Below are 72,089 nucleotides of genomic sequence, written 5' to 3'. Positions count from 1 at the left end.
CAGAATGACCTATTTCTGACTAGACTATGTGGAATGCCAACAGAACATATCTACCAATAACAGATCTTCCTAAAAAAAAACACCTTCACTCCACTGATAATAAACATGGCCACAAGTTACTGTATATATTTTACAAGAAGTAACATTTCTCACCTTTAAGACTTTCTTGCCTAAGGGGGGGGGGGGTTAGCTTATGCTCTTATACAGTAAACAACCTCCTACAAGTTACACCCCTTATTAATTTCTTTATCGTATAGTAAACAGATACACGCATCTTAACCCGAGAACGGCTAATGCTGTATCACTTGTGGTCTTGTGCAAGTAGGCATCTAATAACGTAAATATAAAATTATGCTGTTCCTGGACTACCCACCCATTTCATACACATGCAACTGGTCTAGTCCAACATGGTAGATGAGCACTTTAGCAGCTAATTTTTAGGCAACATTGTTCCAGAAAGATTTATTTAAAAAAAAAAAAAAATTATATATATATATTTTTAAGCAAAGAGAAAGAATCCAAAGACTAGAAAGCCCAAAAGATTGTTCCTAAAAAAGCCGACCCAAATTCATGATCCGACAGCGTTTAAAAGACTGGAGGGTCATAGGCAGTGAGGAGGATGGCAGATCCAAAGTTGAGCTGTTGCAAACATGATGGACTGGGAGTAACAGTTTACTCGTATTACAGAGTTGGCCAGGAAATGATCTAGAGTTTGCTGCTAGATGATGCTGTGCACCCGCCAGAGTGGTGGAGGGATGCAAGCAAACAATTCAGAGGTGCAGTGACCATTGGTGTAGTGATAGAAATGCAATAAAGATGAAACAGCTGTAGTCAGGGGGAATAAAAAATGCCACACTGCATCACTATGTGCCACTAGGCACAATGCTGTGGTTTCAAATAATTTTTTGTCTGCACTGGGAGCATGGATTTTTCTAGCTGCAGTTCTCAGGCTACGTGTTTAGTGTTTTGATTAAGTGTCGCAACAATACTTCACTCGTCGCCAAAACAACAGACAAGATTTTAAAAACCATGATTAATTTTACTACATCCAAAATATCAGAAATTCTACAACTGCCTTGTCAAAATAAAGCTGTTACTCTTATTAACAACAGTCTTAAAGGTGAAAAAAGTTTACTCCACCAGATAAAATATTAAAACATATATATATAAAACAATCATTTATTGGAATAAAGATTTTATGGTCGGCACATATAAATATACATGTAATGGATACGGGACCATGGGGCTGCAATATACTAAAATCTACATGAGCAAAGAACTGAAAAATCAGAGGATCTAACTGACTGGCCAAGAGATGCTCCCACATCCACAAATACAGACAGTGCATATACTGAAGTCCTCATTTAATGTCACAGGTATGGCCTAAACATATATGTACTGTATATAGTATTCTTTCCATTCAACTGGTATGGAAAATTTTTAACCATGCTTATTAGCTTTAAGATACTTAATTGACAGAACTGGGAAAAAAAAAAAAAAAACTAAAACAAATTAGTCTCCTTTGGGTTACTTTGTTTTGTATTGCTTATAAAGGCTCCAACATGCTTGCTTGCAACAGCCTTGTCACCTAGTGGCAACTCTCAAAAGTTATTCAATCTCTGGAAGTCTCCCTGTTCAGTTTCTTATCCCTGAGGTCTCACTATAACTTGTCCCCCCCCCCCCTCCCTTTGGGAGGGTCTGCCTCTTAACTCGACCCTACACAATCACACCTCTGCCCCTCCACACCCAGTTTCCATCCTCTCCCCCATGCCCAAATCAGCTCAGCCTACCCCCTTCTCATCACAGCACTAATACACTCCAGTCCCATCCTTCCTCTCCTCTTTAATCGCATTCCTAACCTCCACCCCCCAAGCCTGTCATTCAAAGACGCATTATACACAAACCATCAATTCTGTAAGTCTGAGCGAACAAAGATCCTCTTCCTTCAATACCCAGGTGTCACTCCCGTACACATTACACTCCTAACACATGCTCCATACAAAGACCCCTTAGCACTTACCATTGAGGGAAAACAATATCAGGAGAGGCAAAAGCTCCCTGAACTTTCTCCAACCACTCCTTGCCCTAGCCTAAGAAATAACTCCAGCCCCACTTTCAGCACGCAGTCCCACAAATAAAACTCCACACACTCAAGACTCTCCAGCAAAATCAATCCTCCAAGCCTGACAATCTCTGCATGCTCTCCTTGACATATAGTCGGCCTAAGAAGTGACGACAGAGTATCCAGAAGGTTTCAGCCAGTGATAATGGAAAATACTCTTCCTTTTATCTTTGCAAGATGACACCTATTATGTAAAATTGTAACAGAAAACTAAGTAAATGGCAAAGTACTTATACATCAAAACTAAGAAACTGTTAGTTACGATAATAAGAAATCTTAAACGGAACTAATCGAAATTTCAGAACTAACACTCAAGGACAGTCAGGAATAAGTTGTAGAGTTGAACTCTAGTGTGGTTGTAAGCAATTATTTTTGGTATAATAAGACTGAAAAGAAAAGGCCTTCAGTTTTGTGTGTGTGTGTGTGTGTGTGTGTGTGTCCGACTCTGGGCATAGGCTTCACAGCCTGCTAACAAGGCCCAGCAGTCCTCCTACATACCATACACCTCTACAGTAGACAATGAAACCTGTCATTTTTATTAATTAAGATATTTACCGTTAGACTAGTAGCAAATGGTTGTCATTTATTTCCGTTTTTTGTTGTCTATGGACAACACAGCGAGAATGCAGCGTAAGTTAGTAGGCTATTTTAAATGCCTGAATCAACAAGCACGAATGAAGACAAATTTTACTCAGACATGCAGCTATTACACCGCACTTGGCCATTTTTCCACTAAAAAAAATCTGTGGAAGATTTAGGATAAGCCTGAGAACTAACATTGAATGAAAAATAAAAGAACCTCACAAATTGGCCGAGAGTCGGAGCTCCATGGAGAATGCAAACTTGTGTCGTAGTCTAGTATCCTCAGTGCCTGAACGACTGGCAAGAGTAGTAATGCAATAAACATATCAATCAGTTCAAATCTTCCAAATCAGCATTTTCCATTGGACAGAACATAGCAGTTTATTTAAAGAGAGAGATATTCCAGATTTAAACGCTCGAACAAGTATGTGCTTTTGGATTGCACGAGTTTGTAAGCCCATGTTTTAGTCCTATTTATTAATCTGTCATACCTACTAATTTTGCATCAATAGGGAATAAAGTAGAAAATTACATTACAGTATATGCTAGGGGGAGGCAAGGACTAAGGGGCAGAAAAGGTCTTGTTGCAGCTTTCGGTAGGGTATCCTTACTAAGGATAATTTAATTTTTGCCGCAGCCTCATTGTTCCTATATCACCATTGCATTTGAAAAGCAAGTAGCGTACTGCATCCACTAAAAATTTCCTAGGTTGCCCTTTGAAACTAGATAATCAGTTTTTGAAATCCTGCGACGTAAACATGAGCACAGGGATATACTGTGCACCACGCGTGGAGTAATACATTACACATTGAAATCGAGAAAACTTGTTATTCGTTTTTCATAATTCTTAGCGTAATATGTATTGTTTTTTCTTTTCTATATGAAGTGATGAAGTACAAAATTTTTTACCTTGAATTCATTAAGTTTTCACAGAACACATGGAAGTGCAGTGTGTCTGAAGCAATCAAACTCTGCCATCACTTCTTGGTGGCGACTGTACCACGCACACCAAATCAGCCTTTTTTAGTCTACCTCTGATACCACTACCTCCCTTAAACACCCACTTATCACGAACACTGCGCAAGATGAAGTTACTTCCAATTCCTTGTGGCAAACCACACATGGCCACACTTCATCTGGTTTGACAGTACTGCCACCAGCCCTAGATACCATTACTTGTTTACTAGTCACATCAGCCCTCCAATCTGACTACAAGCTGCCATCAACTGAGACAAAGGAATAAGGATCTGTCAGGTTTGAAAACAAGCTATAGGTGAAACTTTGTAGGCACCGCAGAGGGTTACCTTCACGAGTCTCCTTGGTTACTAGTCATCAATAAGGTATAGCAATGAAACATGCACTGGTGAGAGTTGCCATATCAGGGTGGTATGGTACTAATTAACTGGGTGACTCCACAATCCTACTAAACAAAATGTCCCTCAATTCCCTCCCTATCCTTCCAGGGGATAATTACAGACTACAAAAGAGCACACTCAGCCAGCTGACCACCATGTTCATGTTCAGATGAGTCTAGGATCAATAACTTTTCAATAAAGTACTCATTACCGGTACATATAAAAAGTGCGTAAACGAGGACTTTGTATATACAACTAGAAATCTTTTACCTTAACTTGGCCACGATTTACAGTTTTGCAGCTCCACTTAGCTATATATATATATATATATATATATATATATATATATACATATATATATACTGTATATATATATACTGTATATATAAAACGCTCCAAGCCGTTGCCACATTACTTCCTGATGACTAGCATAACTAATGTTAATCTATATGGTTACACACTGAAGATTGAAAGACGGTTATTTTAGGCCAAGTTAAAGCAAAAAGGGAAATAAGGTTTTAACACATTACCAAACTTGAAACACAAGACATTCCCTCAACACAGCTGGATTGATGTTGCTGTCTTGATCGGATCTTCAACCATCTTTTAAGAAGTCAACTTACCTCCTGCAAATATAGAAGGAAACATTAGCTGGTTTGTTTTTATCAGAAGGAATTGAGCCACTCCCTAGACTAATACTAAGTTGTGATTAATACTAAGCTGTGGTTACTATGGCACCAGGCACCTAAACAACTACAGCACTAAACACCTGAAATTACTACATCACCAGGCATCCAAACCTTTTAGGCCACCAGGCACCTCATCCCAATATACCACCAAGCATCTGAACACAACCTAATCTAAATTCACATCAACACACCTTTCTCTTATAACAATGCAAAACTAAACACTTCTGTCTATTCTATCTACCTACTGTATACACCTTAAGCTAATAAGGAGTGGCCACAGAAACTGTCACCATGTCACCCTGTCCCCTGCCATTTCGTTGCCCCCCTCCCCCCCAACTTACATCCCCCTCTCATATACCTCTATTCCAGCCCTCCATCTCATCCTCGGTCTCTCCCTGCCTCCCCCCCCCCATCTCACATGCACTCTCCTGGTTAATCTCACTATCCTCAACACTAAAAAATAATGCACTTTACTCCCTTAAACTAATTAACTGATCTACCATTATGTATATATTAATAGATGTACAGATCTTAAAACAGTGAAAAAGAATTAAAACTACAGACAAGTTACCTAGAACACGAAAAAGCTAGAAACCAGAAAAAAAAAAAATTAATGAAATGAATGAAAGATGCCTGAAAGAATGCATTTAAAGGAGAGTCACTTGGATAGGGATACAATTACTTACAGTCACTGATAAAAGGAAACAGTTATTTACAATCACTCATAAAAGGAAAGTAATTTACAGTCAATATGAAAATTATTTAGTCACTGGTAAGAAAATTATTAAGTCACTAATAAAATTACTGACAGTCACCAGGCCCATAATTGTCAACAGAATTTTTTGGGGCTAGACCAAATGTATATACCTCCATACTACAAGATGAAAATTAAATCAAAGCGCTTAAGTTTGCAGACCATCCGATATTTTTCAGTTTGATTTTACCTAAAAGTTGATGTTTAATGGGGTATGTATGTTAAGTGACTGGGGTGAGTGTTTAAACAAAAGGCTTCCCTTTCTACCAGTCTAAACTTTCAACTCAAACTGTGAATTAGTTTAATAATTTGACCATTTTACGTTTTTGTTGCAATATGCTGCACTTCTACCAATTTGTTCTTTCAAGCCTGTGGTAGAATTCAGGTTGAAATATACCGCCCTGCCTTTATTTTTTTGGAAATGATAAAATATTCAATATCTAAGCATGTGCACTATTACAATTTAGTTTATGATCAACTTGGATCAATTTTAGACAGAGTTGGTCAAACACATGTAGATTTGTTTGAATTAAAACTACTCAAAGATTTTCTTCCATTTTATTTTCAAGTTCAGCCTTAGAAGCCCTCCATCTTAGAGGTTCTGACAAATTAATATACAGAAAACACTGCAGGGGCCATAGCCTCACTAGCCCCCTCAGATATTATGGCCCTGGTCACTGATATGAAAATTATTTAGTCACTGGTAAGAAAATTAAGTCACTGATAAAATTATTTAGTCACTGATATGAAAATTATTTATTCACTAAGAAAATTTAGGCCCAGACATGACTATTATTCTATTATTTTTCTTAACCCGTCGCGTCCCGGGGACGTACTTCCACGTCCTCACGTTTTGTCACAGCTAATCCCAGGGACGTACTTCCACATCCTCAAGTTTTGTCACAGCTAATCCCGGGGACGTACTTCCACATCCTCAAGTTTTGTCACAGCTAATCCCGGGGACGTACTTCAACGTCTTGCAATTGCAAGGTTCATAATTTCCACAATTTTCAATTTTCGCGAGTCATTTTTGGTACGTATACACATGACACCTTCCTCAACAAGATGCCAGGCAGAGACAATGCCTTACCCAGCATGACCTCCTCCCCCCTCTGCATGCCATTGTCTCAGCAATTCACCTGTTATCAGTGACCTGGCCAGTATAGCCATGTCATGCCACGGTACGAAATTCAGGGCCAGAGTGATTCCCCAATCAATGAATGTGGAGGACAAACTTTACATAGCATTAGAGGAAGAAACAGTTAGAAATGATGATCAGGTAATGTGGCAAAAAAAAGGTCAGGTATTAGTGAGTGAAACAATGCTTATAATGCCTATATTACTGCTTGAAAACCAATATACTCTTGTACTACATATAAATTCATAACAGTAAATAAATAAATACCGTTTATGAGTGGTGTGAAATAGTTATCCTCCCATAGAACTCGTTTCCTTTAGTGCCAGCCTGATAGAAAACCCAGTAAGGTAAGGAGGCTCTCCTACCTGTAATGAGTATTTTAAACCTCAGGTGAGCGATTTCTCTATGAATTTTCGATGTTTCTCACCAAAAGCGAAAGTTTTAGCAAAAAAAAAAAAGGGTCGAAAAATGGTCGGGATTGGGGGGTACCAGTGGTCAAAAAGTGGTCGGGACGGGGCGGGTTAATGAACCTACATAGGAGGAACTGAAGAAACTCCTTGTGACAGGCCTGATAGAACAGTTGCTCAACTATCTGATTTTAGGAACATTGCTTCCCTATCCCTTGAAAGGAGGATGAGAGAAGGGATATTTATGCCTGCAATCCATCAGGTTCAAATTTCAGATGGGCCTAGGGATAACTTCAGATATACTTCCAATTCCTTAAATTTGATGACATTCTCACTATCACCAGGCAATATTACAACTTAGGACCTCCAGCTGTGACAGGGTTAATGTAGGCTTTATCTTCCAGTTCAAAAGGTGCAAGGTATAGAGAACTGTTTGAAAATACCAACAACACATTTCACATCCGAGTGAAGATGGTACATGTCAACAAGTTGGTTGGCGGAGTGTTAGTGCCCCTCCCCATAAAAGTACTAAAAGAAAAACAGCCATCTCTTATGAGATTATGGCAGCTGGCCATAGAGAGATGCTAAAGGCACCACTGCGACTTAGAAAATCATTATCACATCGAGGAGACAGCTTTACTATTAATTAACTGCTGTCCCTTTCTAATGTATGGGTCACAAGCTGACTTTGGTTTAATTCACAGAATCCTGTCACTTGTTTGAATTCATTCTTGCCAACACCCAATGATTTTATCTAGCTTAGGGGAGATTTTTGTAGTGAAGGGTTACATAAAAGATGTATCTTACTTATACTGTAGCTCCAGTATTACAATAACTTAAAACATTAAGGAATTAAGAATGAAGTGGACATATGGTGGATGGGGTGAGTATGATGGTTGTTAGCCTTGCCTTTTAACTACTACATGTTTTCAATGGAAGGTGCTTCCATTTAGCAACAGCTTGCATCCTAAGCTGTTCATTTACAGGTTTTAGTGCATTCTGACTTTCCTACACCTGTTGGGAAGTTTTGCAACAGACTGGCAACATGCAAAAGCTATGAACATGGCTAGAGTTAAAGAATGCCATTCAAGCTGATGTATGGTACGCACCACTAAGCTCATCAGTGATTACGTATAAAATTGTTAAAGGTACCCACCATTTTTGTAGCCTGCCGAATTGCTCCCCACATCAAAGATGGTGGTGGATGTCCATCACCCGACACCATCCCAGCAAGGGTGGCCTGTCACCTCTGCCATCACGAGTCCCCTCCTCCAAACTCACCTGAGGTACAAATATGCTTTATAACTCATTAACCTTTAACTACAATGAAGTTGCTACCTAAAGACTAAATAAATCTTATACTGAACAATATTACTGAAAGTTGTATCTAACCCTACCAGCTTACGGAGTCTATCAGTTAATATTTATGACATGGAGGTCTGTACCTTTCCCACGTTAGAAGGATGATGGACTGCAGAAGAGTAATTTACCTTGAAGTCCCCCAAATTCACAAGCAGATGAGCATAAACCCACAAATGAATTAAGGGTCCTGGTAAAACAAGTCTCCCTGAAAAGCAAGCCAAAACTGCAAAGCAACCAGTAACCAATGCATCTACTCATAGTGTAATCCTACTTCTGTATTCAAGTTAAGCTAATATAAAAAATGTAAGTGAATTATCTAGTAATAATCTTAATTATCCTTCAAGATCTTTTCCACCTAATGATAGGGTGTGGCAGGGAGCGGAAAGGATAGATATATAAAACACAATAAAGGGAGCAGTTTAATTTAAATAATCTCAGCCTCTTTACCCACCTATGGATGGGATGAGGCACGGTTCAGATAGTGGGAGAACTAGCCAACTCTTCCTTCATTTGTTTATAAAGGCTCCAAGCCGCTTGCATACATCGGCCTTTGTCACCTAATGGCGGCTTTAGTACTCTGTTCAGTCCCTTATCTCTGAGGTCACGTGTACTTCACCCCAGGTCATTTTCAGTCTGCCTTTCACAACTCTACCCTCAACAGTCACACCTCTCACCCTCTGCACCCAGCTGTCATCCTCCACCCTCTTCACATGCCCAGGGAATGGACCATGTTTCATTTTTATTACCGAACCTACACAGATATACCGGTAGTGTACTTATTTTACCTCTGCCCTCACTCTGCATCACACTGGATATAACTTGGGGCCTCAATGTTCAATCAATCTTTCTCTAATATTTCTTGAACAGTCTACTGTATGCTCTAACATCAGTATTTAAAGGAAGATTAACAATTTTACAACTCATAGCAGCACTATGGCCAAGATTTAAATGCATAATGGTGTAATTCTGACATTAAGCTGTGTTAAATAAGCCACAGGACAAAAATACAAACCAAATCAAGGCCAACAAACTGTACCTCCATCTCGTTTCAATTTCTTAACCTTGAGTAAAATTACCTTGCAATGGAAAGTTCTTATTACTGTACTTAGTAGCTACACTGTAGTTTATTTCACCTGACGAAACTGAGCCACTCCCGCAACTTTATTACAAAATTTCACTAACTTTATAGCTGTGGAGGAAGGAATGAGTTTCCTTGGTTACTATATGCAGTTTGTTTTCACTGATAGGGTTGGGTCAATAAGCAATTTTTCCGATTACCATATAATCAGTAGTCAAGAAGCAGATATTGATTAATTGGCCAATTATTAAGAAATTTTAAATGTGATTAATCTTCATGAAATTATTGGCTGCACAATGTTAAAGACATCAAACTAATGTTATTTTCGACTGTTTACATCCCAACTGCCATCTCTTGTATGGACAGCAACTACTTTTAGTCATTTGCCATTCTTCAGTGGTCTAGTTTTGCTTTGTTGCAATATCTCGTTTTGTGCATCCTGGTTGTAATGTTAGAATTTGCCATTATTCTTGTTCTTGTGGTGATCCTACATGCTACCAGAAATAGTACTGTACAGAAAATCTATAGATCTCTCAAGCCCTCTACTAACTTTTTAAGTTTGGGATCTTAATACAGTGTGTGTGTGTACTTTAAATACCACTCGAAAATATTGCTTCCAGCAAAAAAATTTGACTTTTTTAATTTGTATAGGAACTTGCTTGAAATGAATGCTTTGGAGGAGGCATCAGTTTTGGTAACATCACCATCCTCACATACTGACACTAATACATTATGCAGGTTAGTATAAAAGACAGAAATAAGCATCAACTAATCGGCCCCGATTAATCGGTCATAAGGCCGATTGCTGATTAATCAGCAAAGTGGCTGATTACCTGTAGATCAATCAGCCCAACCCTATGACACTGACCATAAAGATGCACACAAATATTAATGAACTATGGCTGCATTAAATTCAATTAGCCATAGCTATTTATAATGTAGGAATGAGTACCTTTGGTCAATTAACAGACTACATTAACATCAGGGGTGAAGATGCTAAAGAAAGTCATTAGTTTAAAACAAAGGCTCTACAGTACTGTACTTATACAAACTTCTACCACTCCTCCAAGCAGTAAAGGCACCTCCACTAGAGTTGTCTCCCATCGCTCAACTTGAACCAGATCATCAGGGAGTTCTCTTTGGAACCAGACTACGGTTTCTTGTAACTCTACACCCACACGAACCCAAGGCCGCCACAGGAACACCACTGCAATGACAAGTACAAATTATTTACAATTACAGTAGACACACACACAGTATAAATATACAGTAAGTAACACTACTGTAGTTACACCTTATACCTTAATGTGCCCTAAATATTGTCTTATGCAGTCCATTTCATACAACTCAGTGGCAGAACACAATTATGTTACTGCTAGTTATTCTTTCCTCAGCACTTCGTTATGACCATTACAGTATTTATTGTTACAAATAAAAATTCAAGATGCTGTAACAAATTTTAGGCCTAAAGTGAAGAGCATACTGTATCACCATATTCTACTATCAAGCTTTTGTTCATCAACCGGACCTCCTCTCCCACCACAGGAGACGGCTGTTAAGTATTCAAAATGGAGAGTTGTCAGACCAATTTAAAATTAAAGTAGAGCCTAGTATTAATCAATCCTTAGAAGTCCATTTTCAAGACTGACAGGGCATTATAGGCCACGTTCAAGAAAAGTGTCTGGTTCCTTTGAAAATTTTTTTTAAAAAGTTCTTGTACCTTACCCTGGCCTAAATTTGTCCTTATGCAGCTTTGCCTATTTTGGGGGTGGGGTGGGGGGGGAGGGAGAGATGGAACAATTCAGGTAGAGCAACACAGGTATAATGGCATTTGGAACACCATCATAGTCAACAATTCTGCAACCATTTAAGCCCCTTGACTGCAGGATTCTGGGGGATTGAACTCTGAGTGACTGGGAGTGTGGCTCATTCACCCAGGCAAACTTTGGCTAGTACCTCTATCGTATTTTTCTGGCTCTGGACCCTACCTCACGCTAACTTGGGGTGAGAAAGGAGGTCTGGATGATTATAACCGATTCCTGTAACATTACCTACACATTCTTGCTACTACAGCTGGTTTTACTGATGGAAATGGACCGAATCCTTTGTTACTATACTGTTTTTACTTTAACTTGGCCTAAAACTGCCACCTCCCCATCAAGAATGCTAAGATGTAATACTAGATTAATACTAAAACGAGGCTAGTCAAGAAGTGCTATGGAACAAATGCACGTCCATACCATAGTTTTTCTGCCACTGAGGTATGTGAAATAAGCTACAAAAGAGTGAAAATGTGTGAAGCTGATGTGAAAGACATAGTAAAAATTAACCTCCCAATATGAATATACATGGCTATCAACTGAAAATAGGCTGGGGATCTATACTAATTTTCAAATTTAATCTGAAAGTAAATATACCAAACTCCTCCACAACAGCCTCTCACAAACTATAAAAACCATATGTCATCTGCAAGAAAGAAATATATTGGTAGCAAAAATAAATAAATAAAAATAAAAAATAAATAATAATAATACTGAACAGGCTTGGCATACTCACCAAATTAGTACGGTATCCATTAAAGGCTTCCTCCAACGACGTAACTGCAAAGTGATGGTTGTGGCTGCTCTAGTAGGGGTAGTGGTAGTGGCAGCTCTGGTAGATGATGTGGCAGTGGCAGTTCTGGTAGAGGTAGTGGCAGCTCTGGTAGATGTTGTGGCAGTGGCAGTTCTGGTAGAGGTAGTGGTAGTGACTACTGGTCGCTCTAGTAGTGGTAGCTCTCAACAGTTAAATGCCTTGAAACCACATAGCATCGCCACAAATTCAATCACCTCAATGTCATTCTCCTTCGCCATCTTGTTGCCCTCTCCCAACTCACCCCTGAAAATAAGAAAATCATCATAAGTCACCACACTACAAACTCCACAAAAAACATCAACCATAAAAAATCCATGTACAAATTAAAAACCAAAACTCCACACAAACCCAACGACACAGGCTCCCCCCCCCCCCTCCACACCAAACTCCACACACAGCTGTTACCCTTCTGTTTTCAGCAATTACATTCCCATCACAAGTCTTGGAAATACAGAGGCGAGTTTACAAGAAATTTATTAACATCGTAGAAGCAATTGAAAGAAGAAAATGAAAATACAGCTTACCAAAATTTTAGTCTTCACTCAGCAACGCCTCAAGGCAGACTGACCCGAGCCGGCAAGTTCTACCCCTCCCCTCCCCCCCGCCAGTTCCCTCTTCCTTCATCCCTCCCTCCCCCCCACTAGTTCCTCCACTCTCCACTAACTCGTCTGTTTCCACATCCCTCCCTTTCTCTCTCTCCTCCCTCATTCTCAGTCCTTCCTTTCCTCTCCTTGTCCCTCCACCTTTCCTTCTCCTGCCCTCAACTCCCTCCTCCTCCCCGAAAAACACAATTCCTTCACCTCCTTCCCTCCATTCCTCCTCCCTTCCCCCATACCCCCTCCTTCATCTCTTCCCCTCCCTCCCTCTGGATTTTTAGAACATTCCATTCCCCCCCCCCACTTCTCTCTCATTCCTTCCTTTTTCCTCCATCTCTTCTCCTCCACCCCCTCCTCCTCTGAAAAAGCACTTCCTTCACCTCTCCTCCCTCCCTCATCCCTTCATCTGCTCCTCTCTCTTTACCCATTCTTCCATTTCCTTTGGCCTTCTAGAACATATTACATTCTCTCTCTCTCTCTCTCAAACACACACACACACACACACACACATGATAATTGCACTATTAATGGTCTTAATTAAACCAGAAATATCCATACCACAATAACCACCCATCTGCATAAGCTTAGAGATATAGAGCTCATCTGCACTGGCTTAAGAGATACAGCCCACTGGCAATGAAATGGCTTGATTGGTCAGCTGGCTGAAAGGATGTGGTGATGTCGATGGTCCTATAATAATGCCATGGAATTGTCTAATCTGGATGGAGTACAGGGAAAATAATGGCAGGAAGAAACATGTAAATATCAAGACAGATAAGACAGGACAGTACGCAGAGACTGACTGGAGACAAATGATCCTTTAAGTTGCCTCATAAGACATGCAGGGTTACTGAGGATATTTAAAAAAATAATTTAAAAATACGTGGGTGAATCACATAGGTTGGCCATATTCTTGTCACTGATACCATGCACTGGCATGTGGTGTATTAACCCCTACCAGCCGGTTGACGTGTATAGCCGCAAGCATCTTCCCGCCATCCTTTGAACTTTAACTTATATCCTTACTCTTCGACAGGACCACCTGGAGATGTGGGGATACTTTCATTTGAAAGAGGAAGAGTTGTTGAGTCTCGTGTATCTTTAATTTTTTCTCTAGCTGTTATAGTTTGGCAGATATTGGGGTTTGAAGTAATGGTATTTTTTCCAAAATCCCCTGTAGGGAGGAGCATGTGGCATCAGAAAACCCCCAGCATGTTGGGGTAAGCTTTAGATGACCATACTCTTTAACTTGGCCTAAAACTACCATCTCTCCATTTGGATAACGACTTGTAACAAGGACAAAACTAGATTATGATGCTTATTGCGAAGAAATGCTATGAACAGATGTACAGCCATAGTATTGTCTTAATAGGCCATAGTATTATCTTCTGCCACTCAGGTAGCTACAGTAACTGGACTGCAAATGTCAAAATCTCCACCAAGCTAATGTGAAAGAACTATGTTAGAGTGGCTGTCGTATGACAAGCATTTTTGTTCTAGGTAAACAAACCTTGTGATGTTTCAGTCTCTTATGATTCGGATACCTAACCTAACCTTTTTTGACATTTCTACCTAATTACTACATTAATATGGGTTACAACTAATTCATTGGGTGGAACTCCTGTCATGAGCTGCTGTTCTACTGAACACTGCACTAGGGCACCGGGAAGCATTAGGTGCATAAACTATTTTTATATTTCTGGGTTATATGATAATCCCCAGCCCATTTCTCTGCCTTTCATTCAAAATATGTGCTAATATTTTTTCTTTCGGTCGTATCCAAATAATAAGGGGTCGAAACAGCACTAGATTTGTTTGCCCAGAATGAAAATACAGTAATTTCCAGGGCTCTTGTTTGGCGAGCCACAGCTCGCAAATGTGAGTATTTTTCCCTTCCGCAAACAAATTTTACACGCAAGTCGCCTTTTGGTGAGGAGAAAATACATCCACTTCAAAACCCAGTAAACTACAAAATAAGTAAATCTCACCTGAATGAACAAAAAAGCACGCTGTGATCGACTATTAAGTATTTACTTGTCGCCACTGTGAATGTTAAATTTAAAACCTTATTATATGATTCTAACCATCACAATGTGTAAATAAATAAATACAGTAAATACATCTATTGCTCGTAAAATATTTCAGCTCATAGTCAGTTTGGCTACTAAAAATTGATTTGGCTCATATATCTGAAACCTTAGGAGCCAAATGGCTCGCAACCATCAGCAGTTAGCAAGAGCCCTGATCTCTCAATTATCCGTCAATCACATTATCAGGCAATTTTTGCTCGGCTCTTACAACAATATCTGGCTTCGAAACAGGAAGTAATCAGCAGTGCTATGCATTTTTTGTCAGTGATGTGCATCACCCACCTCACACACGGACCCAATCGATGCACAGGCAGACCCCGCAACAAACCAGTCAATCACATTGTGTTGCAGAAGCAGTCCGCCAAGCCTACCATCGTTCTCTTTCTCTACTGTGGACACCGTACGGTGAAGACATATAAGTACCGTACAATGGGCATTTGTGACCAACGTGGTGTTATAACAATACAGTTACAAATAAGGGCAGGGGAATGAAATGTCTGGAAACATTTTACAATGTTAAGCCAGCCGCTACTGGAGAAGCCAAGTGTGGTCAAAGACTGTACATCTCTGTTCTGTACACCATAAAAATCTTTCTAACAGAGCTAGAAGTAGCACTTTTTTCTTTTTTTTTTAATCAATACATAAATGCTCTACAACTTTCAACAAACATTGACAAAGTGTTCATATATCTGTGAGAAATCAGTGCTGAATGAATGATACAATATGGTAATTTTCTCTTTTCTTCTTTTTTCATTCATTAGGAAGATCATCTTCATTTATAACATGTAGCAATTTCATAACAATACAGTACAGTCTTAAATAAGGGCAAGGAAGAAGGTTAATGGAAACATTTTCCGATGTCACGCACATCGTTGAGTGTGGGGTGTGTGGCGTGTAATGTCTGGGTCAGTCCGTGGGGGTCACGCAATACTTGGAAGCAGTTTGACGCAGGCTGCGTCAAAAGAGTTCGAGAGCATTAAGGTAGTGGCATATTATCCGGCTCAGTGCTGCTTGGGGGTACCAATGCAATATCCAGCCAGGGGGGACGGGGGGGCAGAATTATGACATAACTGAGAGATTGCTGTAACAGGCAGAACCCAAATGCTACTATACTGTGTTAGGGTTGGCTATGTTTGACACTTTTTTTTTTTTTTTTTTTTAATGCAACCAAAACGGTGTCAAAATTTGGACCACAGGATATACCTTTCACTGCTGTTATCTCTAATGTGGGTTGGGTGATTTTCTTTTTTTTTAATTTTTCTGCAGGTTATCCTGGTTTGGTCCATGTCATGTGACTTTCACTACCAAATTACAATAAACCCTTGATATAACTAACTAATTAAGGGGAGGGGTGGGTTGTTATATCCGAAAGTTTGCTATGTCCAATGGTCATTATTAACCGAGGGATTACCGACCCAAGGTCGCTATATCCATGCAATCGTTCAGCCCTACATGTGCAAACACAACTTACTCTATGAAGTTTCACATGGAGAATACCATCCTGTATGAAGTTGTACATATAAATACAATGCCTATAATGTAATGCAGTACTGTTACAGTTCACTTACCAAGCCAGGAAGCAAACTTCCACCAGATCCGGTGGAAGTTCACTCTGGAAATGGTGGGTCGTTATATCCGAAGTTCGCTATAAAAGGGTTCATTATATCAAAGGCTTACTATGTATGTTTTGGTTTGATTGGGGTGGTTTTTATACACAGAAGCATCGGTATTACTGCACTTTCAGACAACATCTCCGATTTCTTATTGTTAGGTTAGGTTAGTTAATTTTTGGATTACTTAGGTTAGGATTGCAAATTCTGGGTTTGGTCAATTTAATTTTGCTCAGATGTGATTATTATTTCGTCTTTCAAAGAGGTGTTGTCCAAAACGGCAAATTTACCGAAGCATATCTAGGAATCATCCCTACGTGTCATGTAGGGTTGGTGGAGGATTAGTGCCCCTCCCTGTAAAACAATTAACTCTAAGCCCTTGGCCACCTTGTCTGGGATACATGGCGTCTGGCAATGAATGAATGAATGAAAAATATCTAGGAATGAAAGCGTCCATCAGTAAACTCCTACAGTAAGTGGAAAAGCCCGATACTAGCGTACTAATGTTCCTAATCTTTGGCAATATATTTGTATTTCAAATTTTACTTTTGGAATTCTCAGGTCTAACCCTAACCAAAAAATCTAGGAAGTCATCTAAGTATACAACATCATAATATGCGTTTTAGTTTGTTAGAAACTCTTAACACTGCCATATAAAAATTATATACCACAGTACTGAACCAGCGTGTCAGCTGGTTTTCTAGTTTGGCATATATTACGGTACCCATCAAAGGCCATTCACATACTGCTTGTGCTAAACCGCTCCAATCCTTGCATCAGACGGTTGATCTGATACGGGTCTTTGTTGAAGTCGAGAAACAGTAACACAGGTTTTAAGAAATGTGTGGCCCAGGTTTAGAAGCCATCCCGACCCCCTTTCCAGCTTCCAGTACTCACCGCATTTTCGGCTTCCAGTGTCTGCTGTATGAACACTTCGATGCACAAAGCCCCCGACGTTTGTACACTGGGGCATTTTTCGTCTGCAAATATATCTTCAGGCGAAATGGCATCTGCCTCAGGCGGGCCTCTTCCCATCACCAACACCATTAAATGGCGCCACGAAGCAAACACCGTCACATGACGCGACAACCGAGAGAGGACGGGATCCAATATAATTTCTCTCCATAACTACTTTCGCGATATTCTGCAAAGTTAATACCTTTCAGTCCGATAAATTTTTTTCCCTATTTCTAAATTATTTTATTCAGCTAAAGGGGGATATTTTGTAGCAAAAGGTTGGTTAACTAAAGCTGAATAATTTCCATGGGTCTGTCACTTTGCAGAGTATATACAATTGTCTGAAAATAGCGAAATATAATTCAAAACTACGTCATCGGGTTTCGAGACAGAAAAGATCAGAATATTGCAGTTTTTACCCTTCTCTTGTTTGCTTATTTCTGAATCGAGAATATTATCTTTCCTCTTCCTTCTGTCTACGGACGACTCTACACTGAGTGACAAGTCAAATGGTTTCCTGTACACATGGAAACAATTTACTATGCTGGGTGGTAACCATATAACCAACTTACGGCAACTGGTGGTTTAGTGGGTAATTAGGGCGTTCCAGTCGGATTGAGCCTGTGTAGGTTTATATCCAAGATATGGTCAGGGTTTATTGTTCACGTAATGCCACTCAGGGATGAGTGAGGCTGGTCACTCATCTTAAATGTCAGGATCGACTTGCCTAGCCCCGGGCTTCTAAACTCCTCACGGGGCAACACAGAATTAGATGATATGTATGTATGGTAAAAAGTCAAGGTTATAGGGCAATGTCAAATGCTAACCTAAAAAACTCAATTTTTCTCATCCAATTTCGACCAAACTTTGAGGAATTATTGAGTGCAAGCCAAGAATGATGGAATTCTGTGCAGTATTGAGAACAATCAGCCTTGGACACAGTTACATGGCAAGATCAACTCAAACAGTTTTTCCGTGCAGACTAATTTTGTGGAATGTTCAGGTTAAAACAAAGATAGCATTATTTGATTTAAGAGAAAGATCAAAGAAGGTCACTGAGCGAAGTCAACTCAGTTTTTATCGAATTTGAACTGATGCTGGTGGAATGGTCGAGGTTTAGGTAAAAAGTAATATGATATTGAGAATAATCAAAGGTTACATGGTAAAATCAAATATTTGGCCCTTGGACTGGTTGTGGGCGATGGGTTTGCACTCTCTGTGTATTAATATAAACACAATTTGCATCAACATACAACAGGATATATACTTAAGGTTTATTTGGCACTCTATCTGCTGACACTACCTTCAAACAAATGAATTTAATTTGGGGGAAGAGCAATCTGATTGTGAAGGGGTTGATTGGGACTTTCTAGGCCCATCACTAAAAATGGTTTCTCTGGTTATAAAATTCCTCTGAAGGTGGCAAAAATATTGTTATCTCACGGAAGTGGTTAACAAAGAGCACTGACTGGAAAGCAACCTGTACTTAAATGTCAATAATTTCACCAGATGCTGAACATATTACTTCAATTTTTGAGCAGCTTATGTCTTCTGGGTGGTATGAAATGGGGCAGAATGGAAAGCGAAATTAGTTATATGGCCACTTACCAGGTTCACCGTTTCGTTTTTGTTTCGTTTAGTTTTTAAAGGCTCCAACATGCTTGCATGTGTTGGCCTTGGTCACCTAATGGCGGCTCTCCACGCTGCACGATCCATTGCAGCCTCCCAGTTCAGTCCCTTAACCCTAAGGTCACACTTAATGACCTCGTCCCATGTCTTTCTCAGTCTACCCCTCATAACCCCACCCCCAATATTAACACTTCTCACCTTCCTCACCCAATTATCATCCCCCATCCTCTCCACATGTCCAAACCACCTCAATCTACCTCTCCTCATCACAACACCAATACACTCCAGTCCCATCCTACCTCTCAACTCTTCCATTGTAAACCCAGCCCCTCCAGGCCTTGGACGCAGGGACGCACTACACATCCACCTAATCATTGTCATTTCTGTACGTCTGAGCCGGCGAATATCTTCCTCCTTCACTGCCCAGGTCTCACTGCCATACAGCATTACACTCCTAACACATGCTGCATACGAAGACCCCTTAGCACGTAGGGAGAGCCCTCTCAGTGTCAGGAGAGGCAAGAGCTCCCTGAACTTCTTCCAACCACTTCTCACCCTAGCCACAGAGCTAGCTCCAGCCCCACCTCCAGCACACAACATGTCTCCCAAATAACAAAACTCTTCCACACACTCAAGAGATTCACCGGCAAGTTCAATCCTTTCACGTCTGACAATCTCCACCAAGTAAGATATATGCCTGACCAACAGCAAATGGGCAGACAATAAATAAGTACATTTATTAATACATAAATAAAAGAACCGAAAATTGAGATAACTGGGTAGGTGTACCCACAGGAAAGCAGGGTGTAGGCTTATAGCTAGTGAAAGTGAGGAACATATTCTCACAACACATCATGGAGATGTTATGCCTTAATTACTGTACTTCCATATGATGTCTTTTTAATAATGTTCATTCTGTCTGCAGACACATCTCATTTCTTTAGCCTGAACATATTTTTTTCCTCTGGAACCCTCCAATCAAAATCTTATTTTTTCAACCTGCCTTATTGCTCCAGCATGGCCTGAGGACCCTCCTAAGAAGTGTGTGGCACTACAGCACTGCAGATTGGAAGCCTTTCATGCACTACTTCCTTGACTTTCCCCAGAATGATTATTGCTTTGATGGCCAAAAACCATCCGAGTGTGCACATTACATAGGTTATTGTCTCACACTTAGAAGCACACATTCCTTACTTATACCCTCTAGACTGTAAAAAGTGGGAGGGTAATCACACCTCTTCTACTGCTGTTCACAACAGAAAGGGCTTTCAAAAGGTGCTGATGTCAACTGACCTAAACACGATTTTTTTCTTTTTCTTTCTGCCTGTAGTAAATGCACTGTTTTGGTTTGCTAAACACAGCTTCGTCCATTCCACCTGTAAACACTTTAATGCCACTCATTTCTACATTTAAAAACCTCTGTGTTGGTAAGCACACAAATAGATGACAGGTAAGACCTATGACATGTCAGTCAAAAAACTTCAGGTCTCTAAATCACTGCTGACACCACTCTGCTGTCATACCTTGTTTTCTCTTGCAACCTTAATATGTTGTTATTTAACTCTGAAATGACCTCTAAAACTGAGTGACTCAATGAAGGCTCTATGTAAACCTTCCAGTTCCAAAAGCTTCAATGAAGCTTTAAAAAACATCTGTAGATCACAAAAACAGAATAATGATGCTGCAAAAACAAAATAAAGATGCCATCATAGTCAAGGGGTCAAACATACACTTATAAATTCCTATGGATGGAATGACAATCATCCCCTTTGCCCTCTCCTCCTATGTCTCTGCCTAAGAGAGACCTCTCACAGTTAATCAATCAAGTGTTATATTGTGTAAAAACACTGAAAGATCAAACGCAGTTTGGGCTGTATTCTACTATAAAACATTTATAATACTATCAGTCACTAACAATACGGTAAAAACTAGTTATATGTATAAAGGAAGGGTCAAACTATATTAAGCTCATTATCATCAAGGGAAGTTAGTAGGCTACATGTATATTTTATAGGTTTGGTGTGTACAACACACACATTCAATCTAATTCACCCACAGCCTGTCTTTCCATTCAAGCCACCATTAGCATACACTCCTGATATGCACACAGCAACACAATTATTATCTTGCTTAAAACACAACAGCACAAACATCATCATCCTGGGCAGACAATACCTTTTCTTCTTAGCTTTTCTTCTCAGTGACCACGGTGAGGTCCACAGTGACTTTGTGTTCCTTGGGTCTGTGCTTGAGTTCCTGTGGCATCTTCACATCTTAACACAAACTCAACCTGATTGTAATGCAATCCATTTTTTCATTCTAAGTCACCTTCCAGGATAAACTTCTGATTAGCAAACAGCGACATAAATATTACTTTACAACAGAACTAAGTAGTAAATGGTTTGGATACCACTGACCCTGGGAGGTACTACCATGAAAGTGAAGTGTGCCTACATGCTTGGTATGGTAACAAGTTACTCAGTCACCACTCTTAAACAGGACTCTCACCCACAGATAAATGGTCAAGGTCCATGCTGAGACTAATTGTTTTACAAATCTTCTTACACATCAGAGATTTCTTTTTTCCCAACAGCTTCCAGCACTGCTGGGGAGTAAATAGCCTGTTTAAGCAATGCTTCCATACCACAGAACACATCAGACGTACCATGGCCAAACCCAAGAGATGAGGGATTCCTCAAGAGGAAACACAGCATCATGTTTATGTCTGTATGCACAGTATGTATGAATGAGGAAAACAACAGCACAAACATCATCATCCTGAAAACACATTTACTTCAATTTTTTCTTCTTGACTTTCTTTTTTAGGGAATCAATATTAACATCTGTGTTCACTTTGTGTTCCTGTGGCCTGTATTTTGGTTCTTCTGGTGCAATGAAGGCCTTGGCCCTCTTCTCTTTCTGTCTCTCAGCTGTAAGGTTCTTCTTCTCCTCCTGTGCTGCCTTCTGCTTCTTGGCCGCTTTCCGAGCCTGCTGGTCTGAGAAGAACTTGCCCTCAGCCATTTCCTGGTCCACTGCCCTCTCAACCGGGGCTGGGGGGAAGGGAGTATATGATTTCTTGGCTTTCTTCACCTTTGGCTTCTTCCTTTGTACATTCTTTGGTGTGAAGTTTGGAATGAACCTTGACCAGTCTTCATTCTGATGATACAATAGGGATTATTTATTGCATTCTCTGGTATGCTATTAGCCTACCTATATTTACAGCAATTCCTTTCATATGTAAAGGAGAGCATACAGAAGCAGAAAGGCAGGAGAGGATTAATGGTGCTGGAGAGTCTCTTGAGTATGTTGAGAAGTTTTGTTATCTGGGGGATATGAACTGTGCTGGAGGTTGAGCTGGAGCTAGCTTGGTAGCAAGGGTAAGGAGTGGTTGAAGAAAACAGTTCTGGGAATTCTTGCCCCTTCTGATACTAAGAGGGCTCTCTCTCTGTCCTACTGGGTTCCCGTATGCACCATGTGTTAGAAGTGTCATGCTGCAAGGTAGTGAGACTTGGGCAGTGAAGGTTAAACACAAGCTTAAACAAACAGAGATGAGAAGCATTAGGTCGATGTGTAGTGCGACCCTGTAAGACAAGCCTGGAGGAGTTCGGATCGTGAATGAAGGACTGAGAAAAGAACGTATTAATGTTGTGATGAGAAGGGGTAGACCGAGATGGTGTGGAGAGGATGAAGAAAGGCAAATGGGAGTAAAGGGTGTGAGATATGAACACTAAAGGTAGTTATGAAAGACAGACAGAAAAAGCCTTGGGATGACAGCATAAGAGTGTAACCTCATGGAAAAGGGACTGAACAGATAGGCTGCTAGAGATCAAGCAGTAAGGAAAGCCACCATTAGGTGATCAATGCCGACACATGCAAGCATGTTAGTGCATTTATAAATTAATGAATGCTAAACAAACACTGTAGATATTTTCATAAAACTACTGTCTTCAGCAAAAATCACCTTAAAATGAAATAAAATAATATAACCACAGAGACTCATTCCTAACTTATAGGTATGCCTCATCAAATTTCAAACCACAGCACATCAGCACTCAAAACACTCACTCCCACCTCATAACTATGGCTCATCAAATATAACGCAACCTCGACATTGTATTCAAGTTGTGGTGGCGGCCCAGATCTCTCAGGTGAAAACAATAGGACTACAACTGGTGCTAATCATGAGGGCTTTAAGCAGACAAACAGGGTGGATGTTGTTTGGTATATGGGCAAGTGGAGAGAATGAAGACTGAGAGACTGAGTAGGAGAGTGATGTGGTAGGCAGGAGGAAGGGACTGAGGATGAGGTGAAGGGATGGAGTGGAGAGGCAATATGAACAATGATGGTACGTGTTGGATGAAGGGCAGCATAATGGCAGAGGACATGATGACAAGGAGGCAATTTGTATCTAGGTACACTGTCTGGGATTCTGGTGTCAGGATACTAAAAGATAAATAGAGAGAAATATGCAGAAAGATGGACAGATACATAGCCAGGCACACAGACAGAGGAAGATAAATACAGATTGAGACTGAGACAAAGATAGACAGATATAGACAGTCAGACAGGCATACAATTATAGACAGACACATGGATATAGATAGACTTCTCACCTTCAAGTTTGGGTCCTGAACTAGCTGGCGTTTAATCATGAGGGCTTTGAGCAGGTAAACGGGATGGATGTTGTTCAATGTGTCCTTCACCACTCGCACTACCTGTAAGAGTTAATTCTATAGCATCGTCATCATTATCATCATCATCATCGTCATCACCATCATCATCTCTACCATAACTATTATCTATACATAACTCTGGTGGAGAGGATACTGCAATTGGATGAAAAAGGCAAAAACTAGATAAAATATTAATGTCATCAGCAGCAGAAGCAGTACTATCATCATCCCTACCATAACTTATATTCCTACATAAAATTTGGTGTTCTTACACATACAGTAATTTAGATGGGATGGACACAGAAACTGGAAAAAAAAAACATAAAAAATATCACCATCCCCAACATATCCTTACTTTCCAACACATAACCTGAGCATGGAGGGTATAGAGACACGATCAGAAATGCAAAAAATTGGGAAAAAGTCACTATCATCATCATCATCATCATCATCATCACCATTATCATCATACCATCACCACTGTCCATACCATAACCTTAATTTCCATCATATAAATTAGTTGGGGAGAGTAAAAATTAAATAAATAAATAAATCATCATTATCACTACCCCCTACCATAACTCACAATTTTCATACACATAAATTAGATGGGGAGCATACAGAAATAGGGGAAAGAAAAAAAATAGGAAAAATACCTCAACTCCCCTACCATAATCCTATTTTCTGATGTATAAATATCGTAGGGTTATATGAATTGGATGAAAAAAAAAAAAATACTCAACAATATCAATTTTCCCCATACGTAAATTAAATGGGGTGGATATTGAAATAGGACTTCAAAATGGGGAAAATACCATCACCATCTACCTTATTTCCTACTAATAAATTGCAAACTCTCACCAGTCATTATTGTCATCATTCTAACCCTACTTTCTAATAATGAACTGGGTAGGTAAGGAATACAAAAGCATAAAAATAGGAAAGCCATCAACATCAGCATTACATTTATCATCATCTTAACCCTATTTCCTACTAAACAGATGGGATGAGGTAATATTCAGAAACAAAGGAACAGAAATCTTGAAAGTAAGAGCAATAAACAGTCATCATAATCATCTCAACTTGTGTCTACCTGTCTGTCCACTCAATCCCATATTTCCCTACTGGAGTGTAAAGGCCCGACGTTAAGCTACTTAGTCCACATATAGTATTTAAGGTTAAAGCGACCAGTTGTTCTCCCCTGACAGACATTATGTGAGCAATAAACCCCAGTCATTCATCAGATGTAATCCTTTATGGGTGGTCACTCCTTATTTCCAGAGAGATTAAATACAACCTTCACTCACCCACTGACGTCATTACCACAACACAGAGAATTCTTTAACACAACCTCAACAAAATATCTCTGGCAGTGCTCAGTCGAAGTGATTGGTTTCCTGCAGTCCACTTGGTTCATGTCTAGATGAGTTTGGGATTGTAAGAACTACTGTATGATACCACTACTTTTGGGTGCATTAACATAGGAGAATAACATAAAGGAAAAGAGCTATACTCCAGGTGGCTTTGGGGATTTTGTTATATCTCTTCCTCAGCAATTTATTCATCACATCGGAACTTAATATCCTCTTGCACTTTATTACAGTAAATCTATGTTGGTATAAAAGATGTAAATACCATAAAAAATAATACCATGATGTAACATATAATAAATCAATAAGAAAAAGGTGCTGCAATGCTTACAATGCCACTTAGGATATAGCACTTACTCCTTTACCTGTAGGACACCCATGTGTGGCCCAATGGCACAGACAGTACTATCCTGCACAAACACACAGCAGCTAGTGACAAGCTCCAATGTCCACAGAGTTGTACCATATAGAGGCACAAGGCTACGCAACCATTATCCAGTACATATTTGGGTAAATAACCAGCCTACTTCCCTTGAAGGCAAAACATAATAGAAAAACTTCCAGTATCTATGCAAGGCCGTCACTCACACTGTGGCATTCTAACCACTACACAACCAAACACCTATATTAAACATAAGACCAAATCCTGTACCTGCAGCACACCCTTGTGAGGTCCAATGGCACAGACGGTACCGCCCTGCACTAACACATAGCAACCAGTGAGCAGCTCCAGTGCCTTTAGGGTCGTACCGTTGGCACCAATCAGACGCTGACGCCGCTTCACAAACCTTTCCTTGTTCCGAACCAAGTTACGGATCTGCCAGGTACAGGACCACAATGAGAAAATTGGGCAAATGAATTATATCACATGAACTCATCATCATCATTATAATCAGTCAGTGCTGGTCTAATGCAGGCCTCTCCATCTGTTTTGCCTATTGGCTGTCAGCTCCTTTCAATATGATGATGCATTTTAATTTCATTCTTGTTACCACCAGATAATTTAAGTTAGCTGAGAAGGGACACCTGTTAGTTTAAGAATTACAACAGCTACAACTATCACCACCATTAAAAAAAAAAAAAAAAACTCCCTCCTAACCTGATTACAACCTGATGGCAGCAAGAACATAACAAAAAAGACATCATTGTACTTAATGGGTTCATCTGTTCCATCCTACTCAGGCAATTTATGCCCCGCAAGAGAAGTAACTCAGTTTTCAGTAACTGTAGATATAATGACAAAAAAAGGACATAAAAAAAGTGGCTTATAATGATTTACTGTACATATCCCCTGATAATCTCATGTATGATGTCATCCAAAATAAATTTCTTACAGGTATGTACCTTAACTTGTCTGAGATTCATATTTTTGTAGCTTATTTTTCATAGCTTTGCAGCTTTTTATCCACAGAACACAGCACTTCCTTATGATTACAATTATTCTTGTGTTCATCTCTAATTATAGTTCTGCATTCAACGATGAAAACAGCAATTCTAGTCAAGTTAAAGTGAAGGGCAGAGGTGAATAAGTCTTGTTACAACACAAAGGGTTACACAGGATACTTTTGGAAGACTCTACCTGCTTGGATTTCCATCAGGTGATCAAAATCTAATGTATATCTGAATAAAATACACAAGAGTACCAACTTTATCATCATCATCATCTAACCCAATGATGCCCCATGAGGAGAATAGGAGCCCGGGGCTAGGCAAGTTGGTCCAAACATTAAGACAAAAGTGATCAGCCTCACTCATCCCTGAGTGGCATTACGTGAGCAATAAACCCCAACCACCCCTTGGATATAAACCTGCAACGGCTCAATTAGACTGGAGCGCCTTAGTTACCCACTAAACCACCAGGCATCATAATTTGGTTATGTGGTTAGCACCCAGAAGAAGGCCTACAAAAGGTACCGGAGCCAACCCACCCCTGAATCACATAATCTTTACGTTTCTGCCCGGAATCGTGCTAAGTCTGTTCTTCGCTCTACTAAAAATAATTTCATCCATACTAAATGCTCTCAACTCTCCAACTCGAATTCTTCCCGCTCCTTCTGGCACCTTGCCAAAAATCTTTCTAACAACTTTACCTCATCATCCTTCCCTCCTCTTTTCTACTCTGATGGTTCTGTAGCTATTTCTTCTACTGATAAAGCAGATCTCTTCGCACAGACTTTCTCCTCCAATTCCACCTTAGACGATTCCAGTGCTGTTCCTCCATCACTTCCCCCCTCTGACTTCCTCATGGCTGACATTAAAATTTCTTCAGTTGATGTATTTTCTGCCATTACTGGCCTCAGTACTAACAAGGCATATGGGCCTGATGGGGTCCCTCCTGTTGTTCTCAAAAACTGTGCTTCTGTGCTTACACCCTGCCTAGGCAAACTATTTCGCCTTTGTCTGTCAACTTGTACCTTTCCTTCTTGCTGGAAGTTTGCTCTCATTCAGCCAGTCCCAAAGAAGGGTGACCACTCCCAACCCTCCAACTATCGTCCAATTGCTTTAACGTCCTGTATTTCAAAAGTTTTCGAGTCAATTCTTAATAAAAAAATTTTAAGGCATCTTTCCTATCACAACCTTCTTTCCGATCGTCAGTATGGGTTCCGTCAGGGACGCTCCACTGGCGATCTTCTCACCTACCTTTCAGACTCCTGGTCATCCTCCTTTCGGGACTTTGGCGAAAGCTTTGCCATTGCACTTGACATCTCAAAGGCTTTCGATCGAGTCTGGCATAAATCTTTAATTTCCAAACTGCCCTCCTACGGTTTCTATCCTTCTATCTGTACCTTCATTGCTAGCTTCCTTTCTGGTCGTTCTATAGCTGCTGTCGTATGAGGCAGGCCATCGTTCTTCTTCTCCTAGATCTATCAACAGTGGTGTTCCTCAGGGCTCTGTCCTATCACCAACTCTCTTCCTTTTATTCATCAATGATCTTCTAAGCTGTACATCTAACCCTATCCACTCATACGCTGATGACTCCACCCTTCACCTTTCCATTCGGTTCCCGCAACGCCCATCTCAACAGTTACTTCAAGAAACAAGGGATGAGGCTATGGCACACCTAATGTCTGACTTGGCTCATATCTCTGACTGGGGTAAAAATAATATGGTTGTCTTTAATGCTTCTAAGACTCAGTTCTTACACCTATCAACCCGACAAAATCTTCCACAGGTATACCCACTAATCTTTAATAATATTCAGATTAATCCTGCATCATCCTTGAACATGCTTGGGGTTTCATTTACTCGGGACTTATCTTGGAAAGATCATATTACATCTCTTGTAAAATCTGCTTCCAAGAGATTGGGTGTGCTAAGCCGACTCCGCTCTTTCTTTACCCCTGCACAATTGTTGACTCTATACAGGGGTTTTATCCGCCCCTGTGTGGAGTACAACTCTCATGTGTGGGGAGGCTCCCCACATACAGCTCTTCTCAATAGGGTGGAGTCAAAGGCTTTTCGTCTCATTAACTCTCCTCCTCTTACTGACTCCCTTCAACCTCTGTCTCTTCGCCGCACTGTTGCATCTTTATCTCTTTTCTATCGCTACTTTAATGGTCACTGCTCCTCTGAACTGTCTGCTTGCATTCCTCCACCTCTACGACGGGCGCGTAGCACCCGTCTGGCAGCAAACTCTCATCCCTTTTCTGTCCAACTCTCTAATGCAAGAGTTAACCGTTACTCCCAGTCTTTCAAGCATGCAACAGGTCAGCTCTGGAACTGTCTCCCTCTGTCTGTATTTCCTCCTGCCTATGATCTCCAGTCTTTCAAACGCAGTGTGTCCAGGCATCTCAAAATGATCGGATCTTGAATTTGGCTCTCTATTGTATTTTGTTTTTCTCTTGGAGGGAACTGTTACTGCGGGCTCATGGCCTTTGGTTCCTTCTTCCTCGCATAAAAAAAAAAAAAAAAAAAAAAAAAAAAAAAAAAAAATGGTTTCCATGTGTACAGGAAACCACTTGGCTTGTCACTCAGTGTAGAGTCACCCGTGGACAGAGGGAAGAGTAAAGAATGAAGGAAAGAAAGACAGAAGAGGAAGGAAGGAAAGCGTGGAAAGAAGAAAGGAAAGGGCAGGCACCCAAGAGCAACATTACATCGAGTGGATGGTGAGTGTCCCCACCTACCACTAACCAACTTCATTATTATTATTATCATTACAGGTATTTTGATAGTGGGTGGGGGCGCTCACCACCCACTCACTCGATGATATAGTGTTGCCCTTGGGTGGCTGCCCTTTCCTCACTTCCTTCTTTCTTTCCTTCCTTCCTCTTATTTGTGCCTAGTTTTCGTTTTCGTTTTCGTTTTTAAAGGCTCCAACATGCTTGCATGTGTCGGCCTTGGTCACCTAATGGCGGCTCTCCACGCTGCACGATCCATTGCAGCCTCCCTGTTCAGTCCCTTAACCCTAAGGTCACACTTAATGACCTCGTCCCATGTCTTTCTCGGTCTACCCCTCATAACCCCACCCCCAATATTAACACTTCTCACCTTCCTCACCCAACTATCATCCCCCATCCTCTCCACATGTCCAAACCACCTCAATCTACCTCTCCTCATAACAACACCAATACACTCCAGTCCCATCCTACCTCTCAACTCTTCCATTGTAAACCCAGCCCCTCCAGGCCTTGGACGCAGGGACGCACTGCACATCCACCTAATCATTGTCATTTCTGTACGTCTGAGCCGGCGAATGTCTTCCTCCTTCACTGCCCAGGTCTCACTGCCATACAGCATTACACTCCTAACACACGCTGCATACAAAGACCCCTTAGCACGTAGGGAGAGCCACCTCAATGTCAGGAGAGGCAAGAGCTCCCTGAACTTCTTCCAACCACTTCTCACCCTAGCCACAGAGCTAGCTCCAGCCCCACCTCCAGCACACAACATGTCTCCTAAATAACAAAACTCTTCCACACACTCAAGAGATTCACCAGCAAGTTCAATTCTTTCACGTCTGACGATCTCCACCTGCTCACCCCGGCACGCCGTACACATAAAATCAGCATTATCTCGCAGTCTACCTCTGATACCACTACATCTCTTATGCACCCATTTATCACACACACCGCACAAAATGGAATTACTTCCCACGCCCTTGTGGCAAACTGCACATGGCCACTCTCCCTCGTCTTTGACAGTACCGCCACCAACCCTAGATATCATCACTTTTGTTTTATCTGCATTTACCCTTAAACCCTTTTGCCCCATACCATCTCTCCACTTCCTAAACCTTTCCTCCGCCTCCCTTTCATTCTCTGCAATCAACACCAAATCATCAGCATACAACAACTCCCACGGGAGTCCGTTTCTAAAGTCACGTGAAAGGGCTTCAAGTACCATGATAAACAACATGGGACTCAAGACTGACCCCTGATGCACACCAACATTCACGGAAAACTCATCACTCAAATCTCCATTCACTCTCACCTGGGTGTGAGCACCCACATACATGGCCATAACCACCCTAACCAGCCACTCCTCCAAGCCAAGCTTTCTCATTGCCCACTTCACCACCTCTCTAGGGACTCTGTCAAAGGCCTTTTCCAAATCAACAAAAACAAAATAAAGATCCCTTCTCCTACCAATATATTTTTCCTGAAGCTGTCGAACAATGAATATGGCATCAGTGGTCCCCCTACCTGGCATAAACCCAAACTGCATCTCATCAATATTCACTCTTTCTCTAATCATACCTTCTAAAACTCTCTCCATTACCTTCATTATCTGATCTAAAAGCTTTATACCTCTATAATTCCCTCTTTCCAGGGCATCACCCTTCCCTTTATACACATTTACAATTACACTACAAAAATGTAAATACAGGGAGAAAAATAAATAGAGACAGACAGGCCAGGGACAAAGATAATGATACAAGTAAATGGAGACATAAAGAAAATAAAGATTGGGATATACAGTACATAGATCTATATTGATACTATCTTGCGAGATGTCCTTGAGAATTCTGAGGGCAGAGATAAACAACAATATAACGGGGCCCAAACATAATACAGGAATCTATATATCTATCTATAGCCGGATCCTTAATCCTGGAAGGGGTGGCCTTAATAATTTCAAGAATGACATCATCCCTGAGACAGAGATTAACAGACACAGACAGATGAAAATAAATATGAGGATTCAGAGAGATACAGCTCAATAATCTCAAGCATGACATCACCCTTGAGAAAAACTGAGATACATAGAAACAAAGACAATGGCAAAGATTTATGCCCCAGTAATCTTATCCACGATATTATTCTTAAATGGACATATAAAGATAGGAAGAGGGACAGTTGTATAACTCAGCATTCTTGTGCATGATTTCATTCTTCAGATCCAGACAAATGGAGACAAATACTAAGAAGTAAGGGATAATGACAATGATAAATGATGACAGACAGAAATAAAGATACAAACACAGAGCTAAATACCTCGTTATATCAAAATGAGGAAAAAATATTCCATGACACTGCAATCTTATGCATGTTGTTGCCCTTGAAAACCATGATGGCATGCTAAATGTGTACAGAGCATCCAAGAAGTCAGATGTGTGGCAGTGATAGAGAATGAGACAAACATTTGAAGATACAGCAAGAGAAAAATAAAGATAAGGAGAGAGAGACAGACAGGTATACCTTATCACTGTTGTCATGACCCCAATCTCCTCAGAATGTGAACCCAATGGACTGCACAAACTGTTGTTGCCCCTCTCCTTCAGTCCACCATCCTTGTTTAGGTGGGTAGGATAAAAAGTAAAGACAGGAATAGAGATAAATATACCTTGATAATCTCATGCGTGACATCATCCTTAAGAACCTTGACAGCATGTTCAATGGGCACAGAGCGTCCAAGGAGTTTAACGACGTCGCGTGCCTTGATGATGGCGTATGGGTCCCACGTCTGTCGGGTTGTTGCCACCACCATGCGGCCTTCAATCAGATCCAGCTCTGCACGCACACTGTGCTCCTGCAACCACAAATTTTGAAGGCTGGAATAAAACTGTAATGAAGTAACTCAATAGGTGCATAACCTATATACTCCTTCACTATATTCCTCTTGCTTCCTTTCATAATGAAGGGGCTTAGGGCTTTCCTAGTCTGTTTTCCTATTCGATTTTTAGATGGGGAAAAAAAAGGTATTGCTATGAATATCAATAAAGGTTGAGGATCTGCTGTCTACCCACCGACAGAGTCTTCTGCAGTAACGGCCAGCATTCTTGCAAATATTTCTCACGGTACTTTGGAAAGAGCACAGAGAAGCTACTCTCTTCTAGCAGATGGCTCTTCATGTCCCCTTTCTTGAATGTTGGGATCTTCAAGGCCCACGCATTCTCCACTGGGCCAGTTGGTCTCTCGGGTTCCTCTTCCTTGTCTGACATTGTTTAGTGTGTGCTAGTGCCTGGAGGATTCAATTAATAGTAAATCATCATTGTACCATAAAAATGAAAAATTACAATGGCCAATACCATAACACAGTATATACCTGCTCTAAGGTGCAAGGGCACAAACCTCGGCTACCCAAGTCCTGTACATTTAATGGTTGATGACCAACTTACTCTTGATGGCATGGGGAAAAAAAAAAAAAAAAAAAAAAAAAAAAAAAAAAAAAATATCACTTCTGAGGGATTGAATATATGTAATGCCGTCACTCCAACTGAGGCGTTCTAACCACTAGACCACCAATCATCAAATACAAGTAACTTTTTTTTTTTTCTCTCTCTCTCTCTCTAATTTTGTTATTGATCTCATACAGTATGACTTTTTTCAGTGTACAATTGTTACCAATGCTGCCAGACATTTCCACTTGGCTTAGGAGAGACTTCAAATTGGTGGTTAGCTGTAAACTCCATAAACCTGTTCACTATATGATCTCCCCTAAGCTGGGTAAAATCATCTGGTTATAAAAAGAATACACTAAATAATACATCATTGTTAAAGTAATGAATATTCAGTTACTGCAGGTCCCCAGTAATTTTTTTTTCTACAACTCTACAGTAAATCACAGAAAATTGTTCATTACAGTTGTAAACATAATTGTAAATAAAGCTAATCTGCCAGTCCCCAAGTAAGTTTGACAGTGTGAAAAAGTTATAGTACTCCAAAACACATTATTCCCATGCAACTGGCAAGTTAAACTGTTGGAAAAAGGCAGATCAGTTTTAAAGGAAGCAATGAAACTTTATCACACAATATCTTTGAATTTACTGCAAACTTCATAAAAATAAAAATAGAATAACCTATAATGAGACTGATGAAGCTGCAATTATTATAGTAAAAAAAAAAAAAAAAAAAAAAAAAGGTTCTTCAATAAGGTATGGTACTGTAATTGACTGGTTTAGCTGCACACCCATATTCATGGTACAAAGCAAACCTAACAAGGCATGACTGTTACTTTTCTTTTTCTCAAGGAATGCAAAGTAGCTGAGTGGTTAGCATTGCTTGCAGTGAAGCTGCTGGCCTGTTAGTGCCAGGGTTGGAATTCTGGTGCAAGCAGCTAGTGCCATTCAATACAGGTGTCCATTCACCCTTTATGGGTCGGCAGGTAAAATGTTTAACACAGAAGGTATGTAACTGTGGTAACTCAAATCATGTAGTGACCTTGTAGTAAACCAGGACAGTGGATGAATAACCCAGCACAGGCTCAAAGATCTATGTTACGGGGATGAACACCACAGATAAGTGCCCCATGGTATATGCTCTCACCATTTTACAAATACCATTACAGTAAACTTGACACAGTACTTACTTGTGTTAATATGGTGTTCCCGAAGGGTGCTAATGCATGTTAACTAATTACTTTTTGGTAAAATTATCGTTTCAACCCCTAACACGATTACGAGATTTTGAACCTTTTCAGTATTTTAGACAATTCTAAGGCACTTTTCTTCTCTGGCATTTTTTTTGCAAATTATTTTTATTTTACTCTTGAACATAACCTAACTTAACCATCAGGAGTAAAATAAAAATAATTTGCAAAAAAAATGCCATAGAAGAAAAGTATCTTAGAATTGTCTAAAATACCAAAAAAATGGATCAAAAACTCGTAATTCTGTTAGGGGTTGAAATGATAATAGAGCCTACTTTTTTCCTCTGGCAGGTTTGATCCTTTGACTATGGTGATTTCTGAGAGCTGAATAAAACTACCATTCATAAGTTCATACATGGGAATACAAAGTTAACTTAAAACACAATTAGATGGATTTCATGGTCAGGTTGTCTTGGATGATGTTACAGATAGCTCTGGTTTGTTTAGCTCCATAAATAATCTACTGGTACGCTTTGGTAACATAACTACATCGAATACTTACCAAGCACCACTGGCCACCCCTAAGCAACCTGTGTGGGCTCTGCTATGAGATAAAATATACCTCGTTACTTGACCACTCATAAGCTTTAACTGCGCAGAAGATATACCCATGAATTTTGATGGACATTTACTGTAATAGTTATGGCCTGCATCCAACAATATACCATGCATTCAGTAACGATACAGAGATACTTATACATTCGTCGTATACTCCAAAAATAATCTATGTACCTATTGCCAGATGCCTCAACCCAGTAAGAGGTGGCCATAAACAAATCGCCTCCCTGTCCAATGCCACTTCACTGTCTTACTTCCAGCTCACACACACCCCTCTCTCATATACCATCCCTCCATCTCCACCTCACTCGCGTACACTCTCCTCGTCTCCCCATCCTTTCATACTACAACAAATTACCTCCACGTGCCTAGCGAGCACTCCTCCGTCGGACCGTCACCCACCTCGTTTGTTTACCAACTTTAGTTAACGTCGTTTACTTACCATTTCGGCTTCCAAAATTAGATTATCGCTTTTGACCAAAATAAAGAAAAGTAGCGCTTACTAATATAATTATAAATGTTCAAGGTATTTAAACAAAGCAAAAATAAAGATTATCCAAAAGTAATGTATCATGGATTCCCTTCACATTTTATAGTGTATACAGTACTATACCTCTCTCTCTCTCTCTCTCTCTCTCTCTCTCTCTCTCTCTCTCTCTCTCTCTCTCTCTATATATATATATATATTATAATACTGTATATAATTATCTACTAAATGTAAGAAACTAGTGTACATCCTTATTTGCTGAAGGGGTGTGTAACAATATCCACCTCCGTAAAAATGCTACGTCTTTGCTGAAAGAGGTACAGTATGTAGCAAGACCCAACTACCCTTTTGTTGTTGTTGTTGTTGTTGTATAGCCTACTGCATGCACAGATATACACTGAGTGTATAACTATTTTTGCTGACGGAGATGTGTGACAAGACCCACCACCTCCTTTTATGTACTCTGTATACGGTGCATATACAGTACAAAATTTCACATATCCCCACTGGAGTACTAGTGCATATGTTACCTTGTGCATGTCTGAACTTGGTGCATGACACCATGAAACATCTCTGGATCCGCCCATGCTACTTTCTACGTCAAGGAGAATACGGTTCAGAGACTGCAATGGGCTGGCCAAGATGGCCGCTGACCACCATCCATCAGCTTCACCGCTAAGCCACTCAGCGCGCTCTAGTGTGCGAACTCGAGGTTGGAGGTTGGGGGGGTGATGTGGTTCCACGTTCCCTGTCTCCCCTGGTCGGCTGTCTGCACGTCACGCTGTCACAATATTCCTTTACGAACTTTGCTTCTAGCTCGAAATTTTTATTCCACTCATCCTCTCATTTTAGTTCCTACATTTCTAGCTAGTATGATGTTTAATTACCCTCTAGATTGCATTTTATAATCTGTACTCAAATCGATTGCTAAATAAAGGCTCGAAAAATAAGTGTTAAATGAGGAATTGGAGCAATACCCGACCCACAATGCTCAGCGTCCAGCATTCCAATTTAGCGTTCTGTCCCCACATCTAAAGAACTGCACCATTACTTAGCGACAAATTTTAACGTCTAGCGTCAGGAAAATCTAGCTAGGTTCTATAGCTTTTCACAAAGTTCCAGAGGTATTCTAGAGATTTTATCACTCTCTCTAGTGATTTCTGGAAATATTTTGACTTCCAACTTTTATTTCTTCCTAGCAGGTTTAGCTGTATTACGAACTTACACTTGACAACTCTGCAGATCCCGGCAGACGGCTGAAACTGTTTGGAGGAAACGGTGCTGCAAAACAAACCTTCACATATTACCTGTCATCATGTTTGGGGGACTGAAGAAGCTTTTATTTCTTCTACTTCTCGTCTTACCTGTAATTATATCCATAACTGATGAAGGTGAGCTGGAACAAAAGCTGCTTATATGGTTACTTACCACTTACTTATCCGTTTTTAGATTACTTTCTCCCGGAAGGTTGTCCTTATGTTCCCAATGAATGTAATTGAGACAAAATTACAGTGAAGATAAGCGCCATATAATTTTTTAGAAGCAGCGATCACACTTAACCGAAACCTGTAAGGATGTGTTGGGACGAAAACACGAGGGATAACACCTGCACCAGGAATCTGCGAAATATTGAGACTAGAAAGTATAAGTTTACGTCTTTGGCTGAGGAATAAGTGTTTGTTAGTGAAATTACTGCCAGAGTTTTTACTACTACTACTACACAAAACGTGTCTGGGAAAACCATGGTCAGCTTTTAGGCAGGCAATTTTCAGCAATTTTTGTTCAATAAAAAAACATTGAACATCAGATATTAATTAGCCTAGGATATTCCATTGTGGTTGGAAATTTCCTATCATTAGTCTTCTGTAACAGCCCTTTGTAAAGATGTTAGGTTAGGTTAGATTAATATCCTGAGAACAGTTGATGTGAAATGTTTATGAATGACGTTGTAGAATAATGGTGTATAATATTATATTGGCTCCTCCCAGCATGAGTTTGGTTAAAGGCGCTCTGCTGTCACATATAAAGTTGTCATCTTATTCACCTATAAATATCAGTTTAAAGAAATGCTTGTCTCTGTCTATAGTGAGATACTTTAGTTTCAAAAGCGGTGGCTACAGACGAATTCCCCCTATGTCAACCTATCCTTGCCATTATGCTGACCTCTCCAACACACACACACACACACACACACACACAGACCTCATATACCTCTCCATCCCATCCTATAATCTCATCCTCACTCTTCTAATAGAAAAAAATCTTGCTTTTACAGACCGGGTGAAAGTGTGGGCCCAGGAGGATGAGGTAGAGGGCGAGGAAGATGACCTGGCGGAGGAAGATGACGACGAGGTGAATGTGGACGACGGTACAGGTGGTGAGGTGGAGGCGACGGAGGGAGGGGAGGAGGAGGAAGAGGACGAGGGGGAGGCAGCAGCTAAAGGCTCCCCTGATGCCGACACCGTCATCCTCTTCACCAAACCTGTGGGAACTGGTACAGGTGAGAGGCTGCACCATCATCTGTCTGTCTGTTTATCTATAGCCTGATGCCCTAATGCTGCAATGGATGGCCAAAGACAAAATGCCTCCAAGTCGCTCTGTCACCCACCATTTGACTGCCCTCCCCCCAACTCACTCCCCCCTCCCTCATATACATGCACCAATTTATTTTGGTTTTTGTTAGATTATAGCATATGGCTCTACATAGATTTTGTCACTGTACTCTGGCTCATCTCAAATGCATATCAAGTGGACTACAAGCTTAGGTTGCCATTTTACTGCAGTCCAACTACAGCAATAGTTGAGATGTTTGTATAACTAGGCATTGGGGATATTGGTTTATATAGATGCTACTACATGAAGGCATATCTCTCTGCGGCACTTATTTCTTGCGTGTGTGTGTGTGTGTGTGAGAGAGAGAGTGAGGTATGGAAATTGATGAGACTAGGGAATTTATGGGATCTATTTGATTGGATTAATAATGCATGAATGAGTGCACAATGGGTTTGACACGTCTGTTGATTGTAAATACTGTACCTTAACTGGCAGGTATACGTGAAAAGCATCAAGAAAATTAGCCAGAAAAATATATGTAGATGGTTAGGCCTGTGAAGTGAAACCAGAATAATTGTCCCATTTCACCAGATATGGTCGTTGCCATTCTTTCATTTTTTAGTATTTTGGATCCTACATCACCTAATCCTTATATAGGAAGACTGGGATGATTAATTTATTAGGCCTGTGAGATCACTCCCCATGACACAGAGCATCAGGCAGTGTAGCTTATGTCTATCTATCTATCTATTGCCAGACGCCTTAATCCCGTAAGGGATGGCCACAAATTGCCTCCATGTCGCCCTATGTCCCGCCATTTCACTGCCCTGCTCCCAGCTCACACACCCCTCTCTCATATGCCTCTCCACCCCATCCCTCCATCTCATCCTTGGTCTCCTTCTCCTTCTCAACCCCTCCACTTCACTCACATACACTCTCCTCGTCAGTTTCTCACTCTCCATCCTCTCCACATGGCCAAACCACCTCAGTGTGTTTCTCCTAACACATGCTGTATGATAAATGCTTTCATTCAGCATTGACTTGATTCTTTTCAGAGTTACCTGCTGGCAAGTTGGTTGAGTTCCTGGTTGGGTTCACCAACAATGGAGACAAGGATTTCATTCTGGATGCCATTGATGCTTCCTTCAGATACCCTATGGACTTCAACTTCTACATTCAGAACTTCACAGCCATCCCATACAACAGAGCCGTCAAGCCTCGCCAGGAAGCCACTGTCATGTACTCCTTCTACCCTGCCGAGGCCTTTGCTTCTCGGCCGCTTGGCCTCACAGTCAACCTTGCTTACCATGATGCTGTGAGTGATATTGCCCAGTCAGTCAGTCAAGTCTCTCCAGGCTTCATCCCACAGACATAACCATTTGTACATTTTTTCACACACACACACACACACACACACACATACAGTATATTCATCAGTTCCAAAGTTAAAGGGGGTATACCTGATCCTTGTTTGCATCTAGAATCATACTTTATCCTTCCATTTCAGTTCTTTTGCTTCCTTTACCTCCATACTTTGCTTTCCATATTTATTCACCCTTTTTAACTTGCCAGTCAACAATGGTTTTACCCCATAGATGATGGTACAGTGACTATCAGATTATTGGTCCCTACACTGAAAACAACTTACTGCCTGAAATCTATACCCTTTCCATGTCTAAATAAATCTCTTCCTTTTGTGTGCAGGAGGGCAACTCATTCCTGGAGGCTGTATTCAACCAGACCGTGAGCATCGTAGAGCTGGATGAGGGTATGGATGGAGAGACCTTCTTCCTCTATGTGTTCCTGTTGGCCTTTAGTGTGCTTCTCCTGGTGGCTGGACATCACTTTCTCTCCTCCTTTGGACAGAGAAAGGGAGGCAAGAAGCCAGTGGTGGAAGTGGGAACCAGCAAGAGAAATGACATTGACTATGACTGGCTGCCCAAGGAGTTCCTTAAGGAAATCAGTAAGTTTAAGATTTATTTCTTGTACTTTACTTACAAATGATAATTGTTCAGAGAAAATATGATGCTCAGCGTAATGTAATGTGAATGGAGGGATGCTTGAATTGGTGAGAAAACTTAGTACATGCATGTAGTGACAGAATATAGGTACTGTATATGGACAAAAGGAAGTGGAGAGTAGGGAAGGAAAGTGGCTGATGTTGTGGAGGCAGTGATACAAAATGGAGGTCTGAGTCTGGTAGCTGCTAGAGGGTTCCATGGAGTTTTTGTGCCAGCATTGTTTTTGTCTGGCACAAAAGCAGAAAAGTCAAAAGTTAGAGCAATGGAGATGATGTTTTTGAAAAATTTGTGGGAAGTGCAAAGTTGATAGGATAAGAAATAATGGTCTGATTTATGAGTGGTGGTTTAAAGCTTAAAAAGTAGTAATTTCTGACTTCAAAATAACTGAACACTGAATTAAGAGCAACTTTAAGGGAAAAGAAGGTATTGAAAAGTCATATTAATGAAGCCACCTGGAGAGACTGTTCAAACTCGTTTTCTTATATTTCTCCACAGAGCAAAAGCAGACATCTCCTCGCCAGTCGCCCAACCAGCGGAAAGCAAAGCGTGTTGCTAGTTCTAAGTAAGACATCAGAGGCTGTTCCTGAAGACAAACAGTTATCAGTCACCTCTGATATTTACAGTGCTGAAGAAGACACTGGAGAAATATGTGAACATCAGATGGTGTGTCCAGAGAGTGTGGACCCTAATATGTTGAGGCCTTGGCTGCTTGTGATCTCTTGGGATGGAAGTATATTGCTTGTGATATCATTGTTCTCTCTATATACAAGCCATCATCCTTTTGGTGGTAAATTATTGGACTTGTATTTCTGGCATCCCCACAGTATTCCCTGGTGTACATTAACTATACACTGATGCCCCCAGAGTTGTCTTTAGGTATGTTGACTACAGCCAGTTATCATTACTTAGTGTACAGGATGAGTTGTAAAATATATGTGCTTTTTACATGCAGTTGCTAATGTAAATTGGGGAAAAAGGGTCAAATCAGTTTTATAGAAACCAGTGAAACTACAGTCTATTTTGTAATTTATTGAGGACAGACAGCAGGTGAACTACAGTGAGGCCTTACTGTATCCGTATTAAGGGTCACAGTTTTTCAGCATCAGGGGTTTTACGGTGTTAGTCATATTATCTAAAGACAACTTTGGGGGCTAAGTACAGTTGAATGCTTGGTTGAATTTGCACATGTGCAGAATCAATGATGTCTTTATATATATTTTGTTTCTTTTATATTTTGCTAATGGTAGCAAAAAGAAGAATGTTGATTTGTATAAGGACCAATAAATGTTTAAAAATAGACCTTGGTTCCTTTAGTAAGACCTACCGTTTGTGAATGTTATCTTAAATCCTTATGAAGTCTTTGTTTTGGTCTCGCTGCCTCCAGTTGATGTTAACTTGAAAGATCTCTGGTTAATGTATACTGTGTATCTAACTCATACACTTCAAAAAGACTTCTAACATGAAAGTCGAAAAATTAAAGGCATCACTGTAGAGAAGGCATTAAGATGTTTCTCCATGTGCCCTAGAAGGACAACCTCACATATAACTGGGCAGCTGCCTTGTTTATGTCCCCCTCCAATGAAAAGGCAATTTAAGCCTACAGTCCACTGGGTTCCCATCCACACAGGGTTGGGGCTACAGCAGTGACTGTTTCTCATGGATGTACAGCTTAGGCTATCTAGGGAGGGTAAAGATTACTGCTGAGTGTCCTGTCCCCTTAGGCCCAGCAGTCCTAAATGCCACCAGTCATACCCACACTGCAATAAATACAGTACGTGTTAGGAGTGTCTTGTTTAGAACTGGCATGATTTCACTTTTTATATTGTGGGTTAAGGGAGACCAGTACAAAATAAAAGATAACTATTCCCTTCACCAGTCTGGAATCAAACTCTTGTCCATTCAGACAACAGACACCTCTTCTATAACCATATAACCATCAACTTACCTTACACCTTTTTTACTGTACCTACCATTTTCTTCTCACCTCTGATCTCGCATAAACCTTTTCAATCCCCCTTTTCATATGCACCACCCACCTATCCAAGGCTGTTGCCCTGTTAGCTCCCACACAGCACTGCTAGACATGAATCTGCCAGTCCCTTAGGGACAGGGCAAGTGATGTTACCCAACTTAAGTGTCCACTGCTAGTCTGGTATGTAACACAAGTACTGTACTATACCAAGGGTAACACCCATGGAAGTAACTGGCAACTCAATGATACAGTGGTCTTATATCCTAGGATAGTGGAAGAATAACTTTGGCCTACATGGCCAAGTTATGAAGAGCACCACAGTGAAGTGTCTCATGGCATTTGCCCCCATCCTTACCTTGACCTATCCAAACTCTGACCATACCATTTAATCATGCACTCTTCTAGAGTACTCTTATACTCAATGATTTCCCTCACGCCACATCATTCAAGTCTCCATGACTTATCAAACCAACACAAACCCACATACTCATACATTCCTCAATCCACACTTAACTGCCCCCACACTGTATACACTCCTGCCTTACCAGTTCTGGACTGCAAAACTGGAATTAATCTACGGTACTGAATCAGGCTGTGGGGTGAAGGCATTTGTATTAAGTCACAGTATCTGATTTTCCTGAAATACTAGTAATTATTTTCATTTATGGTCCCTTTCCCCCATGAGGTATGGACTAGACAATGTTAATGGAACTAGCTGACGATCTTTGGTCGTGAGTTTTATTAATTGTAAACTGACATTCTAAGTGGATAACTGGAAATTTCTAATACAACAAATTACTAAAATGACAGCAGTTTCAATGACCACTACAGACAATCTGGATTAAAAACACTGACTATTGCTATACATAGAAAATAAATATTTTACAGAAAGTCCTCGTTATATGCTTTGTTAAAATATCACAACTTTTTCAATATACAGTATCTGGCATTGTAAACTGGAGGAAGCTGGCAAATCAGCATTATAAACAGCAATAAAACTAAAAGGCAAATTTTCTGTAAAGCACTGTGAACTTGATCCCTGAATTCAGTGATGTGCCGTAGTTTTATTTTTATTCTCGCTATCTCAAGATGATTTTACTTACCTTAGGAAAGATTTTTGGAGCTGGGGGATTAGATACAGCCTGCAATAATCCCTTCACAAACCGAGTCCTCTTCATAAGTTGAATAAAAACATCTACAGACAGCAAGAATAAACTTTTTAAAAATCATTGGATTTACAGGGTGAATAAGTAAATTTTCTGTAACTTAATTTGTACTTAAAACCAGCTAATTCCATATCATCCCATCTGAGGTGTGAGGGCCCATAGCTAGGCTACTGTAGTCCAGACATTTTAAAATAAATGACCAGCCTACTTCCCTTCACGACATTACACAACTGAAACACCTCCAGTCGCCTCTTGGGTGTCAAACCTCTGCAAAGTCAGCACTCCAATTGGGTCACGCTACCAACTGGACCATCAGACAAAAAAAATAACTAAAAAAGGCAACATATAATGAGGCATTTCTGTGTTGTAGAGTGTGACTACAATCCCAGCAGCTGTCAGTGCTTGCTACTTGCAATATAACTGGATGCTTGAGCCAGGTCTTTGCTTCTTGTTGGCTGCCAACTGAGAGAAGAACTCTCTGATATCCTCATCCCGCACGACTTTCTTGTTCTCAGCAAACTTCCGCAGATACTCTCGCAATGATGAGCTCAGTGTGTTGTACTCTGTTAAAGAAAAAATTAATCAATGTGATTTTTCTCCTGCACAGTTTCCTAAATAGGAACCAAAGTGTCTGGAGGTCTTCTTGTGGTGCTGAGTAACAGGCAGACAGAAAAAACTGTCTTCTTTTACTGGGTTATTGATCCAACTCAAGACAAACTACTATAATACTGATTTTTAAAAATCATACCAATAATCCCACTCAAAAAATGAAATAAAGCTTGAACATAAACATTTTTCAGTAAATCTATATCTATACCCCTAACTAGCCTAAATGAGGCGTGTGATTGTCTGAAACTTCTATAATACTTCCCTCCCCTCCATCTTACCATGAACCATCTCTGTCCGTGTGACCCGATCAAGAGACGACAATGCCTCCAGTTCTCTCTGAGCTGGGGCATTGTGGCTCTGGTGACGAGACTTGCCACTCTCCTCATAGAAGGATACCGTGTCTTCTTCGTCAAGTAGGAACAGCACACCTTCGGACTCATATGTGGCCTGGCGAAAGAAATCAGGTGAAATAACAGGTGAAATCACTCAGGAGGCGGCGCTATGAAGCTTTAATTGCCACCTATAATATGTACCGATGTCACTACGGATCCAATTCAATCATAACAGAAAAACAAAGGCACCCACCATCCACTCACTTGGTCAAGTGATTCTACACTTAGTGAGGAACCAAATGGTTCCTTGTAGCCTCCAAAATATTTATGAAGTGGTAACCACATAACTAAACAGAAACTTGGTGGTATAGTGGGTTAAAGTTAAGGCACTCCTACTGAAGTGTAAGTTAGGCTTTAATTCCGAGGGATGGCTGGGGTTTACTGGATACATAATGCCACTCACAAGCGACAGCTTGTCCTATACTGGTATTACCCTTTTGGACAATGGAGGGTCTGAAGCTATGCTGCTACAGTGCAGATCAATTAATGGTAACAGAGTACCCTTTGTCCTTGGCAGTGTCATACGTGATAGCAGAGTCTGCAGCCACCTCCAGAATTTACATTAAACAGTGGCTGTAACATGCAAAATTATCTGTCAGTCTGAATATTAATATACAGTGAGATTCATGTTTACATAATCTTGCCTAGCTGATTTAATTCTATCATGTACATGCTCCTACATGAAAACCAGTTTGAATAACCAAATGCAGACTAAAAATAAATGAAGGGGGGCCTACTGCAGTAACCAGATGGCATAACTTAGGGCAAGTATTGCTAAACAGGGCACAAGGCACAATGCCATTTGTAAGGAACTGACTGAACAATCTGAAGATAACAAATTATGGTTCAGTATAAATGAGCACCATCTCCATTCAACTGTTATCCCCTAGACCCTTACAAGACCACTATCTTACTCTGCAAAGACCATTCAGCTGAACTTAAATATTCCCAGACTACCTAATTGACTTAAATGTAAATAAATTGCCTAAATAGCCAAAGGGTCATGGTTTTTGGATGTCATAAGGCTTAATACATGTGCTTTGATGAAGCCATATGACAGGCGTGAATTCAGTCTAAATAAACGTGACACATACCTTACACTTATCACATGTGCAGAGCTGTTTTCTCCAGTTCTCTGGCAAAAACACTGCTCCATCGGGCAGACTCTGCTTCTTTAATAAACCATCCAGTTTACACTCTAGAAAATGACATAAAGACTGTGTAGAAAAAAAAAATAAATAAATAACATTTTACATCACAAAAATATACTGTATCATACTACTCAGACTGACAAAGTTCCATTGCTGCATGTGAAATATGTATAATGATGACACAATACCACTGTACTTATGGAACTAGGCCAATTACATATACCTGTACTGTACTCTCATCCACAGTCTCTCCTACCTCCCCTTCCACCTCACTCATAAACACCCTCCTATTCAATCTCCTCTCCACATGGCTATTACACTTTGGAAATTGTGTCAAAACCTTGATATCCTGTCAAGACAAAATATGATCATTAGGCAAGCTGGAATTTAGCTTCAATGGGTCAGTACTGTATTCTACATTACAAAAGATTATTCCAGTCCTCACCTGATGTTTTGGTTTCCGCAGTGCCATTGGACGCTTCACCCGATGCTACCTCTGCATTGCCATTGGACTCTCCAGCTGCCAGACCCCCAGATTCACAGAAACCAGAGTCTTGACTGTCCTTCTTGTCCTTATCATCTACCACAGCCACTGACTCTTCCTGCACACAATTTTTCTTGAATGCAGAAGAACTACATGCATATGGAAAGCTGTCTCTTCCAGAGAAAACTAAAAAATGGACAGACAAAATAAAGATCCCCTTATCAATAAACCTGGATACACTGCATTATGAAAACTATATATCACAGGCAGCATGAAAGACACACTGATAATGACGGTTCCAGAGTTGTCTAGTTGAACACAATAAAAGAAGTGAGCACACCAGTTAACTCTTGCAGAAAGTAACTGAATCCATAGCAGTTTATATAAAAATCCTTCACCACCACAATATTACCCCATCTTTTCCTATCCAAAGATAAAAATTCTCTTTAAAAATTACATAACCTTCTATAAGCTAATTTAACAACAACCCTCAAATATCATGACTAGTTGTATGGAAAAAAAAATCAGTATTTTGAACTACAGCCTAATTTACAATAACTGCCTGTACACAAGAGGTAACTGGCAATTCCATATTGCCTCTTTGAGATGCAGATGCTTGGGGTCAGACTACCATGGTGCTGGATATATATGAACAGGTGACTAGACTACTCTCCTTAACGTTATTGATTAGATCATGATGATGATGAATGGCCCTCAGTCACATTTTGGGATACAAACCCTAGTGCATGGTAGGGTCGGCATGCCAACTAAGATACTCTAACAACTTGATCACTACATGCCAACAAAGCAATTTTTATCAAACAAAGACTCCAATATTCCTATCCCTCCTAATATTTTAGTGCTCTGTGATACCTGCCTCCCAGTATTTTAGCCTGCCATTGTTCTGGCCTTCAAATATACTTGTGTTCCATTACTGTGAGAAAAACAACTTACCTGTTTCTTGTTCTTGGACTCAACTTTAACTTCAGTTTTATTTTCTTCTCCCTTGACAACAGTCACTGAAAAAACAAGGTGTATCTGAAGTCCTTAAAAAATAATAATAATAATAAATAAAAATAAATAAATTAAAAATAAGAGTAATAATAACAATAATCAAGAGGCTACCTCAATGTTAGCTATACAGGAATGTAAATTCTTCAGCCATCCCTTAAAGAAGTGAGAAGTAGACACAAGGGAATCAAATATATATCATCAACTTAAGGGGCAATACTCTGGGTGGCATGCAAGGCTTTGTAGCAACTCTGCCAGCTACTAATCTTGCCTACAGTCGTTCTATTTTATCAAGGCAGTTTGGGTCGGGCTCTCTGGGACCTCACTCTGTTAGCTCTGTTGCCACATCGTCGCCACACACATGCGCTCTCTCTCTCTCTCTCTCATATTATATATTAACTACTACTAATTGTATTTTCTTAATTTTTTCTCTTGTTTTCGACTTTTTTTCCACACCACCCCTGAGGTAAAAGTCTATAGGTGCGCTTTTTTTCTTCTTTTTTTTTAAATAGCTTCCATGGCGGGAAACTGACCGAGTATGACCCACTCACACAGGGCTGTCCCTCGTGTCACCACCTGACAACGTCTCAAAGGCAACGCTGACAAGTCTTATGAGATGTATACTATACTACAGCTTTTTTATTGAATTACATCTATACAGAGTGTTTAAAATTCATTTATAAGTAGTTACTAGCTTAAAATAGGAGAGTGAGAGAAAGAGAGAGAGAGGTGAACACAAATAATTACACGTGTGTCGGCGGCGATGTGACAACAGAGCTAACAGTGTGAGGTCCCAGAGAGCCCGACCCAAACTGCCTTGATAAAATAGAACGACTGCAGTACGTTTTAACACTCTCTCACCTGTTCCTTCGATTGTTTACAGACTCAAACATGCTTGCATGTGTCAGCCTTGGTTGCCTAGTGGTGGCTTGCCACAATGCTCCACCTCTAGCACCCTCACTATTCAGTCCCTTAATCCTTAGGTCACACTCTATGACCTCATCCCAAGTTTTTTTCAGTCTAACTCTTGGAACTCCACCTCCAATGTTCAAACCTCTCACCTTCCACACCCAGTTGCTATCCTCCATCCTCCTCACATGTTATGCTCCAATTAGAGTATTCATCCATCTCCACCCATCACCTACTTATACAGTGATGGAAAGGGGTGTCTTAACATGGTGGCACCAATATAACTGGGCAGAGGAGCTACCGCAGCCTAATTCAAGATGTGTTCCTCAACTCCCCCCTATTCCCCAAAAGGAGGATGGAGAACTGCTGAAAAAGGGCAACTTTACTCTGCAGTCCACCAGGTTCACATTCAGATAGGCATGTGACCACAGCAAAAACAAATATCAACATGGCTTGTGTCAGTAACATACAAAGGGGTACTGAGATGTAATGTACACAATAAATCATTAAGTAACATGTTTCATGGATCTCCAAAGCCACAAAGAATATAACATATCCTGTACAATAAAAAAATAAATAAATAAAATAAAAAACTTACCTGCCAGGCCGAGGTAGTGTGCAAGGAACTGATGCTTGGGGTGACACATGCCACATATCATCTCAGCATAGTTGTCACCAGGAGGCACCTTCCCACCCTGGTGCTGTAAATATAAGCAAGTACAAAGCTACTATCACAGTATAACAATAGTACACTATTTTCCAGTTACAGACATCATTATTCACACCACTCCGCTGCAAAACCACATGTTAATACAGCACGACAATTTTATTTTGTCCTAACAATAATCTAACTCAAATTCCAGTTTTGGTTCCAAGATGATAAATGGTGGGTGTTGTTCTTGTTTAGCCTATGCTCAACTAGACAACAATCCTGTTGACTACAGGCAGTCCACCATGCCCTTCTGAGTGGACAGGGAGGGAGCTGAGGGATGTCTGTATAACAGGGTAAGCAGAGTCAACCAGTTATATCATGTCACTGTGTAAAGGCATCCTTCTCTAGCAGCTAAATAATAAATTATACTGTACAATCACTCAAATAAATGATGACCCAATTCCCAGTAGCTACCTTCCCTCTGAAAGTGATATTAGACAACTGTCACAGCACCGATATGATTCCATTATGATAGACTGGGGAGACAGGTATTAAGGTAAATAACATAAAAAAACAATACAGTAAATAAAATATATATAAAAAAAAAACTAAATAAAAAATAACGATACTATAGGTATTAATGCCAACCTTCTGACACGATAACTGCTACTTTACTATAAGGAATCATAACTGACTCTGCCGTGGAACCAATCCTCGCAGACACAGCATTGGATCATCTCGTCATCAGTGGTGTCCTCAGGGTCGGGGTAGGGGCGGCCACAGGTGCAGTACGCCCCACTAAAGTTGTGGTTGTACGAGTTCTCAGGGTTCTCTGGCAGCTTGTCCTGCAGAAATTCTTGGATTAGACAAAAAATAAGTATATAAATAAAATAAATATACAAGTAAATGAATAAAAAGGTTAATTATTTTTTCAGTACACATAGTCCTTACTGTATGCTGGAGATGTGTTCTTGTATACTGCAAGCTTTACATCTAACTGATACTGTCTGATGGTGAAAATTGGTATCTCTACTTCATAGTTAACTGTGAGACTTTGTTGGCTAAATTTTCTTCAATTTAGTGAGGACCTAATGGAAAAAAAGAATCCAAAAGGTAACTCGTGACGGGGACTTGCTGGACTTATGTACTATATGTGGGTACCACCTCTTACAATTACAGCCAATCCTTATCGTCCCTTTCAGAACACTGGAGTGCCCAAGACTAGAATACCTGCACACATTACTTAACTCATAGGGAATCATCCTACTTCCCTGGCAGTATTCAAATGATGAAAAAACCTCTACTGCCAACACAAACACTTTCCTATCCTTCACGCAACAGACTTTCTACTCTACATCTTTCACTTGTTTCAATACTTCCTATTCTGTCCAATTCATGTGTTCCAGCACAGTAGCATGAGTCTTAGCTTGGGTTAAATGTACATAAAGATGCACCTGCTTAACCTTGTCGATATTATAACATTTTCATATCCTTTTTGCTACTACTATGTAATTACAGTATATTCAGCTTAAGAGAGCCCTCTGATACTGAAGGGGTTAACGTGGCCATTATCTATACCCTCCAGTTCAGAAAATTTACCTGAAGCTGAATACATTCATCAGCAAAAAGTGTGAACAAAATAAAGATGACATTTCCAATGTAAGGAGGTTAGAAGTGATAACTGGCTAGGTATTAACCATGTAGTCATATACCATGCTTACAGTTGCAATCATCCATAAGACTTTGGGATGAAGCAGGAACCAGAAGCCAGGAGAGAAACTATATAGGTACGAGAGCTGTCACGTGTACGAAGGGTGAAATGGCCAGATACCATTCACGTATCATTCGAGCCCTCAGAGTCCTGGTTCATTTTTTACAGTAATACCTAAACAAAGACAAACCTTCAATAGCTTGCAGGTATTCTGGGGAAACTTGGAGTTGCCACAGTCACAGCGAAAGTTCCTGAAAATGACAAATAAAAATAAGAAAAAAGACAAAAATATCCAAAAACTGCAGACATCAAGATCTTATTAGATTAAAGTCAGTTTCATTATGGACAAGTTACACCAGATACTGTATTCTAAACTGGACATTCTTCTTTGAGATGTGAGATATTTCAAGGACAGCTGAGTATTGTTTTCTGTTTCAAAGAAAATTAAGGGAATGAGCTGTGGCTTATGTACTATGATTCATATCTCTCAGGTGACCAGAGACAAAGGTCAATCTCTTATCCATAAATGTTCTGGACCATGGTAGTCCAGTCTTGGGCCTTTATTCTTGCACAAGGAGAAATATGGGATTGGCAGTTACTGTTACTTAATTCCTTTTATTTTCATGCTCATTAACACCTGGCAACTGGAAACAACACTCAGTGGGAAATGGTCACTGAGAGCTGAACTGACATATCTGTGAAGTGGCTGAGGGCAGCTAAGGAAGGGATATTAGAGTACCATACGATGGGGCTATTGTGAACATACGGGGCTATTTGAAACATGTTCGCTTAATTAGTTTTTTTTTCTTTAAATGACTTTTGGTAAATTTTCAAAATTTCAAAACTAAAAACTGAATGCATGTATGTGTTTCATATCATTTTTAATTGATAAAAAACAAGTTGTACTTGCTTCCAGTATTATTTTACATTTTTAATATATATTTTTTTGCAGAGTTGATTTTTTATGTTAAGTACGCGTTAGAATTAGTGTAAAACGCTAAGGTCCGCCACGGATGCAATATTTGACGGAGGAAGCTCAACTCTTCAGGAATTAATACTGCTTTATTAAGGTACGTTGTGTAGTAGTATGAGGTAGAAAGCCTTAACCATGTAGTTACTAGTGTTGAAATTTGTGGATGGGGCTAAATGGAACCCACCTGAAATTTTTTCAAAATGTGTACTACCGGTACTAATCAAGAGTTTGTTTCCATTTCTAACATGGTGAGGAACTACAAGAGAAAGGAGCATTCCAATAGGCTCCAATACAACCAAGACGACATGGCTCGTGCTCTCCTTGACCTTGACAAAGGAGACAACACAATAAGAACAATTAGCAGTCGCTACAAAATCCCCGTCGCAATTCTTCACAGACTTTGGAAAGGTCATGTCAAGAACCCTGGTCAGTTGGGGCATCCTACAGCCCTTTTACAAGATGAAGAGAGGGCAATGGCTGCTAATTTTGCTGCCCTTGGAGACTACGGGCTTGCTTTTGACATGGCAGACCTGCGCCACTTTGTGCAACACTTCTTGAACAAGAAAGGTCGACAAATCAGCTGCTTCAATGATAATTTACCTGGTGTTGACTGGGGCTATGGTTTCCTTAAGCGCCACTCCGACATTATAACAAGCAGGCATTGTCAAAATATACCGTATCTAGGAAAAGAGCTGCCGTCTCTGACACTATTGTTAATGAATACTTTAAAAACCTTGAAAAAACACTTGACGGGGTTCCTCCTGACAATATAATTAATTATGATGAGACTAATCTCACCCCATATACCTGTGTTCATAATAGCCCCTATGTTTTACACACACACACAAAATTTCTGTTTGTATGGCATACAAAATGTATGAATGTTTTTTATGTTTTTTTTTTTTTTACCATAAGAAAATGGTCTTATTTTGATGCAAAAGTTTTTCAAAACTATGCAGCTGCTCTACTGAAATGTATGGTTATTAAAAGGCTGAAATTGGACTAATTTTGTTTCATATAACCCCATCGTAGGGTAATTCATTGAAAAGGCCCAGCCCTTAATGAGATTCCAACTGCATCAACCCAGCTCTCACATCCACAGTGCAGCACATCATCAACTACAACAGTCATCCTCTCACTTCATTACTAAATTCACCAAGTGTATTCCAGTAAACCCTTGAATTTGATTATGTATTTTTTATCCCATCTTTGCTATTTCCAGGTGACTTCTTCACATTAGGGGAAACTTCATGTGCTGGATGGGTTAGCTATGGCCTTCATTAATTTCTTCCATTTTTCCATATTAAGGGTCTTTCATATCTTCAAGAAAATAATCAAGAAAAAAAAAATCAGGCTGAAGAAGTCAACTCTATCCTACTACTACTTCCTAAGACTGGATTTAAAAAAAAAAAAAAATCTCCAGGCACCATTATTCCTGCTCACTAACAAGCATTCCTCTACTAACATATCCTCCTCTTCAATAATAAGCAATTCTCCATCCAGCTCTCTTATCTATCATTCTATTGCTTCATCCTTCACTGCACATCAGATGCACTGGGGTCAGGGGCTAGGCTAACCAAAGCAGATATTTAAGAAGAGTAACCATTTGTTTGTCCCTGAGTGGTATTCAGTAAACAAAATACTCCAACCACTTTGATTTAAACTCTCCTAAATCACACACCAAAGCAGATATTTAAGCAGAGTAACCATCTACTTGCCCCTTAGTGGTATTAAGTAAACAAAATACTCTAACTACTTCGACTTAAACTCTTCTGAATCACATCCAGCTGAAGTGCCTTAACTCACTAAACCACCAGATGTCCGCATATTGTTTATATGATTACCTCCTAATGCAGCCACTTACTACTGAAACAACTTTAAATGAGGACTAACTGTATACAAGTGGATCCTGTTATATGAGTGGAATATGTTAATGGAGAACTGCTTGGATAACAGAAACTTACATAAGATTAGGGAGTGGAAAAAAAAAAAAATCATGATATGTGCATAATGGGTCCATAATCTATACGAAAAATTGGGTTATGTTAACTGAGCCAGCATGTAGCACTGAATCTGGGTCTAAATTTTCACATTCTCTTTATCAATGGTTTCTCTTATAATGAGACCCAACTGTACTGAGATGATATGTGAAGGAGCACGGCATGAAGGATTCCAACCAGAGCTGAGCATATTAAAATGGTGAGTGAGAGAGAGAGAGAGAGAGAGAGAGAGAGAGAATTTCCTTATCTTGTCCTACCACTGTAAATCAATTTTCTGCAACAAACCTCTTGGTGTAGAGTTCGATCAGCTCATGGTCCTCATGGCAATGGTAGCTGCAGGCCAGACACACACCAGCGAGCCGGCCACTGTCACTCGGGCAACACGTCACACACGCATAGAGGGCCTGGCGCTTCAAGTACCCCTGCAAACCAACAAGGCTAACCATGAAACTAAATCTGGATGAGGTGGAGGGATGGAGTGGAGAGGTATATAAGAGAGGGGGGGGTGAGCTGGGAGCAGGGCAATGAAATGGTGGGGGACAGGGTGACATGGAGGCGATTTGTTTGTGGCCACCCCTTACAGGATTATGGTGTCTGGCACTAGACAGATAGACAGACAGTACTGAGAATAAAATAAGAAACCCTAGACCTGAAAATGCTACTACTGCTTTTAACCCACAGTCATCTACACATGAACCCAGAGGAGTGCATGCTGAAGTTTCCCTCGTCCTGCAGTACATTATCCTCTTTTTGGGGGAGAGGGAGATACCTAAAGGATGTTCGTATAACCAGGCCATGGAGCCCCCCAATTATCCTGGTCCTACCATGTCAAGGCATCTCTCACAAGTACCAGAATGTTAGAGGAGACGAGTTATAATCCCCTCTCTAGAAGGCATTACTCCTAACTTAAATTTGTCCAGCAATACAGGTAATGAGTAACATACCATATAAAAGTCAACAAAGTTCAGTACTGTACTGAAAATGATACTGGAGAATATTTCTAACCTCATCACAATGAGGTCTTCTCCAAGCTTATTTGTCAAAAAAGCTGTTACCGTACTGAAAGGCGAGTGTTTCTAACACTGGAAATCAAGATGAATTACGGTAAAATTACAACCCCCTTTACTACAAAGTACATTGTTGTTGCAGTCCTAGGTTCATATGAAATGTGAGTTTCATGGACTACACAGTGGTAGCAAAATTAACCCATGCAGTCCAACACTGTATTTTTCATTATTACTCTCATTTTCAGTTCATAATTCTATCTATCTATCTATTGCCAGACGCCTCAATCCCGTTCAAGGTGGCCGCAAACAAATCATCTCCACGTCGTCATGTCCCCCACAATTTCACTGCCCCGCTCCCAACTCACACCCCTCTCTCTCATATACCTGTCCACCCCATCCCTCCATCTCATCCTCGGCCTCCCCCTCCCTCTTCCCCCCTCCACCTCACTCACATACACTCTATTCGTCAGTCTTTCAACCTCCATCCTCTCCACATGGCCAAACCACCTCAGTGTATTCCTCCTAACGCTTCCTATCACATACACATCCACACCACAACGCTCCTTGATAATTAATCTGCTTATTTTGAGGCATGTTCAGTAACTAGATCTCATCCACATAAACACCTTTCCTTCTACAACATTTTCAATGGAAAGCAATAATAACTGATATAAAATTTAAAATCTAGTCAACTGGTAGCCAGGATGAGAGTCACATGATTTATTGTAGCCAATCACCAGCTGAGCTGCTGCCTGTCAATTCAATTTTGCCATGGTCTCTGAGAGTACCTGGTATTCTCCCATTCCTGCTCTTGTTTTATAACAAGGTAAAGCAAAAATGTTTGATTAGGATTGAACTGCTCAGGTCTAGGTTAGATGAAGTACGGTCAGGATAGGTTAATACCGTACTGTACCTACAATGACCTGTATTTCATGCACGAGGGGGAATAACTCAAGAACTGGTCATCTCTGATGGCAATTAAGGTAATGATTGAATAAATCACAGAAAAAAAAAAAAGACATTTATCGTTGGGATGAGTATGGATGGAAATGAGAAAATTAACTTTTTTTTTTTTTTTTTTAATTCCTAAAACTTAAGACAACTAAATTCAGCTTAGGAGAGGCTATTTAAACTAATGAGGTAGATATAACATTAGTTAGCTCTCCATGGCTTGGGGATTATATTATCACAAGATCCATCCATCCATCCATTGCCAGACGCCATGTATCCCAAATGGGGTGGCCAAGGGCTTAGAGTTAATTGCTTTACAAGGAGGGGCACTAATCCTCCACCAACCCCACTTGACAAGATAACAACCATAAAAAGAAAAAAACACCAATGAGAAGTGGTTACAATATGAGACATCTTCGCACTGATATGATGATGGCAAATGTTTCTCTCCCCTGTATGAAAAGATGGCCTCTTATGAAACTGTACCCTTTCACTAGTGCTGTAGAGGGATGTCTTTATGTGGTGGCACCAATATAACCAGGCAGCTCCAAGGCTTGGCTATACATATGTTCCTCAGTAACTTACCTATCCTATGAAAAGGGGATGATGGAATGCAGGAGGAGGGCAACGTAAATCTGCAGTTCACTGAGTTCACATTCAGACGAGCCAGGGTTGCAACTGCTACTACTACTACTACTACTACCAAAGTACTGTACTACTATTACTAACACCTCCACCCCCTCATTTTGAGACCACCCCAAAGACAAATAAAAATTGACTTACTATAAATTGTCTCTTGTAACTACAATTTGTTTCAGCAAGAAAAATTTATAACCACAGATGTGCATGGGTAAAGTTCAAAAGAGACTAGAGCCTCTACCCTTTTTCTCTGTCAGTAACAAAGTGAAGTGCCATCTTAACCAACTCTCTCTCTCAACTAGAGGCCCCTCCCCCTTCATGCTTTTGCTAAATCCCTTGCCCCCAAAACTGTCTGTGCACATCTATCTATATATCTATTGCCAGACGCCTCAATCCCGTTTGGGGTGGCCACAAACAAATCGCCTCCAAGTCGCCCTGTCCCCCGCCATTTCACTGCCCTGCTCCCAACTCACACATAAAACATGCAAAAGTTCTGTATACTGTACTCATTTCCTTGTTCTTCCAGGGGAGGGGGGGGGGGAACCATGGTTATTGGTAAATCTCAGCCCAGGCTGTCTTCTCTGATGTTTGATTGAAATGGATAATATGTAATGAATAACATGACAACCAATCAGATCGATATGCAACATTATGACTGATAACACTGACAGCACGTTATTCTGTACAAGTTCATAAATCTACAACGCTTTGGTCCAAAGGCTTTACAGAATGTGAAAAATGTTTGAATGTATGATAACTAATGAGAAAATCAAGTACTGTAATTAACTGCCTACAGTACAATTAACAGCAAATACAGTACTGTATTAGAAATTGATCTTATATTTAAAAAATATATGCAATGATTGTGTGGGCAAGAAATAACCCTCTATCACATGAACAAATATTTTAAAAAGTGAAAGTTTTTGAAAATAGGAGTTTTTGATTTGAAAATTTGTATTGAATAAAATTGCACACTACTTAGCTGACAATCTATACATCTACAGCCAGATGCCATAATTCCATAAGGGGTGGCCATTTGACTTTGAGTTAGTTGTTTTACAGGAAGGGGCACTAACCCTCCACCAACACACCTGCTAACATTTAGGAAACTTAGCTGACAAACACACATTAATTTGCACTCTGAACAGCCACAACGTACAACATCTTACATATCAGACAAACACTGCCATCTTCATACGGTTTTTCCAATTCATCAGAGAGATAATATATTTTAAAAGTTACATAACTGCCTAATTTATAGAACCTCATCAATTTCAAAGACACCATGAATAGGCCTTAACCTTACCATGAAACCAAAATTATTCTGTTCTAAGGTTACTCTCATCAATTTCTCCAAAAGCTTGGGTGTTATAAACTTACTACACTATCATGAAAGATACTTGTCAACAACTGTGTATCTTTTCAGAAGGGCAGAACTCTTCTAGAATTTGTTCCAAAGGTAAAATTACCACATGACATTAATATATTCATGCCCCCAATCCTTAATCCCCCATACTATGCTACTCAAGTTGAATCACCTGCAGGTCCCATGATCAAGACGAAATGACCTATTATGTCACCAAAAATTTGCCAGCTGGAGCCTAGTTACAGAATCACCACTAGCCTGCTACCTTCCCAAATGCCACACTACATTTCCTTACCCATGACAAGATTATTAATTCATCCTAGGGGTTTAAACGAATCGAGATGGTGAATATGTCAGTGTAATTCCTTCACCTGGTCGTATGTGCACTTGGTGTCATCTGCGGCCCCCAATACAGCAGCCGCGTCCAGTTCTCTCTCCTCCTCCTCCTCCAGTAAGTCCACCATGGTTATCCCACTCTCATCAGCGTCCGCCTTTTCCTCTGCCTCCGCCATGGTGAATTTGGGGCCAACTCAACCAGCGCCACAGGACAAGGAGGTGGTGTTGTGAGTGGCGCCAAGGTGTCACCCTCTTGTAGCAGAAAACGGGAAGGCGAGGTAAACAACTGAACCCTGGGATTCTCCAATATATTTACGATCGATTACAGGTAGCAACTCATAATACATGATTATTTCCTTGCCAATATTTGGTGCAAGAATCACTACTCACATTTCCTACAGGTAGTAACTTACAAGTTGATTGATTGATACAGGTAAGTAACTGAGCTCTGCGATTCTCTAGTATATGTTTACGACAGATGTTTTTTTTTGCAGGAAGGACCATAGACATGGACTGAAGATTTGTGTCATTCTTGTCCTTCCCAGCAATAAAATAGATCGACTGAAATTTTTCAGGTCGGTTTCTATAATTTTCCTCTCGCAGCCAAGGTTCGTTGAATTGCATCGGATTGTTTTGCAGGAGGAACAAAAGACGTGGGAAGACGCCGTACTATTCTTTTCTTGTATTTCCTGGGAAAACAATTCACAGTTCCGACCCTCGATCAGTCGTAAATATGGTCAAGGGGACCTCTGAATTTTAAAACGATATGAGACCTTTTCTACGATAAATAAGTCTTCAAATTAGTTAATTATTTCCACAGATCGTTTTATATAGCATTCGCCGTCGTAATTCAGTCTAGGTTAACTGTGAAGTGTTTGGTGTATACATGAGCGAAAAAATACACCTTTCAGTCAATCAACCAATCAGGAGAGTTTATAAATACAGTGTGTTTACCTCGCCCTCCCGTTTTCTACTACGCACTTTTGCTGGATTAGAAGCTGTCATAACGCATTTATGGATTTTTGGTACAAAGGCTGATTACAGAGTGTACAACAGGTTATTTATGAACATTTGTGAACCTCCTTTCGTTCTACGCAGTATGCGCTTTGTAACCAACCATTGCGTGTGCAAGTTTATTTGCTGAAGGAGGTGTGTGGCAAGAATCCATCACCTTCTTTGGTTGTACGGTTTTGAACTGTAAACAAGGGCATTCCCTAAACTGTATAAAACCATCTGGAGGGAGCAGGTATAAAATTAAAAGCACGTCATCGAAATACCCATCTGGTGAGCGCTGGGCGACGCGAACAACATTAAGGAAAACTTACGCATTCTGAATGACGTATTTTCTTGCTATTAGGATGATGTTCAGCTAGGGAAAGGTTTCTCGTGCTGAATCAGCAAAGACATTTAACCTCCAGTCTTAAGTCTCTTGAACTGGATACAAGTGTCTATAGCTAGCAAAAAGTTCATAGTACGTCATCGCCTTGAAGCGACTAATGTGTGCTTAAGAGAAGCTGAGTAGCGTATTGTATAGCGGTTAGTGTAGCACTGTGTAAATTATGGGTTAGCAAAAAACTAACATCTTAATGTACGGCGATGCCGCAGTGAGGAGGCTGACCAGTCTAAAATGAATATGAGGGATTGAACTCCGAAGATAGTGAAATCAATATAAAATCGCAGACTCGCAGTGAAGCGAGATGATCAAGGGCGCTAAAGAGTAGCGTAAACCATAATTTTTAACTAACTCCTCCCGTTCAAAAGTTTCTTTTAAAATAAAAATTAAAGTGCGTGAAAGTATTAATACTACTGGAATGAGTATGTCATCGCCGTGAAATGGTTATATCATAATATTTTGTGTTAAAAAGTTGTGTATAGTATCTAACTTGCATCTAGCTTCTTTCGCTTGGAAAGTATTTTACTCCTTCTCAGAGACTTTCCTAAGCCATATGAAGGAGCCTGAAAGTAGCAAAAAGAGTATAGAGTACATTATTCAGGTGAATTTGTTCAATAATAATGGTTTGCTAAAGAATAGCACTTGTTACCTATATCTAAATCCTTTCGTTCGAAGACTCTCCCAAATCATACAGAAGTACCTGAAGCTAGTAAAAACAGAGTAATTTGAGTTATTACAGTGGATTTGTTAGACAACTATAGTTTGCTAAAGAGTAGCAGGTAGTGTAGCGGGACGCGGGGCAGCGAAGGGGCCGACCAATCACAACAGTCGTCGCCGGCGTCTGACTCCAGAGGCATTACGCTGCTAGACCCTCCTCGTCCTGACTGAAAACCCCCCTCCCCTCCTAACCCGTCCTACCACCATGGGCTGCGAAGAGGAAGTGCTCAAGATTAAGAAGAAGCTGGATAAGATGACGTCAAGCGATGGCGTGAGTGGCTGGATATACCCCCAGTGAAGTCCAAAATAGGAGTTTGTTGTCACTTGTAGAGCGAGGCTGCATGTCAACCTCACCCGCGCCCCCACTGCACTGCATCCCTTCACTGCATCCTATCCCCTAATGACCCTTGATCGCCTTGCAGATTGGGAGAACAGCAGAAAAATATTTGAGTGACTGGTGTCTGTGAAAAATGTGTATCTGTGCTATCTAGGTAGCTGGAACAGAAACAAAGGGATATATGGCTGTCGCGTAATTTGTCATTGCAGCCTATCGTAATTACCCCGATTGCCGCGTTAATTGGATGCAAGGTGCACAGATAACTACTTTAATAATTATTTTTGGAAAATTCAGATCCATACTGCCTCGTAAGATGGGACAAAGGGGCAGAGATGGCTGTCGCAAAATTGCTTTTAGAGGCAAATTTGAAATTGGTTTTTTAAAAGATTGGACAACATTTGTGTAAAAGGTACATTTTCAGGTTCTGTTTACCTGTATAGTTCACCATTAAAGTGCCATCCTTACATACTTCACCAGTTTACCCAAAATTACAGTACCAGATGTATGGAAAAATGTGAAATATTTTGAAACATCCGTGACATAATAAGAATGATGTGTGTTTATTTCTGCAGTGAGTTTGTGAGTCTGCCATGTGACAACTGTAATATTTTAGTGTTGACCTCTAATCCACCAATATTATTTTAATGCCATCTGTGACCTTCACTCATTAACTTGGACAGTTTTTCCTTATACCAATATCCATTCAAATTATCTTTTGCCGACATATACCAGTAGCCTAATATCCAGTACATTTTTGGTCTAAAACTGAAAATTTATTCCTTTCAGTTCAGTGTCTGCTTATATTGTATTTTGATGCATTTATTAGCTTAAAAAAAAAAAAAAAAAAATCTTAAAGGAATTAAAGTATAAGTTATCAAAGAAACCATCTTGATCTGTCCCTCCTCATCACATCACCAATACACTTAAGTCCCATCCATCCTCTCAACTCTCTGTCATAAAGCTAGCCCCCCTGATACAACTAAAAGTATAATAGAACAGGTGTTATTGCTTCATAAGAGCATTCTGTGCTTAAAGGTTGTAATTACCATCATGGGTAAAATGAAATAGAGGTTAGAATGTAGTGTGATACTGTTAATGGTATCACTAACATTCATTTGTTTGGGATGGTACTAGTCATCATCATCATCATCATTGCCAGATGCCATGTATCCCAAACAGGGTGTTCAAGGGCTTAGAGTTAACTGTTTTACAGGGAGGGTAATGTACTGTATTTTCCTCCAGCTAAGAATGGATATTTTTAGTTAAGGATTAAAATTTACTAAAAGTTATATTCTCTTTCAGGATCAGACACAGGCCTTGGACATCTTAAAAACCTTGCAGGGCCTTCCGATAAATTTTCAGGTGAGACAACAGTAAGACCATTTTATGTAATCCATCCATCCATCCATTGCCAGACATCTCAGTCCCATAAGGGGTGGCCACAAACAAATCGCCTCCATGTCGCCCTGCCGAAAACAGTTTCACTGCCTTGCTTCCCGCTCACATCCCCCTCTCTCATATACCTCTCCATTCCATCCCTCCATCTCATACATGGGCTCCCCCTCCACTTACTGGAATTAGTATATGGGACCCAGCACTGCATTGTCATGAGAGTAAAATGTGACTACAAGCTTGGTAATCAGTCACACAGTCACCACTCTGGCAGGAAATATTCAGCTAGTGACTTAAAGGGGCAAAGTCCAAGCTGAGAGTCCCACAGTATAACAGGCCTTGTTACACATTCCATGTTTTATTTTTCCCTAAGTTTCCCACAGCTGCTGAAGAGTAATGAGCTGGTTTGGGCACTATGAGTATTGTACATATAAATCATTAGCAGTACCAATGCCGTCATCAGTATGAGGAAGCATGACATGACTTGGTAGATTTTTTTTTTTTTTTTTTTTTTCCCATTGATTTTGCACAAGGATTGCATGATTTTGGTCATTGATTGAAATTAGCAGTTGACAGGTGTTAATACATTTTTTTTTTTCTTTTTTCTTTTTTTTTCTTTTTTTCTCTCCACTGCCTTATGAATTTATGATTTGTTTAATGTGATAAAAGTTGATGCAGTTATATAAATAGGTTTCGTCAGGTATAATTTGTCGCGTTATATCCATCCATGTATGATTAATCATATAATAGATACTGTATATTTAAATTACTTTACAGTATACTGTATTTTTATTTTTCAGTGTGTTGTTTTTTACCAGATGTGTGTGTTCAGTTATGAATAGATTTAGACTATATGATTGACACAAAGTGCAGTGTTGTAGACAGTTAAACAGTATTACTTCTCTACAGGTGCTGTCTAAAACACGTATTGGCATGACCGTCAATGCTCTACGCAAAGCCTCCACTGACGAGGAGGTGATAGCAACGGCAAAGCAGCTGATTAAGAACTGGAAAAAATTTGTTCCTGGTAAGATGTCTCGCCTTCACCACCAGTGGAGGGAAGGTTATGTTTTCATTCCTGCATGTCCTGTAATTTTTGCACAAGTTAATGGGTTGATTTTGATGAAAATTTGTGTGAATGCATCAGTGTCATAAATTTTTCCGATGGAATAATTATGACCACTTATTGAAATTGTGTTTGAGTCTCTTAAAGTGTGAAGAGAAATTGTGCTTAAGTCTCTTCAGGTGTAAATAGAGATGGAACATATGTGCATACAATTACACTATGTGGGTCTGGTGGTAGAGTCCTCTGGTTGGAATGGACTGTGGCTTATGAGCTGTAGTTTGAGTCCTAAAGGTCATTGGAGTGCCTTCTGTCATATAAGATACTACCTTGGGCATAACACAGTCATACCCTTAAATGTTTGGACTACAGTAGCTTAGCCTTGGGCCCCTATGCACCAAAGGGGTCAGTATAGAATTGGCAGCTACTGTATAATTTTTGTGTTTGTGAGAATGTTGCTCTTAGTGGAAAGGTTTGAGTAAATATTGGTGAAAGTATGCCACAAAACAAGGACAGGATGGTAACTTTCAGTACTGTACTATAGTCGCGGTGCGCAACTCTGAGGTTGTTATTATCGTACCCTGGCAACCTACCCCTCAACGGTGTGTCTGATTTCGTGTATAAGACGCATGTGATTCATGTATATGTTTGTGTATAATAATAATCGTGTATAATATATTTGTGTATAATAATATGATTTCTATATACAGTAATCCCTCTAATATCCGAACGCCCAATATCCGAACATCCCCACTAACCGGACATAATCCTCCTGGGATCCAATATTCCCAAAATGGGCCAAAAACCGCAAAAAATTCGAAAAAAATCTGACTTTTTTCCCTCCCATAATTTGAAATTCCCGCCTGGCGCCAAACAGCTGTTACACCATGGTCCCTTCCTTCCTCCCCCTCCCCCCTCCCCTGTCAGGTTGCCATTTGGTATTTTTCATTACCAAGTGTGGGCCAATTTGGTAATGAAAAATTCGTTTGGTAATGAATTAGAATAATGCATTACCAAATGGATTTTTCACATGTATGAGGATACACAGGATGGAGATGGTGGATTGTTTGCTCTCTCTGATTAATCTGCTACCCTACATAGTGTGAAAATAATCAACATGGTGTTAGTTATAAGGAGAGTGATTACATGTATTTCCACTTGTATATATAATTAGTGAAGAATATATGCTAGCTTTACGAATTTGGTAATGAAAAGTTATATTTGACAATGAAAGTTGAGGAGAGTGGTAATGTGGCTGTTGCGATCTGGCAACTGTGTTACCCCACCAACATCAACAGTCACAGCTTAACTCCGATGGAGAGCAGATACTCATAACAGTGCAAGCCACAGGTGCTTGTTCTTTGTGAATAAACAGTGAATAAACTGCAATACCTTGCCACTAGAACACACAGGAATTTACAGTGTTGTGCAGTGTTAAGAAATTAGAATTTAGAGTGCAGAGGATTAACTGTGGACTGCAAACTGGCGGTTCAAACCAGTCCAAGAGCAAGGGACTTGTAAGTACCCAGAATGTTTAATATTGTATAAACTCACCTCTAAAACCTCATTTTATGGTTCTTTTGCATTTATTTCAGTCTTTTATGTCCCTTATTGGTGTGATTTGGGTCTTAAATAGGTGCAATGCATGTCCAGAGGGAGTTGTATAGGTGTTTTTCAGAGTTAGGGTCCATATGTACAAGTCTATAAGCTGGGGCCCAATATCCGGACAGGACCACTATCCGGACCTGCCTATGGCTCTATTGATCCGGATATTGGAGGGGTTACTGTAATATGATACAAAATTGGACGCACTTTTGAATGGTAGGTTACCAAGGTACGACAATGACAACCTCAGAGTCGTGCATCGCGATTATGGTTTATTCTTGTTCAGTGGAGGTATGTACAGAGTACATGACATTCAGATATTCATACAGACAAGAAGGATGATGAAAAAGGGAACAAAGATGAAGGCAAGAAGAAAGACAAAGAGGAGAGGAAGGATGGCCGCAGCAGCAGCAGCAATGGCAGCAGCAGCAGCGGTGGTGGGGGGTCATCTCGCCCCACCACCTTCCCATCGGCTGCACCTCCTACCACAGACTCACTCCGCCTCAAGTGTCGGGAAATGCTCGCCAATGCTCTCAAACTCGCTGGTAGGTGGACCCCTATCTTCATACCTGATTGTCTAATGAAATAAGGAAATGGCTGCTAATGCCTGGTGGTCTAGTGGTCTAAGGCATGGATCCTTTTTTGTATGCCTGGTGGTTTACTGGGTTAAGGCATTTAAGTTGTATGTGGCCCATAAAAGTTCTTAATCCAAGGACCATCTACATACAGTATATACATGGTTACAGTGAATGTTACATTGAAAGACCATTAACCATGATTAGGTCCTTGCATTAAGTGACTGCTCTCCATTTGTTGTGATCTTGAGCCATTTTCCTTCTCAGTCCCCTAGCCTGAAGGTCTCCACACAGGACCTCACCCAATTTCATCTTCACTTTGCCTCTGGGGACTCTTGACATTCACACAGTGACCCCCCTCAGTTAGTCCTCCTCCTCCTCCCTATCTCAGCCAACTGATTGTCATCATCAGACCTGATATTTCTTGTGCCTTATGCAGCATGCCCTTCTCAGTTATGTCATTTACTGAGGTCCTGCATCCTTCTGAGCATTCACAGATTTGTACATTACCGGTACTCCCAAAAACAACTTTCAGAAAGTAATGGTACTGTAGCTATGTTCAGTCATAATCACATGCAGATCAGTAAGAAGAGTATATATATATATATATATAATCAAGTCCAGTAAGCTAGTACAACAAAATCTCCAAGAACATTCCACCAACAGCAATTGCAGATGCAAGCAACAGATCTATAGTAATACTATTCTATTTTGCTCTCACTCACAGAAATGCCAGATGGCGTTGTTGACACTCCTGAAAGCCTGGCAGAGAAGATTGAGGAGGCCATCTTCCAAGAGTTCCGCAACACAGAGGCCGCCTACAAGAACCGACTGAGGTCCCGCGTGTACAACCTTAAGGACTCCAAAAACCCTCAGCTGCGGGAAAATGTGCTGAGAGGAGTTATATCACCAAAGAGACTGGCCACCATGTCCTCGGAGGTAAAGGCTGTAGTGTTAAAACCTAGTGTAGCAATCTATAATTTTTGTTGCATAATTTTTGAAACATGACAGTAGCAGTGTATGTCTTAACTTTCAATAATTTTTGAAGCATACAGTGATGATAGAACATATCAGACCCTTCTGTATCATTTCTGCCCTAACTCTGTAATTTGTTATGCTGGCTGATTACCTCTTAACCAGTGTTCCATAAATGACCATTAAAGTAATAGAAAAAGAAGGAAAAAGGGAGGAAGCCCTAGTCATAAATAGAACATGCATGACCTCTCTATACCACTACTATCTAAACTATAATGTTGGAAGCTGACTGATTAGATCTGACAGTTACTGGTGTTCCATATATTACCTTCAGACATTAGGAGATTGTTACACCTTCTCTCACTCAGTGTTACTAATACAGCTGGAAGGACTGGAGGAAAAAAGAGAGGAGGTGGAGAGAATCTTGCCTTGCCACAGATGGTAGACAATTTCTAAGTTTTACATTTGTTCATTATTTATTTTCATGGATCTTAACTCCTTGAATAAGATAATGCATTTTATTGGTTTATTGTTGCTGCTTCCAAACAAACTTTGGCAAGGATTTTATCAGTCTCTCCTTGGTTAAGTAGAATCTTTTGAAGGTGGATGGAATAAAGTAAAAAAAATAATACCTTAATAATAATACTTTTGACATAAATAATGGGCAGTCTGCTTTTGGGTATATATATTACTTTTTCATGATATGCTGTTAGTAGTAATGTTGCTTTTGTACATTTTCCATCCCTGTTTGTTAATCTTACTTCATCTCAACTGGGGATGGGTGGAAAATGATGATAAAAATAACCCAACCCAACCAAACTTACTGTAACTTAACATCTGTATCTCTCTGTCTGTACCTAGATGCCTTATTTCTGTAAGGGGTGGCCATCAACAAATTACCTAACAAGATTAAACCAAGCTAAACCAGACCTAATTTAACCAGTGTGACACCTTGCAGGAGATGGCAAGTAATGAAATGAAGGCATTGAGAGAGAAATTCACAAGGGAGGGCATTGATGACCACCAGTTGGCAGTGGCGCAGGGAACCAAGACTGACCTCCTCAAATGCGGCAAGTGTGGCCAGCGAGACTGCACATACAACCAGGTTAGTGTTAATAATTGCTCTTTAACTCTTACTGTATTTCTCCCATCTTTTCTGTCACTTTTTATTACTCTTCTTTCTGTTTCAGGTGGCTTTACGTTGAGTGACAAGAGCACAGGAAACCATATAACTAACCCATATGTATTCCCTGCATGTCAGCAAGTGGGTTGGTGGAGGGTTAGTGCCACTCCCTGTAAAACAACTAACTCACAGACAACTAACCACCCTTCATGGGATTATGGCTTCTGGCTATAGATAGATCGACTAATGGTGCAGGAGGGGGATACTTAACATGATGGCACTGATAGAAGTGGGCTGCTCCAATGCCTGGCTATACAAATGTCCCTCATCTCCCTCCCTATCCCCCAAAATAAGGATGATGGACTGCTGGAAAGGGGTAACTTGGCTTGCAGTCCAGTTGGTTCATGTCCAAGTGAGCCTTGAGTCACACCAACAGTAACGGCTCCTTCACTGCAACAACGTTTGTTCAGTTTTTTAAACAATGTAATATTTTGTTTGCAGCTTAGGATGGCCTTCTCACAATCTCCTTTACATCCATTGATTTTGTTTGCAGCATGGATGGTCCTCTCACAGTTCCATCTAGCCTACCTCCCACCTTTGTACAGTATAACAGACATACCAGTACACTAAGTACATACTTATGTAAAGTTAGGCACTTTGCTGTAGAAATTATTGCTTGCTCAATGCTCTCACGGAATATGCATGAAGTGCTTAGTGTTGATTACATATACTGTTTATGTACAGATGCAGACGAGGAGCTCTGATGAACCGATGACGACGTTCGTGTTGTGTAACAACTGTGGCAACCGCTGGAAATTCTGCTGAGCCGCACACCCACCAGGCCACCACCAGAGGGCCAGCTGATCTACATTAGGGAGTGACTGTTTCATGTCAGAGTTATGCATTACACTATGTTATCCTTCCCTATACAGTAAGTCCTTGTTATAAGTTGATTTATTATTGTTATTATTATTATAATTTTTTCCCTTCAGTCTGATGCCCTCTTCGTTATTCAATTCTTGCCACCTCCCTGTGCTTTTATATGGCATGGGAGAGGCCTCTCATTGAAGGAGTTAATGCTTTTTCTGACCTCTTCAGTTTGAAAAGTCTCTCCTTAGCATAATAAAATTATGTGGAGTTAGCTAGAATTTAAGGTTTTCTCCTTTGGTGTTAGGAGTTAAATCCAGAGTAGCCTACCAGTACATGCAGAAAATTACAAAGTTAATTTCATCGCTATGTGCTATTCGAGTCCCAGAGATGTCCCTCCTCTCCATAAATGCATCCAGGACAATGGTCAGACCCCTACCCTTGAATTTTCTGGACCATGGTAGTATAGTCTTGGGTCCCTACACCAAAGGGGACAAAATGAGATTAATTATTGCCATTTTACCTCACTAATTTGCCAGTGTCCTTCATTTACAGTACTGAATGTTGGGAAAAAGTTATTATATTTTGGTACACATCCCCAGCTTATAATGAGGACTGCCTGTATGAGAGTATAGTTGCATAAATTAATGTTTCGGTTCATTGAAGTCTAATGAATACTGTATTATATTCCTCGGTTCAGAGTGGATTATGTTACATTGTGTGTCACGTGGGTCCTTTATCCCCTTCAATCCAAGTAAGGGTCATATACCTAATTGGTTTGGAGATTCATAACACCTCTTTCGAAGCAATTTACTCTACGTTACATCTAAATATTTTCTGGTATGTGAAGAATGCAAGGCATGTCTATATTAAAATGATATAGATAAAATACTGGGAAATATCGAGATGTAATTAAGTAAAATAAATCACTAAGAGAGGATGAAGTCTCCAAAGCCACATAGAATACAGTCATAAGTCACTTCTGTTGTATTCTTGCCGCCTCACTTAGGAAGGACCTCTGAAAGTGAAGAGGGTAATGAAGGCTGTATCTAACCCCTCTGGCTCCAAAAATATATCCTAAGCTGAATTAAAATAACTGTAGAGAATGTACCGTAGTAAAATATGTCTGTATTGAAGGAGTAAGTCCCAGTAATTCAAGCTTATAATTTTTTTTACCCCCTGCCTCTGGACACTTTTAAAAAGCTTTGAAGAGAATTTTTGAACTAGAGGAGTAAGATACTTGTATAGGCTTGTACTTGTGAGGGGGTTAGGAAACTGGCATCTCTCCCTTAAGGATGTATTTTTACCTACACCATACTGTTCTCATGATATTTATGCCTGTGTAATGTTGGCAGGTTGTGTAGATAAGATATAAGACATTATTAAGATAGGGTATGCAGAAATTAACTGATAAGGAAGAGAGTTAGGGAGCTTCCTTAGACCAGAGTATGAGGCTTATAGACTTCATTTACCCCTTTGCTGGTGCTGGAGAGGGATGCCTTCATGTTGTGGCACTGACATGACCAGGTGGTTCTGCTGCCTGATCATACAAATCCCACAGCTCCTTCCCCATTCCCTGAAGGGAGGATTGTGGACTGCAGGAGTGGAGGAGAGGTGCAGCTTCATCCTGCAGTCTACTTGGTTTGCCCTTCAGATGAACCCAAGGCTACAACTGCAGTAGCCTACTGCTGCCCCTTTGCTACAATCCCCTAAACTTCAGTGAAGTTATCTGGAGGCATAAGTAAGAAACCAACTGAAGATTGGCTTGAAGGGGGTTAATTTGGGCTGCTGTGACTGACAAATATGTCATGTGAATTCTATCAGACACTGCACAGTCTGTTACCTAGTGAAAATAGTTCACTGTAACCCAAGCAAATTGTGTATTATTTTGCCAGTTTGAATGATTTTATAGTCACTAACATACATGAATTTTTATGACTATTTTATTTGTAAATTGTTAACCTCTTCACTCAGATGGTGTACTTTTCAATTTTTCTTGCTGTCTCCTAATATATTCAGACTAGGGAGAGATTGTTAGACCTGCAGGGATCAGATATAGTCTTCATTTTCCCCATGTGCACAGTGCTGGAGGGGAACACCTTCACACGTTGGCACAGATATAACTGGGAGGCACCACTGCCAGGGTATACAAATGTTCCTCAGCTCCCTATCACCTAAAAGGAAGATGGTGGACTGCAAGAGTTAGGGCATCTTCAGCTTGCAGGCCACTGGGTTCACATTTCAGATGGACTTGGGGCTACAACTACAACTACCCCAACAGTACATGAAGTCCCTCCTAAAATTACACAAACTCATCTGGAGGCAGCAAGAAAACATGAAAACTATGTGGATTGTGAAGGGCTTGATGTTAGTATTTCCTAAAGTAGTGCTCACTAATGAAAGTGTTGTTTCACATCTCTTAATCACTAAGATTATGATATTTGTGAAGTTAATAGTCAGGACCTACCGTACGTGAATAGACTCAAGCACACACCACACTTGGGCTATATTTGAAGTGATATAGGAGGCATTGTAGTGCTTCTTCCTTAGTGATTTGATGCAGGAGAAGGATGCCTTCAGGTGGTGGCACTGATATAACTGGGTGGTGGAGCTTCCCAGTAATAAAAACAGTGGAGTTGCCCAGTTATATAAACATCCTTCAGCTACTTCCCTATTCCCTGAGAGAATGGTGAGCTTGTGAGGAGGGTAACTTTAGCCAGCAGTCTACCAGGTTCACATTTCAGATAAACCTAGGAATACCACTACTTATCAGGTTATTCTGCACATTACACCTCAGTATCCCATCATATGTTACTGATGATATGTGTCAGTATTAAAAGAGCATAAATAATACACAAGAGTGTGTAAAATTAACATGCAAAATAAATGAATAAAAAGAGGTGCTACAGTGTCATTAATGTCACTTTGAATATGGCACCTACTCATCCCATGTACTGTCACAGTCAGAAGTTTGTTGACACTCCCCTACCTGCTGTGTCAAATTAAAGTGTCATAAAGTCCTCATTATATGTTAATTACAGTATACTGTATAGTTTTTTTCCAACAATATATTCGTAAAAATACTCTCTCAAACCCCCAATAATTTCTATAAGGTGGGTTTGCCAATTCCCCTCAATTGCAGTATCAGTTGTGTGAAAAAAATTGTGATTTTTGGAACACATCCCTGACATAGAACATACAACAAGAACTTACTGCATATGAATAAATTGTAAATGGGATACAGTAGTTGGCAATATAAAGTATACTACAGAGGAGCATGAGAAAGAAGGATACTGTATGACATTTAGGGAGGAATGAGAAGTATATTTAAATTTAACGCATCAGTAGTTTGTATATGGGACAAATTATAAAGTATAAATGTTTGTAAACTTAATGCCAGTGATCGAGCAATGTGGAGGGCCACCAATAGGTCCAAAGCTGACACAGGCAAGTGCGTTGGAGCCTTTGTAAATAATATAATACGAATTTGTATGTGGAATAGTTAGGAAGATGAAGTACAGTATATGATAATAGTAGGAAGGATGCAATTGGAGGTTTGGGGAGGAATGAGAAGTATATAAGCTTTCATTTTTCAACAGAAAGGTATGAGAAGGAAGGGTTGGGAATACATTTAAAACAAAGCTGGCAGGGGACTGTTGGTGAATTTTTGCAGGTGATTGTGCTTTAGGTGTGTGGTGTATGATAGCTGTTTAGTAAGGGACAGGTTGCTGATGATAATGTAAAATAATATCCCTTTATTTCATCCTTATGGTTTGGTTAGCCTGTTAAATAATGGAGCAATCTTAGTTTTGAGACAGATACAAGTTTCCGACAATTCTGTTTTGACTACGATCCTGTTGTTTGCCTTTTCATTTACAGCAGGTAAAATTTCAAGTTTCTCCTATTACATGTTTGTGTATTTTGTCCCATTCAGTCTGATGACACATTTTTATATTGTTTTTTTATGATCTCCAGACAATTTTAGTATACCTTGGACACACCTTGAAATGTGCTGAGGTTATCAAAGGCTATATTTAACCCTTCCAGTTTTGAAAATGTGTCCAAAGCTCAATAAATGAAATGAAAACTGTCACGTGATTTAAAGGATTGAATTTAGGTCGAGATGATTTTGAAGATATCGTTGATATGACTGGCAGAATGCTGGAGATGAAAATAAAGACATCTAGTGGTTTAAAAGCACAGGTTGGGAAGTTTGAATCTCCAAGAGGTAGCTGAAGGTGTGAATAATGAGAGCCTCTTGGGGTGAAGGCTGGTCTCTCAATCTTTCAGTGTTCCAAGCCACAGCAGGCTTGTGAATACTGAAAGGTATAATATAGGATGGGAATAAAGGGGTACTGTGTCTTGTATCCTACTAGGAGAGTCTAGATGGGGGCTGTGTGGGTGTGGGAGGTATTGTCTGGTCACCATCTTGGCCTTATCCACAACAAATGCTTGCTGGTGTGGGTGGGAGTTATGCAGTACTCTGACTCATACAAGTGGCCCCATTGGATACAGTGGTACAGGCACGAACTTCTGTGGAATACAGTGATGCAGAGTTCCCACCTACAACTGCCAGTACCAGCAAGCACTTGGTGTGAATGTGGTCTTACTCTCATCCATGCATTTTGGTCTGAACTTTTGTTAATGATGTATTGTTTGGTAATGTAATTGACAATTTGGTTACATGTTATGATATAGTTTTCCACCTACATATCTGTCAAGGATTAGCAAGATAGATAAGTATTTGGTAAAGTGTTATTTTATAGTTTTCCGTCTATGTATCTGACAGGTATTAGTGAGATAGATAGACTTGTTATTTTAAGCGTTGGTGACCAGGAGACATATTGTAGTATGTTTCTGACCCTGTATGTTGATATTATTCTGCTGTTGGAGTGATGACCATTTGCAAGTTTGATCCCCATGAGGTGACTGGAGGCTTTTTGATCATGCCACCAAGGGAAGTAGGCTGGACATCCCTTAACTGTATTGGACTGTAGTAGCCTAACCTTGGACCCCACATGTCAAGGGGAATAATGCAGGATTGGCTCTTAACATTTATACTAAGGTGAATGTGAAGGTCTGTTGCCACATACAGTCATGCCCCACTTAACCTGGTCATTCACATGTTCTTTATACTGTTGTCATGCTGTCACCAAGCAGTTTTATTCAGCTTATGAAAAACCACTTGTATTGAAGAATTAATGAAAACTGTAACTCAGTCCTCCAGTTCAAAAAATCTT

The 72,089-nt window shown here is 40.2% G+C and overlaps 4 protein-coding genes across 5 annotated transcripts; 2 read left to right on the top strand and 2 right to left on the bottom strand.

Annotated features, from left to right (window-relative positions):
* Positions 1-21,614: 21,614 nt before the first annotated feature.
* dbe (KRR1 small subunit processome component homolog dbe) lies at positions 21,615-34,818 on the bottom strand. Its single transcript, XM_080269291.1, has 6 exons — positions 34,771-34,818; positions 32,233-32,447; positions 31,830-32,015; positions 25,699-25,863; positions 23,617-23,718; positions 21,615-22,159 (listed from the first exon to the last, which is right to left on the bottom strand). The coding sequence occupies exons 2-6, from the start codon at positions 32,425-32,427 to the stop codon at positions 21,794-21,796; spliced, it is 1,014 nt and encodes a 337-aa protein (XP_080125417.1). The 5' UTR covers positions 32,428-32,447; positions 34,771-34,818; the 3' UTR covers positions 21,615-21,793.
* Positions 34,819-36,151: 1,333 nt separating this feature from the next.
* l(1)G0320 (signal sequence receptor subunit 1 l(1)G0320) lies at positions 36,152-40,772 on the top strand. Its single transcript, XM_080269290.1, has 5 exons — positions 36,152-36,290; positions 37,175-37,399; positions 38,508-38,767; positions 39,157-39,415; positions 39,969-40,772. Exons 1-5 carry the CDS (start codon positions 36,215-36,217, stop codon positions 40,037-40,039), a joined length of 891 nt encoding a protein of 296 aa, XP_080125416.1. The 5' UTR covers positions 36,152-36,214; the 3' UTR covers positions 40,040-40,772.
* Positions 40,773-42,179: 1,407 nt separating this feature from the next.
* On the bottom strand, positions 42,180-57,047 carry LOC145395750 (putative E3 ubiquitin-protein ligase UBR7). The gene is made up of 10 exons (XM_080269289.1): positions 56,838-57,047; positions 52,789-52,925; positions 49,721-49,781; positions 48,515-48,664; positions 47,766-47,868; positions 46,202-46,266; positions 45,209-45,365; positions 44,707-44,810; positions 43,499-43,667; positions 42,180-43,174 (listed from the first exon to the last, which is right to left on the bottom strand). Exons 1-10 carry the CDS (start codon positions 56,976-56,978, stop codon positions 43,017-43,019), a joined length of 1,245 nt encoding a protein of 414 aa, XP_080125415.1. The 5' UTR covers positions 56,979-57,047; the 3' UTR covers positions 42,180-43,016.
* Positions 57,048-59,071: 2,024 nt separating this feature from the next.
* On the top strand, positions 59,072-69,427 carry TfIIS (RNA polymerase II elongation factor). 2 transcript variants are annotated; one of them, XM_080269438.1, is made up of 7 exons: positions 59,072-59,183; positions 60,552-60,611; positions 61,551-61,668; positions 63,639-63,854; positions 64,612-64,823; positions 65,818-65,964; positions 66,727-69,427. In XM_080269438.1, exons 1-7 carry the CDS (start codon positions 59,118-59,120, stop codon positions 66,805-66,807), a joined length of 900 nt encoding a protein of 299 aa, XP_080125564.1. In that variant the 5' UTR covers positions 59,072-59,117; the 3' UTR covers positions 66,808-69,427. The 2 variants fall into 2 exon arrangements, with proteins under 2 accessions (XP_080125564.1, XP_080125565.1); XM_080269439.1 differs by lacking the exon at positions 66,727-69,427 and adding an exon at positions 66,536-66,601.
* Positions 69,428-72,089: the final 2,662 nt, after the last annotated feature.

This window comes from Coenobita brevimanus, chromosome 33 (assembly GCF_032717465.1).
Source record: "Coenobita brevimanus isolate Jiangsu-jjx chromosome 33, ASM3271746v2, whole genome shotgun sequence".
NCBI lineage: Eukaryota > Metazoa > Arthropoda > Malacostraca > Decapoda > Coenobitidae > Coenobita > Coenobita brevimanus.
The sequence above is the reverse complement of the archived record's forward strand: the minus strand, read 5'-3'. Positions and strand labels throughout refer to the sequence as shown.

Excerpts from the sequence above, each read along its gene's own strand:
- dbe (XM_080269291.1), bottom strand. The coding sequence starts at position 32,427 with ATGTCAGACAAGGAAGAGGAACCCGAGAGACCAACTGGCCCAGTGGAG. Across the intron at positions 23,719-25,698 it reads CTCACAAGGGTGTGCTGCAG|GTAGTGCGAGTGGTGAAGGA; the intron begins GTACAGGATTTG and ends TAACTCTTACAG. Across the intron at positions 22,160-23,616 it reads TTCAGGACCCAAACTTGAAG|AATGAAGACTGGTCAAGGTT; the intron begins GTGAGAAGTCTA and ends TTGTATCATCAG.
- LOC145395750 (XM_080269289.1), bottom strand. The coding sequence starts at position 56,978 with ATGGCGGAGGCAGAGGAAAAGGCGGACGCTGATGAGAGTGGGATAACC. Across the intron at positions 44,811-45,208 it reads TGCGGAAACCAAAACATCAG|AGTGTAAACTGGATGGTTTA; the intron begins GTGAGGACTGGA and ends GTCATTTTCTAG. Across the intron at positions 43,175-43,498 it reads ACGGACAGAGATGGTTCATG|AGTACAACACACTGAGCTCA; the intron begins GTAAGATGGAGG and ends TTTCTTTAACAG.
- TfIIS (XM_080269438.1), top strand. The coding sequence starts at position 59,118 with ATGGGCTGCGAAGAGGAAGTGCTCAAGATTAAGAAGAAGCTGGATAAG. Across the intron at positions 59,184-60,551 it reads AGATGACGTCAAGCGATGGC|GATCAGACACAGGCCTTGGA; the intron begins GTGAGTGGCTGG and ends ATTCTCTTTCAG. Across the intron at positions 65,965-66,726 it reads GAGACTGCACATACAACCAG|ATGCAGACGAGGAGCTCTGA; the intron begins GTTAGTGTTAAT and ends GTTTATGTACAG.